At 39.6% G+C, this 72,089-nt stretch overlaps 2 protein-coding genes across 2 annotated transcripts; one reads left to right on the forward strand and one right to left on the reverse strand.

Moving 5' to 3' along the window:
• Positions 1-23,619: 23,619 nt before the first annotated feature.
• LOC149303167 (DNA mismatch repair protein Msh6-like) lies at positions 23,620-33,523 on the forward strand. Its single transcript, XM_089481357.1, has 10 exons — positions 23,620-23,825; positions 24,975-25,177; positions 25,389-25,592; positions 25,780-28,302; positions 28,545-28,816; positions 30,896-31,013; positions 31,434-31,523; positions 31,826-31,980; positions 32,203-32,402; positions 33,451-33,523. The coding sequence occupies exons 1-10, from the start codon at positions 23,620-23,622 to the stop codon at positions 33,521-33,523; spliced, it is 4,044 nt and encodes a 1,347-aa protein (XP_089337483.1).
• Positions 33,524-34,830: 1,307 nt separating this feature from the next.
• LOC149303168 (F-box only protein 11) lies at positions 34,831-46,249 on the reverse strand. Its single transcript, XM_089481509.1, has 22 exons — positions 46,130-46,249; positions 45,865-45,946; positions 45,069-45,213; positions 44,168-44,297; positions 43,691-43,774; positions 43,261-43,393; positions 42,510-42,616; positions 42,210-42,321; positions 41,725-41,831; positions 41,482-41,619; positions 40,713-40,930; positions 40,116-40,201; positions 39,938-40,032; positions 39,445-39,567; positions 39,143-39,228; positions 38,849-38,925; positions 38,617-38,760; positions 38,191-38,301; positions 37,602-37,709; positions 36,202-36,310; positions 35,044-35,142; positions 34,831-34,960 (listed from the first exon to the last, which is right to left on the reverse strand). The coding sequence occupies exons 1-22, from the start codon at positions 46,235-46,237 to the stop codon at positions 34,831-34,833; spliced, it is 2,532 nt and encodes an 843-aa protein (XP_089337635.1). The 5' UTR covers positions 46,238-46,249.
• Between the last annotated feature and the right edge of the window lie 25,840 nt (positions 46,250-72,089).

A 72,089-nucleotide genomic window follows, 5' to 3' on the forward strand; every position in this document is an offset into this window, starting at 1 on the left:
ATTTCAGAGGAAGATGAGTGGCAGAGGAAATCAAAGCTTTTGAAGAAATATTGTTTACTCTGAGCAACAAAAGCTGAGGAAGATTTAATCCAGGAATATTCATATTTTAATTAAAACCTGTAGCGTTTAGTGGAGAAACTGAATATTAACAGAAATACAAAATGAAATGAATTTTCCATAAGCTGTAAAATGTCAGCTGACCAAGAGGAATACAAAGGTGTAGACTGGTAAGATTGTTAATCAAACATATATGTCTTATGTTCTTGTATATTAATGTAATGCATAAAAGTATGCATATAGAAAGCTATAGTGGCTTCAGGAGGTGCATCTGTAACTGGGTTCTCTGTTTTGCACCCTTTGTAACCTTGTATCTGGTGATCTTGCAGTAGCTAGAAGATTGGAATAGATCTCTCCTTTCTCGCCACTGGTGTGTTAGAGGACACTAGGGTTTATTCACTATGCATTATAAAGAGCCAATGGCAATGAGCTTCTAATAATATGCCTACACAATGCATACTTAATATGATTGAGATTTCTTGAAAGACTCCTCACCCACTGCCTCCTCACTATGCGTTATATAGGGCCAGGTCCTGGAAATAAGGGGCATTGTGTGTGTATCAGCATGAATGTGTGTGTGTCAGCATGAATGTGTGTGTGTCAGCATAGATGTGTAATTGTGTGAGCATTGATGTGTAATTGTGAGCGCGTGAGCATGGACGTGTGTTACAATGAATGTGTATGTGTGTATTAGTGAGCATGAGTAAATGTGTGTAAATGTGTTTACATATTTGTGTCGGAGTGTATGTTGGGGGGGCAAGGGACAAAGAAGGTACAGACAAGTTGTTTGGGGGCAATGATGGTACAGACCTGTTGAAATTGTGGGCCCCCCTGGTAATTTTCACACTAGGGCCCTGTTCTTTCTACTTATGCCCTTATAGCCACCATTTTCCAACTCCCAACTAGTGTACTAGACATGAAATGGCTAAATAATTTCCCCAAAGAACACATTATCACAGTAATAACCAGACTACATTTTCCAACTGAGATAAATCTCTGTGAGAGAAACAAACAAATTAAAGGTTATACAATACACTATACATGAGTAACCTCTTGTCTGAGAATTAATGTGTAATCATATTCCCCCTTAAACCTTTAACCTCTTGTTCTGGAACTTATTTTTTGGTGGAAATGTATTGTTTTCCTAAATCAATCTCTGTATATGAACAACGGGACAGCCTCTTTTATTTAAAGCCTTTTGATTACCATTGATATGAGCATACATTTTACACAAGGCTAATGTGTGCTATCATGAAATGATATAAAATGTTTGCAGCCACGGTAAATTAGTTTTCAGCTCTCTGAACAACTTTCATGTTTCATGCTTTAACCTACTTGAATATACAGGGTAGGAGCACATATGGCCGGCATTCTTAGGGCCTTGCACAAATTGCTTCAGGGCCCCAGCATTCTTATTGGGCCATACCTCTCATCTGTCCCGTGACGCAGCGTTCTGGAAATCATTCCTCAGCAGACGGTGAGGGAGGATGACTGTCGCTTGGATCTCCAGGTAAGTAGAGGATGTACTATGTGTATGTTTATGTCCCGTTACTAACTTTCAGACATGCGGACCTCCACCGAGCCCGGATAAGGTTTTCAGGGGGTCTGACAAGAACCCTGCATGCATATGCTCGTTTGAGCTGGGCCCTCCTCACCTGTTGTCTCTGTAAGTCAATTTGTTATGTTACATATTACTTGTTATGTCCTGTCTACCCATTGTACAGCGCTATGGAATTTGATGGCGCTATATAAAACAATAAATAATAATAAGCATTTGACCATTAATACCAATAGGAACATTTTCCTGCCTGTGATTGGCTATTTCCAGCAGCCAATACTGGTGAGAATCCCAGAGCGAGTATGGGGCAGTACTCAGCAGCTTGTGCCTTTAACCACTCACCATGTACTTCTTACACCTCAGACACTGAAAAGATTGGTGGACAAAGGAAAAAATAGGTGTTATGCTTCGTAAATATTTGCTCTAAACAATGTATTTGCTCAAAGTGTAGGCAAATTTTAGCCACAATGGAAGAGTTGGTATTATGCCGAATAACAAAGCTAAGTGCAAATAATCACCACGATTAAAGAAGCTATAAATACGTCCTTTGGGAAAAATCTGGGTATATCGCTGTGAGCCGTTTTTCATTTTTTTCGGAAGTAACATGGTATAAATTGGAAGCTACCCATTGCAGTTTCCAAACTTGATATTTTCACTGTCTATTTTGCTGGGTATTTGTCTTGTTTGCTACTAATGAGACGCCCACCAGCTCTAATTATACCCCATTAAAGTATATATTTCCAGAAAGCAGGCAAACCCAGGGTATTTGACCAGGAACAGTGAATTACCTCTTATTTCAGATCCTCAACAAAACAATCCCTGAGTTTTAAACCAAATATTTCTACAAACAATACAATTTTTGGAAAACAAAAAGGCACAGGTTATGGCTAGTTTTGACAAATAGATTTAGTGATGCTAGTAGGGATGTGGGTGACAGTTTGTCCATGTATAATTTACGTGAAAAGTCACGTTTATTGATGATTTATTATTTCATTTCATAAAAGATTGGGGAGAAATTAGCAATAAACCAGTTGGATTCAACATTTGTTTCAAATGTGTCGTTATTTTTTCCTTAGGTGCCCTTTTCTTTTCTCACATTCATGATATCTCTTTTCATACTAAATATGCACAGGAAATCCGCTTTATGCTTATAGTATAAAAGGGTTATAACGTAAATTCTTCTAATTCACTGTAATTTTATTGTTTATTGCTGATGGCTTCTGGCAGCCTTCACAGTATGAGGAAAAAAACAAGGGAGACAATTGCATTAAAAAACATTATGTATTCTGTATTTCAGTTCCGCCATTTTTTGCCACAGATCTCTGGTTTCCTTCGAGTTAAATTTTTGCGATTAATTTTGTTATGCTAAAAGTTTCGGTGACCGCATGACTTTAAACGTTTTAGGTAAATCAATTTCGGCAATAATTGAAGAGCACATTCATAGGTCCATAGGTTCTTTGAAAGATGTTCTGTGCAGGATGATAGAGGAGTTGAGAAAAGCCTCTGGTCAGCTTCTTAGCCCCAGGATGACTATAAATAAAGAAGTGTCAGATTTTCTTGGAACATGCAGTAATTTCGAGCTCTTAAATCTCTAGAGGAGAAAAGTAGCTACATCTTTTACAAGATGGAGGTGACTGCAATTAGATGGGCACAAGATAAAGGGAAAAAGGGAGAAACACATTGTTCAAATAAAATTAAAAAAAACATAATATATATATATATATATATATATACATATCGTATATATATATATATTAATTAATTAAACCTCTAAAACATATTTTGTACGTAACATTAGATTTTCAGTCAAGGAACAATCAATCTATAAAAATCCATGACTATAAATGATTTATCAGCAGAACCTTCACATACGTTATGACACTGAGAATCTAACGCACACTACATGACTGTGGAAATTTGTATTCTAAAGACAAGAAATATCAACTTCCAAAAGTCGATATGTTAATAATCACTTGTCTCTGTAGTACAGAGTGATGAATGATACCTCTGTTGATTTCTGCTCGCTTAGTATGAAAACCATTTGAACTCTATTTTCAGACGCTGCGTATCAGAATGAATGATATGAATTATATGAACCTAAGCAGTGAACTAAGAGGAACTTATATTTTGTATGAATTATGTTTATATAGACACATGTAATATTAGGCAAAATCTGTAAAATCTTGGAAACAATAGGATTATTCCTTATTTTAGTACTCTTACTTGTGTAATATGTGTCTTATTATTAAAAATATATTATAAAATGTGATGTTCCAAAGCCATTTTATTTGGATTGCTTGCTCTATCCTAACAGTAATCTATTTTATACCTCTGTTTAGTCAACTACAGACTTACCTCTCACGAAGAGCCTGGTGGAAACCTTATTCTTGTGTCTTAATATCGCTCATGGAAATGCCTCTAAAACAATAAAATAAAGGAAGTATGGTTAGAGGCATTGCTAGGGGACAGCGCTTTACCGGGAGATCTGATGTGACTTCTTGACCTATTGATAGTTTCTTCTGCATCTAAATAAAGCATATAAAAGAAGAAAGTGTTTTAGTTAAATAATTTATAAACCGGATTTTCGGCTTTTTAGACACACATCATTGTGACTGGAAGGGTGGTAGAACAGTACGCATTCATACTGACAAATGACTCCTACAAAAGAGTCAAGAGATTTTTTTTACTTATGAGGAATAGTACCCATTACATACTGAAGCAGAATATTCTTCATGTAATGTTAACAGAGAACCCTAGAAATTGATGTCAGATAAGAACCATTTGGATCATTTAATCTTCCCAAACATAACATTAAGTAGGGTAGAGTAGGCTACCTGTAGCTCTTCTTCTGTGATGGGGCAAGGTTAGCCATGCATTGGGACGTTTTGTGTGACAAAGATCTATCATAATGTTAAATGACTCTACAAGGCTGAGCCTAGAGTTACCGGTACCTGCGTCCAGAATTAATGCTTTAATGTCTGTACTGCTTACTAATATTTATTTGCTTTATTGAAAGGTGATGGACCTGGCATGTAATAAATATGTCTTCTTAAAGTTTTTCAATAATGACATTTGAAAATTTTGCAACTAATATCTAGATACTGCTTACAATAGGAATGTTATCAGCGATGTTTTGCCTGACCTTTGTAGACCTTGCATATCTCCTGCTGGTGATCTGATGACATGGAACAGAAAAGTATTGTAGATTCTAATTCAAAATGACTGGGGAAGCTGCAGTGTTATGTTGTGTCCCTGAACTAGACTTTTATCATAATGTACAAAACAAAAACAAAGCTGAAAATTCTGAATTGCCATTTGAATTTCGTTTTCCGCACTCAATCCCTGTCACTCTCTGTCACGCTCTCCCACACTCTCCCTCAATGTCTCCCTACCTTCTCCATCTCCTTTTCTACAGCTCTGCTTTTTCTTCTCCGCTTATGCTCCTTGCCTCTTCATTCTTATTTCTTCTCCAGTAATCCACCACGTTTACCTGGTCTCTGCAGTACTTCTCCATCAGGACGGAGCCTTGGTGCACACCATTGGAGGAATGGGGGAGGGGTTGTCCTGTTGTCCAAAAACTAATAGACCAAAAACGGGACAAAAAGTGGATCTGAATCGTTGTTTGGTCCATGTGCACAAGTCTACCCTGCAACCCCTGTGCCTGCTACAGCTACAGAGAGAGTCATAAAAGAGAAGAAAACCTAACATTTGCATTACATTTATTTACATAATGCCAGAAGATTAAGACCCGAGTCTTACATCAGGAAAAATGGGCAGACTAGACGGACCGAATGGTTCTTATCTGCCATCAAATTCTATGTTATTAATGTGAGTGGGACTATCATTAAGCTTTTTCTTTTTCCTATTTGTTTGCATAATATCGTCTGTGATTCTCTGAGATTAGTTAATAATGCTATTGGGGACAGTGCCCAAGTGCTGTCATATTCTTCATTGTGATCAGCGGGCTGCCATTTTCATAACCTTTTGAAAGCTACATTAAGATGCTGGAAGCGACAACCAGCTAGAAAGGAGGAAAGCGTCTGACATGATTCCGGTGGAATCTGGCATATGAAAACATGGAACAATTACTTATTTTTTGCGATGGTTGTTTATCTCAGTATGACAAAAACAATAATAATAATAATGTGTTCAAGTGTCTCATTTATGCCTTTGCAGCGGTCTGATGATTCCTTGTCTCATACTCACCCTGACAATTAGAATTAATTATCAACCTGGGATAGGAAAGTTGCTATTTTAAGTGGATAACAATAAAGTAGAAAAACTCAGCCACACACTCTTGCAATATAAGGTAAAGGGTACTGAAGTTTAAGAATCAGTAACACTAAACCTGGCCTGCAAAACATGCAGACTATGGTCCACGTATGACCCACTGGGATACACGTGCCACGCATTATACAACCGAGCAACACAGTAATGAGAGTGACCCTCATCTAGCTAATGCGGGGCCTGATATTGGGCTATGTGTGCAACAGCATAGTATCATCATGATGCGTTAGGATAGCATACCTCCCAAGTGTCCCATTTTAAGCAGGATAGTCCTGAGTTTTGGACACTACAGTCTTGTTTTTGAATGTAGTAGGGATCTTGGGCCAGTTAGGGAGAGGAATGATCTTACCTGACCAGCTCATTAAGCTGTGGAATCAATTGATATTATATATTGATATATCCCAGTGTTCTGCTTCAATACACCGGGGCGTAACTAGAACTATAACAACTCCCCCAATAAAGGTGTACCACCCTGGGCATTGGAAATGTTTGGGGGTATGCCATAAGTTGATCGTAGGGAGCATGTATGTGGCTGATCATTTACTTGACTTTTTTTTTTAAATAAAAGTTTGTATTTGTAAACATTAATTTTTGGCTTTTAGATAGGGGTGCAGGCTAAAAATATGAACACTGCTGCCCCTTTAGCAAGTACACAACAGGTTAAAGTACAGAAATGCATTTTGCAATATAGAAAATGTGCAATATATAGTCCGTAGCTAAAATATCTGCTAGGAATCTCAATGCTTAGAGACAAAACTGTTAAAATACAAAAAAAAAAAATAACAAAGCAAAAAGTAGATAATATTTTTACATTGGAAAGGATGTTAAGTTTTTAATAGAAGTAAAATAAAATCAGCGGCCCTTTATTTAATAGCAATTACAATTCACTAAAGACCTTCAGAGATAATTCCATTACTTTCAATTAATTTTAGCTTCACAAAAACAGAAAACTATCAACGTTGTTATCGAGCAGGTGCTTAGAAATGAAAAATAGCTCAGAGAGGAAAGGGGAAATAACGTACCAACTCTCGACAAGACTTCTATAAACCTTCAGTGATATACTCCAGCTACTGACAGGTCAAAGCAATTATTCTATTTTCTTGCTGTGAATACCCCGGCTGATTGCTGATTTCTAATTGGAAATAGAATTGCTGTAGAATTATTTTTTTTATTGTTAATTGGGAATTAAATTATTGTTGGATGGCTATCATAAATGTTAATATTGACATTTTCTGTCAATAAGTTAATCATATGAATGGTTATAATATGACAATTGAAATATTCAAACATTTAAATATGAAGATCATTAGAAAAATAATTAATGTATGTGTGCACTTGTATAGCAGAGAAAAATGAAAAGGTAATTATTTAAGCAGCAATACCCATCTGAATTTACTGTTATTTTATCATTAGCGTATGTACAAAAAACAAATACGGAAAGGGAAGCACACCCTAAAAGGTATAGACATTCAGAGTTCGGGGTGCTGCTGAAATGAGCAACATGTGCACACAACAAAGCAAGAAATCAGCGCACACATACAGTAAAAATGATTTAAAAGCACCGATCTAAGGCATAAATATTGGTGATTCCATCACTATATGGCCATAAATTGCTCAGCCAGTCACTACGTCAATGTAGCCATGAAAAATTAGATATGACTCCCCAGAATTGGGGGGCTTTGACCTGGTGCTGGGCTAAGCAATATATGGCCATATAGTGTCATCCCCTATGGGTAAATGGAAACACAGGTGCGAAACGCGTTAAGCTTCTGTCAGCTTCATTTTTTCTCCCAATTGATGTGAGCACGCTTTTTTCACAATAAATATTTGAAGCAAGTAAGTGCAAAGCTTTCAACTTTTTTTCTGCGTAATGTTTTGACATGATTGAACTTTTAAAGGTTCGCAAAAAGGGAGCCACAAGTTCCATTGCTTATTTCTGTCTACTTAATATAAGATATACATAGTAACATTTCAGATTCAGGTGATTTAGATTGCAACTCTGAACAATCATCTTTCTATGAAAAGACATGCTATGGAAAGACATTGTATAAAAGTATACAACTACCCTGAGGCTAGGTTTCCACTTGGTTGTTTTTTTAAAAAAACGCCCATAATAACGCCAATTCAGCCACACTGCGTTTTTTTAGTGAAAAAACGCTGCGGCCAGATGTAAGCTGTTCTTCAATAGGAAATCGCACAATGCCATATCCACTTGGCGTTTTTCTGTTTGGCGTTTTTCTGCTTTTTGGGGCTCTGTGGCAGTTTTTCAAAATCGCAGCATGTTGACACTCTGGCGTTTTTTGCAAGGAAATCATGGCGTTTTTCTCCAATAGAAGTCTATGGGAGAAAAAAAAACGTTTTTTCCCACAGTTACAATGCAGAGGATGGACCCAGTATCTGTGTGTCCTACGAGAAATAGGCTGGAAACAAACAGTTTCACACAAAACAAAGTTCATATTGAATTTTACACCATTTGGAACAAACATGCCATTACAAACAAACATACGCGACACATCAACTGGATCCTGCGTGCCAAAAGCAACAGCAAACAATTTGCACCATCATTTGGGGCCAATCTTCCTAGAGGAGCAGACATTCGGAATAAAGCAGGCCTTACAAACCACAGAAAAGTGACAAAAGGGTCCGCCGGGGCGTTTAAGTAGAACTCTACCAAGGAAATGACATCAGGAGGGGGCAAATACTTGCCATTTATCCTAATCCCTTTTAGCTGGGTGGCAATTCTAACGTGTAAACGCAGGAGAATGCAGTTGGCAGTTTTATTGGCGTTTTTCCTGGCGTTTTTCATCAAGAAAATAACGCAGGACAAAAACCCAAGTGGAAACCTAGCCTTACTGTTACATTTGCGATCACAACCTCTTCATCTAGTCGGAAACTACAGGCCAGTAAGTCTTACAACAGTAGTGGGGAAATTAATGGAAACTGTACTAAAGGATGGGATTGTGGAACATCTGAAGTCACATGGGTTTCAAGATCAAAAACAACATGGATTTACTTCAGGAAGAACATGCCAAACAAATCTTATTGATTTTTTTAGTTAAGTGACTAAAATTATTGACTAAAGTGGTGCAGTAGACATTGCGAATCTGGATTTCATTAAAATGCAATCCCTGAGTTTAGATCCCAATGTTGTTGAATGGATCAGGCAGCGGCTAAGTGACAGACAGGGTTGTAGTGATGGGAGTATATTCGGAGCAAGGCCTTGTTACCAGTGGGATACCTCAGGGATCTGTACTTGGACCCATTCTCTTTAATATGTTTATTAGTGATATTGCAGAAGGTGTTGATGGTAAGATATGTCTTTTTGCTGATGACACATAGATTTGCAACAGGGTTGATGTTCCTGGAGGAAGAAGCCAAATGGCAAACGATCTAGGTAAACTGGAAAAATGGTCAGAGCTGTGGCAATTGGCTTTTAATGTAGATGAATGCAAAGTAATGCACCTGGGGCATAAAAACCCAAGGGCAGAGTATAGAATATTTGGTACTGTCCTAACCTCAACGTGTGAGGAAAGGGATTTAGGGGTAATTATTTCTGAGGATTTAAAGGTAGGCAGACAATGCAATAGAGTAGCAGGTAATGCTAGCAGAATGCTTGGTTGTATAGCGAGCGGTATTAGCAGTAGAACGAGGGAAGAGCTCATGCCGCTGTACAGAGCACTGGGGAGACCTCACCTACCACAACAAGAGGGGTAAAGGAATAGCCTTCCAGTAGTGGTAGAGATTTATATAGAGAATACATTTAAGCATGGGATAGGCATAAGAGTAAGCTAGATATAAGATAAGGCCAAGCACTAAAGAAAGTATTCAGATGACATATAATGAACAAAAAATATTTTGCCTACATAAAAGTCACATTGTTTTAACAAGATATGAACAGTATCTTTTGTGCTGAGACTTTCATGTACTTGTCCTAACTCATCATTAATGTGCGACCTTCGAGCAAGACAAATGTGTACATTTACCGATACACATTGTACGTTTGTGAACATTCTAAATGAATAAATGATGTTGTTCATTAGGAAGAATGTACAGCCAAGATTGTGAGCATTAAGGCCTTTGATAATGTTATATCAGAAACCGTACTCTTTCATGCTTTTCCATCTGTAAGTTTGTTGGAGAGCTGCTGGAGGCATTTCCAGTATCTAATGGGCTATGTATAGTAGGTTTTCAAACCAACAAAACATATCTAAATAAATGTCTATTTTGTTTTTTTTCCAATACCGCATTGTAAGCCAGATTTTAAGTTCCAAATGCCCGAATCTGTTTGAAATAACAATGCTGACATTTGCAGAGCCATAGGATATCAGGATTGTGTTTTCTAACAAGTTATTATTTGTTCATTATTGGGACATAACTTTACACTGGTAAATTTCAATTAAGAAAATTTAAATGAAGTTGGGAAGAGCGCCATAAAGAGTGATTGTAAGTATGCACCTGAGATCTAATTAATAAGCATTTATTTTATGTATCATTTTACACTGTTAAGGTAATTTAAGTATTCCTCAAATTGAGAATTATATGACCAAGTTTGTTTAAAATATCCTTCAAATATAGGGTTCAATAACATAGCCTTACAACAAATGTCTTACAACAAACTGAGGTTTATAATTATACAAAAAATCCTGTTTATAGGGTTAAACTCTACAGTGGCCAGGGCTGGACTGGGAATGAAAAGCAGCCCTGGAACCATTTGGAGACCAGCCCCATATAGCTCTTATACCCACACGCACCCCTAATACATAACCGAGTCACACCATTTGCCATCCAAATAACTATAAAACATTCTTTTTTATCACATTATTTGTATTAAAATGCCAGAAAGCAAAAGTGTTAAAAAGCCCTAAGAAATTAAATATATTACACATAATGGGATCAAAACATTTGCTACTGAAAATTTTTTTAGATTAAAAAGTTCCATTTTATTCAGTAGAACAAAACAGTGATCACATTATTCTTCACGATATTCTTGTAAGAAACTTTTATTTCTTTATTAATTCATGTCAACTATGTTTTCATATTTAATAAAAGCTGTGATTGAGAAAAAAACATTTTTTTCTTTTTATTTCCTTTTATTTGCCACTCTGCCTCCCTGATATGCCTTATACCCTCCTATATGCCACTCTGACCCATGATAGGCCTTTTAACTCCCTATATGCCACTCTGCCTCCAGACATGCCTTATACCCCCTATATGCCACTCTGCCTCCAGAAATGCCATATACCCCTATATGCATATAGGGAGGTATGAGGCATTTCTGGATGCAGAGTGGCATATAGGGGGTTAAAAGGCATTTCTAGAGGCAGAGTGGCATATAGGGGGTTAAAAGGCATTTCTGGAGGCAGAGTGGCATAAAGGAGGTTAAACAGCATATCATGGGGCCTTCTGCCTCCCGAAAACCTTTATGCCCTCCCAAAGGGGTGTGACGAAGAGCTTGGGCGGCGCGGTGCATGCACACCGGCCACTTTAATCTCATTAGGTGCCGGCGGCCGGAGGAGGCACGACAGCCGCTTTCAAACCCGCTCGCAGCCCCTCAGCGGCTGTTTTGAATTAAATTTCCCGGTGGGCCAGTCCGGCCCTGACAGTGGCCACCACAACCCTTCAGTAAATAAATACATTAGGCTCATTGATAAAGTAGTCAGTATAGATTCAAAATAACAAAGAAGTAGGAAAGAACTATTGCCAGACTATAAGCTCGTTTGAGCCGGGCCCTCCTCGCCTGTTGTCTCTGTAAGTCAATTTGTTATATTACATACTACTTGTTATGTCCTGTCTACCCATTGTACAGCGCTACGGAATTTGATGGCGCTATATAAATAATAATAATAATTAATTGTATATATATTCCCATTTATATTCCCATCCTTTACATACATATGTTAATAACATTAAATTATTATGTAAAAGTGTTAAATCACCTGTACTATATATGAACGGATACACATTCCTTAAATGTAATTTTTCTTTAGAACAGAAGCGCATAAGACTTCCTTTTGTGTGCAATAATTTTTAATGGATTTCCCTTGTAGCAATTCCTTTGGTAAATGAGGTGTTTCATACCGGGTCAGACCTTGGAAACCGAGTAGCTTCCTCTGGCTCAAAACAACTACACAGATAAGACCCCAGGCGCTCTAGATTTCATTTTCCGTTTAAGAAATTGCAATCTCTACAGACTTATTTTCTTTTTCTAGCTAATTTACTATGTTGCTTGTGTAAGTGACCAGTCTTGACCTCAACTCCCGGACTGAAGCACCTGTCACTGTATGAAAGTTCCGCACGGCTTTCTGTATGCAATATGAAAACGCCAGGAATAAAATAACAACTCGACAAATATTCATATTAAAAAGAATATTTGCTATAATTACATTCATTCTCTTTACAGGGTACTTGTCAAAATGTTAATTGGAAAATTATCTACATACCTAATTTTTAAAAATCCCTAAAAAAAAAAATTTGACATTAAACACTTATTGCCAGCAATACTACATAGATTCATATTTTAAGGTGGATGATATTTTAGGGGTTTTTTTATTTAATTTTACATTTTAATTTTTACATGTAATATTTGAATACTATAATAATATAATAACAAAGTAAAAAAAAGTTGACATGAAAGAGGAACTGTAACAAGGTCACAACAACTGCCATTAGAGCCCAGTCCCAATCATGTGCTGGCTGGGCATAATGGGAGTGGTAGCCGCAGGGGCTGTACTTGTACAAGGATATGGACACCAGGTTTATAAATATATCTATTTTCCCATATATGCATAAACGGGGATGACACTAGATTTTGTAACCAATATATTAACAAAATAGATTCTTCATGGATACGATGTTCTGGGTTGACCAATACTGTGTTGTTCTGATTCCATTTTTCTCCATATTCCTATACGCTGCATTTTCGACAGTCGTTTTTATTTTAAGAGTATTTTTACGGGTAAGACATTTGTAGGCCTATAAAATGATGCATACGCCGCAGCTGTGCTGGGTCTGAGGATGCCGTGTTTGGGATCTGAGACTGGGCTGCACATTTATCTCCAGGCTTTTAAAGCGTCTTTTACGAAATGTTACGCTATGCAAACCATGCATGGGTGGGCTACACGACACATTAACTTAGTTTGCAGGCCATCAATTAGACAACTATGTGCGTCAACAAACCAGAACCCGCATGACTGGACACCAACACTTCCAGGATCCTTCACACAACAAGCACATTTCTAAAGGAAGAAACAGAGAATTTTGACTTCAAAGAAGAACACATAGAATCCATCTAGTCTGCCCATTTTTCTTGATGAAAACCTTAATCAGTCCTTCTTGTCTTAGATTTAGGATAGCCATATGCCTATCCCGTGCATGTTTAAATTCCCTCACTGTTTTAACCTCTACCATTTCTACTGGGAGGATGTTATACTTATTTACCACCCCCTCAGTAAAGGAAAATGTCCTTGTGTTACCTCTAATGAAGATGTGTGATAAAATATAACATCTACTGTATTACCTTGGAGACAATTTGCTTCTTATTGCCTGATAAATAACGGAATAGCTGCAAATGTTCAATGCCCATTACATTACTCTATTTGACAAATAAAGCTCATTAAATGCAATGTATAACGTGCGTTACTCATGATTCAGTTTGAAAACATTACACTTAAAAAGATTGCAGTATAACATCAATCAAGCCCTTCTAGGTTGTAAGCTGGTATAAGTCAAAATATGTTATACACTACTTTTTATGTCCTAATTACCCATTGTACAGCGCTGTGGAATATGATGGCGCTATATAAAACAATAAATAATAATATACAACAATTAAATTGATGTTAACCACAATGTGAATAATTCTTACATTCCTTTCCATTTAATTCTAATTGTTGCTATATTGGTTTTTGTTGTTTCCTCTTGGATAACGTATAAGCATTATAAATATATAACAGTTCCCATGTATAATCCTTGGCATAAACAATGTTGATACAGAGAGTATAAAATCTGCACTTTACCCAAAGACCTTTACCATCTGAAGCAAATAGCCTTTAGCAGTTCTCTCATATTATTATTTTCCCAGAAGGTTTAATCACATAAAAAAGGCACAAAAACCTTTTATAATTTCTATGGCAACAACTTATCAGAGCCTGCCTGTGTGTCACGTGACAATTAAGTGTTCCTGGACATTCAACTGTATTTTTGGTCTCAGTGTTTAGTCCACCATTGCTGCAGGACCTGCTGACGTCTACTGGATGGATGTGCGGCTCTGAAACCATTATAATCTACGACAACTGTAATCATCCATTAGGGTAACGGCAGATGTGGGTTAAGTATTGCAGTCCAGCAGCCGCACCTCATCAGTGATTTGTCATTGCGTTGGAACATTGATATATGGCAGCCCACTGGACGCACTGGCAGTGATTCTCTTGGAAGGAAGTTACCAGTCGATGCACTTGCTGGATGGAACACAACGGTCTACATCCAACAAACATCATTCCTGCCAAAAAAAACCCCACATACACTGTATTCAGAACATTAAGTGGTTTTGAATACAACATTACAAGCTCATTTAATATCCAAGATGATCTCTCAGAAAGATTTATGATGTAGGGTGTATTGCAAGATATTTAACTTCCTGACCCATTGCTGCTATCTAGAAGGTGGGCACGTAGCCCACCCAATTTGAAATATCATTGTGTGGTTTTAGCTGCCTTTCCCTTAAAATTGCATACAGACATCTGAAAACATCTTCAATAGCAAAATATGTTTTTGAAACTTTTTTCTCAGGAGGGGGCCCTCCATGAATATTTTTCTGTCTTTCTCCCTCCATTAAATCTCTTTATGCAACAATATTCCTATATAAATATTTAGTGTAGTAAGCATTCTTCTTTATCTATACTGCATTGGACAAAAAAGAGTCGTTTGCATGCTTTCTCTTTTGGCAATTTGCTGATGTTTGGAAACATTGAGTAATGCAATTATTGTATAGATATACGAGTGTCTTCTTTTGCCATGCTTTACAAATTCAGCCATAATGTTAGCTGCTCAACTTTTCACAAGCTGTTTGTAATGCTTTTTTCATTTTTATTACCTTTGCTTCTGGTCAGATCTGAATTACCTACCATTTCTAGCAATTCTAAAGGAATTTATTTACCTTGGTAACTTTAAATCTTATTAATGCTTCCAATGAATCTTGCAACTCTGGCTTTTTGTGCTTATAGCCTCCATCCCTCAGGATGATGCTTTTTGTGTTCCAAGGAGAGGTGAACAAATACAAATGAATATGGCACATGTAAGGCAGTAACAGCTTTTTTTGCAGAAAAATTATGTTTATCCTAGCTAAATGTATCCATACGTGTAATAAAAATAAAAAATACAGTGGTTATATTTGCGAATGCACACAGTGACCCAAGGGTCCTAACCAACCTCTGACCCTTCTGGAGCGAAGCAGAAGACCCCTACCTCCGCTTCACAGATATCTGTCCTTCTACCATTTCTTGAGGAGGAATATAATATCTGTCAGTGATGGGCAATGAGATCAAACACAAGAGATCCGTGCAGTGGAGGCACATATCTGCTCACTGGGGGACAGCAATTTTAAACTGTGCCCTTCTATAAACAGTTCCACTGGCATCTAAAGAAGTCAACGAAGAACAAACTGCTTCTCTACCTTCACTTTGATATTTAATGTTACGTGAAATGATATATGATTTACTCAAGTTTGTGATGCTCCAAAATACTACTCAATACTGTTCTAACTTGTGCACTGCAGTAATTTAAATGGGGATATGACCTAATACAATAAAGTTTATATAATGCGCAGGCAGATTGCGGCCACAGAAATGCACTTGTTGGTCCCTCAAGTGTTTTGGGAACTGGGTGACCCTTAGGTCACAGAAAATATATATATATAATAATATATAATATTATTTATAAACAATATAATAATTTATAATCTATAATGCAGATAACACTTATAAACATTTTATAAGTAACAAGAAGACAAAGCGTACTGCATTTTGGGATGAGGGTTATGACCAGACTGTTTCAGATTTAATTAATAGAATCTGACTCTCTTAAATTATATTTTGTCTGAGAGAGGTGCGGAATTGTTAAGGAGTCTGTAGGTTAGGGTCAGAAGTTTGAATTTAATTTTAAACGTTATAGGGAGTCAATGGAGTGACCGACAGTGCGGGGCAGCAGATGAAAAGTGATGGGGCATGAAAACTGGTCAGGCAGCAATGTTCAGGATAGATTGGAGCGGTAAAAGGTGGGGGAGGGGGAGTTGCAATAATCCAGAATGGATATGAGGGAAGAAGGAGAGAGTAGAATCAAGTGTGACACCAAGGCAGAGAACAGTGGCGGATCTACCGGGGTCGCGACTGCGACCGGGCCCCGGCGGCAGGGGGGCCCAAGCCAAGGGGCCGCCCGAAATCTTTTTTAAGTTTTTTTTTTTTTTTTTTAAATAAGGCAGGGGCGTCCAACATGCGGCCCGCGGGCCGCATTTGGCCCGCGGGCCGCATGTTGGACGCCCCTGCCTTATTTAAAAAAAAAAAAAAACTTAAAAAAGATTTCGGGCAGCCAGGGCAACCGATCTTACACGAGCCGCACCTCAAGCCCTGCTACTTACTTGTGGGAGGGTCTTCTGGACAGCACAGAGGAAGCGGAGTTCAAGTGACATCCTACTTCCTCTGTGCTTTAGCAGAGAAGGCAGAGGGAGGCCGCGCCCCCTGCTGAAGTCTGTGAGCGGCATCGAGGGAGCTGCAGTGCAGGTAAGGGGGTGGGGAGGGTGTTTGAATGAGTGTGTGTGATTGAGGGAATGAATCTGTGAATGAATGATTATATGAATAAATGAGTGTGTGTGTGTGATAGCATGGATGTGTAAGTGCTGGAACCTAGGCATGATGGGACTGTGATTGCTGTTAGCAATCACACTCCTATCATGCCAAGTCAGCCAGTACATGCTGAAACCTGGCCAGCTGCCCCCCTTGTGTAGTGATGCTGCCAGCAGTATGGGGTCTGCACTTACAGCCACCCTGTACCAGCATGTACTGGCTGACTTGGCATGATAGGAGTGTGATTGCTAACAGCAATCACAGTCCCATAATGCCTAGGTTCCAGCATTTACTGGATGGATGTGTAAATGCTGGAACCTAGGCATGATAGGACTGTAACTACTGTTAGCAATCACACTCCTATCATGCCAAGTCAGCCAGTACATGCTGAAACCTAGCTAGCTGCCTCCTTGTGTAGTGATGCTGCCAGCAGTATGGGGTCTGCACATCACTTACAGCCACCCTGTACCAGCATGTACTGGCTGACTTGGCATGATAGGAGTGTGATTGCTAACAGTAATCACAGCGAGCACAGTCCCATCATGCCTAGGTACCAGCATTTACTGGTTGCCTGGGTATGATAGGAGTGTGATTGCTGTTAGCAATCACACTCTTATCATGCCAAGTCATATTGCTAATTTTGTCCAATTGTGTGTTACCTACTTTTATTAAACATGTGAGTTTTTATTATTATTTTTAAAGGTGGGGGTCATTTTCGGTTTTGGCTAAGTGAACCCTGAATGTTTTGATCCAGAATTTTCATTTTAGTTCATCCCTAGAATAAATCTAGGGAATCCTGAATTTGTAGTCGCAAAACTTTCAAGGCCCAGAAATCAGTGAGAGGAAGAGTAAAGGTTTTGTGTCATTTTACTTTATTTTAATCTGCATATTTTATTAAAGGCCATATTTTTTGTCACAGTGAAAAATGAGTACGGCCCGCGCACGGATACAATTCTGATGAAGTGGCCCACTGCAGAAAAAACTTGGACACCCCTGGATTATGCCCTTTGTACATGCGCCCCTTTTTCTTTGATTTTTTTACAGATATGATTCAATATGTAAATTGAATTTGTTGAATTAGTTGAAAAAAAATTGTTGGGTAAAAATCATGTTTTTTGGGGGGGGGTGAGGGGGCCCTTAACAGATTCTCGCACCCGGGCCCTGAGGCGTCTAGTTACGCCCCTGGCAGAGAACTTGGTCAATTGGGTGGATTGTAGAATTTTCAACAGTGATGATGCCAGAGAATTAGCTCAATGTGGTGTTTGATCAGGGAAAGTCACTCAAAACATCACATGGAGTTCATTTGAGAAAAAAGCATTTTTTGTCAATGTGAACCTACATTTTTCTGCGTAGTACTGTAGTTTTATATTAGATTTGTTCAAATGGACCAAAAAAGATTTGGACACATTTTTCATTTAGTTTTTCGTCCATTTGTTTTCAGACAACAAATTTCACTTCCTGCCCTTTCAGTTTGGAATGGAATTCAGAGGGAAACAAAATTTGTTGTCACTCAACCTCGTTCATTTTCTCATGCTCTCTCACTCACGCTCTCTCATACTTTCATTCACATTGGGAGAGGCTGTCACCGTTTTGTGGAAGTACGAAGAGAGGCCTCAATTCCCAGAGGTTTCAGCCTTTTGCGGAAGTGCCCCGGGAGGCCTGGTTCACGAAGAAGCAGACGAAAAAAGAAGACAGAATACAGAAGAACAAGATGAGGCAAGAGAAGAAGCAGAGCTGCGGGAAAGAAGAATAGCACATAGAAGCATCTGGCGGGGAAGTTAGGGAGACATTGAGAGAAAGTTTGAGAGAGTGCGAATCAGAGCATGAGAAAGTGTAAGAGAGAGTAAAAAACAAACAAACAAAGAAATGCAAATGTTGTGGTCAGGTGGCACCGCTAGTCGCTAGATTTAATTTCTGGGTATGGTGAAAAGACGTCTAGTTTCACAGTTAACTGCATGGGAGCTGAGATCTGAGAAATCAATTTGAGGCAAGAGACTGCAGTAACTAATCACTTTTCCTTCCTTACACCAAACAGTAACAATGATTAATTTTAAAATAGGAGAGAGATAATTTCACACATACACTAAGAACAAAAGAATTAAAATACATTTATCTGGAAAGAGAATATACAATAATGATTTGATTTTATTAGTTCAAGTGTGACCTCTGGTGGAGTCTGTGCTAAACTACCATTTTAAATTAACAAATGTTAAAAAGGCATAACTAAAATCTAAGTTGTGATAACCCTGAAGCAGCAGTGAAAAGTGGCTATTTGAAATACACATGCACACATATACTGTGAAAGCAAATCAAAATATATTCTGCCTTAAGGAAAACTCTGCAATGTCACCTGATCTCAACCCGATCGAGCATGCATTTCACTTGCTGAAGACAAAACTTACAGCACAAAGACCCAGTCTTCAAGCAGTAACAGCCTGCAAATGATTCTCAACAACGTATTTAAAATTAACATTTTATTTTCTATAGATGTATACTTTTGAAAACTAGACACTCCAAGTTTTTTTTAAATGCTAGTATTTTACCCCTTTCCATGCACAAGATTCTACCACCAGCCTTGGCCAAAGTTTGTGGTAGTAATATTTTCACACACATTGTACTTCAGGTATGAATTTAGGGCTCCTGTTTTACATCTAGGGGTGCAACTAACGATTATTTTAATAATCGATTAGTTGGCCGATTATTTTTTCGATTAAATTTTAAATAATGTAATAAAAAACGTACAATTTACACTTTCATCTCTTTATTGCAATGGCCTCTCTATTCACCTTCTTATTTTACTGACATAATAAAAGAACCCAAACACGGTGTTTCTCAAACTAGGTTTTAATACAAAGTTATTAGTAAATATTAATTCATGTTAACTATTTTTCATATTTAATAAAAACTATGAGAAAAAAGCCTTGTTTATATTTTCTTTTATTTACCAAACTGCCCCGAGTTATGCACATCTGACCCCCAGCTTGCCACTCTGCCCCCATATATGCCTTATAGCTCTTATATGCCAGATTCCACTGTGCCCCCTGATATGCCACTGAGTCCCCTGATATACCTTTTACCCCAGATATGTTTTATGCCCCCCTGATATGCCTAATATCGATATGCCTTATTCATAATACCCCCCATACACCACTATAACTCACCCATACACCACTCTGGCTCCTCCCCCTCCCATACACCACTCTGGCTCCTCCCCCTCCCATACTCCACTCTGCCTCCTCCCCCTCCCATACTCCACACTGCCTCCTCCCCCCTCCCATACTCCACTCTGCCTCCTCCCCCCTCCCATACTCCACTCTGCCTCCTCCCCCCTCCCATACACCACTTTGTCTCCTCCCCCTCCCATACTCCACTTTGCCTCCTCCCCCCTCCCATACTCCACTTTGCCTCCTCTCCCCTCCCATACTCCACTCTGCCTCCTCCCCCCCTCCCATACTCCACTCTGCCTCTCTACCCGGCTCCCTGGTGCTTTGTGAACCTCCGTTGCTGACAGGCACTTTCACTGCAGCTTCATAGAAGCCTCAGCGTAAGTGAAGGTGAGTAACGGAGGCTGTCTGTGCGATGCAGACCCCCACCAGCTGACAGAGAGGATGATCCTCTGTCAGCCGGTGGGGGTCTGCGCAATGCGCACAGACAGCCTCCGTTACTGCCCTTCACTTACGCTGAGGCTTCTATGAAGCTGCAGTGAAAGTGCCTGTCAGCAACGGAGGTTCTCAAAGCACCAGTGAGTCGGGAGAGAGGCAGAGTGATGTATGGGAGAGGGGAGGAGTCAGAGGGGTGTATGAAGTGGAGGGGAGAGGCGGAAGTTGTCTGTGCGCATCGCACGGACAGCCACCGGCCGACAGTGAGGGGAATCCAGGTCCCCTGCAGCGTTGCGGGGGATCTGGATTCTAGTGTTATAATCCAATCTCTGAGGTCGGATTATAAGGAGAGGAGTTTTTCAGAGCATTTGCTCTGAAAAAAACCTCTTTTTATAATCGATAAAAATCGATTCGACTAATCGATAATGAAAATCGTTGACGATTTTCATTATCAATTATTATCGATTTTATCGATTAATTGTTTCAGCCCTATTTACATCAGTATCAAATAACACCCAATATGTGTTCAGCAACATCCTCCAAGTACAGTGATACCCCACATGCATGGGTTTGTCAGGGTTGTTTGGGAGGTAAAACATTTGGGAAGTGCGCCTTTTTTTTTTAACTTGGAGCTTTGACATGTGGTCCTTCTGCCACCATGTCCTATAAGGGAAATCTTTGCAGTCTTGGCTATTTGAAATGCTAGTATTTTAACTCGTTCCATGTCAGGATTTGTGGGAAGATACTGCGATAATTTTAACACTTGCTCATAATAATAAACTTAAATTTTTTTTAAAAAAATTTCTTTTATTATTTTTTTTACTTTTTTTTTTTAGCTATTTTTATTTTTTACTTTTTTTTTTATTATTTGAGGTCTGTCACTCCAGACCTCTGCTTTAGTGCTCCCTAATCACTCTGCGCCAGCAATTAATGCAGATACCCTGGGTACAACGTCATAGCCTGGCGCTCAGCATCAACTGCTGGCATATAGTGATTATGGAGTACAGAAGCCGAGGTCTAAAGTGACAGACCTCGCGCTTCCTTAATGTTGGGCTGGTTAGAGGGAGATTGCAATCTCCTTAACCGGCCCTGCTCAGCGGGCGCCTCCTACACACACCAGCACTCATGGGGGGTGGATGCGCACTGCACTCAGCCACCACGAGTGCTGGTAGCAGGAACCCACAGGGGCGTCCGCTGAGCAGGGCTGGTTGGGTAGATGACAATCTAGCCCCTACCTCTCCGCTCACCCCCTCCCTATAGATACACTATAGATGGCGGTCAGCCATGTGATTTAACGAAGGCACCTAGAATAGAGGAGGCCTGGGTAACTGCCCAATGTGCCCATGTGTTAAGTTGGCAGTGGAGGGGAGAGGCTGGGATAGGCACGCAAGAAGCCAAGGCACCAGTTTTGCACAGGAAAAGAGACATACAAAGTACAGAGATAGAAAAAAAGACATAAAAAAGGCCATCAGACAGCTAAAATCACACAAGCCATTCATCAACGTGCATGAGGTTAATGTGAATTTGTAAATATATCTCCTGGCCATCTAAAAACTGAGCCGCTCCCTCTTTGGTGTAATTTTTTTATTTTGAATGTGTGATTGTAAGGTTGTAGAACTCAGTAGGGTATCCAGTATCTCTTTTATTTATTTTCTATGTACCAGAGAACACGTTCTTCTGGTGCATGCTGTTTGGGCTAATTATACACCGCAGATAACTAATTTAAAATTCAAACATTTGATCACAAAAATAACACACAGACCACAATGGTTACAGATGGAACGTAACATCTGCAAATGTGATATACTTTATTTGGCCTCATATCACTCAGCAGATATTCAAGATGAGGAAGTTACTTATACGGGTCATGGTTCATATTTGACTAAGCAGGTGTGTTTGTAAAAAGGGTATAAAATGTTTGCTATTCAACTGTGGTTTTCTTCTTTTAGAGAAGACGCTGAAAATATAGTAATTTATAAACACCTGACGATACAACATAATTCTTCTTTAATCTGGGTTGCAGCTCAAATACTGCATGCTAGCGATAATCCCAGTGTCACCACAATGGTGTCCATCATGTCTTGGGGAAACGGGGAAACATGGCTACCAATGGACAGACCTGGGAACTTGTAGGTTCTGGCCCTCCCTTTTCAAGTAGCCCAACCATGTTGGTGGGTGGGGCTGACACCATCAGTGGGCAGGTATGATGGCATACGTGGGTGGGGCCAATGACAGCTAGGTTGGGGCTAGCACCAACTACTTTCCATTCATATGGGAATGTCAGGGGGAAATGGCCATGGGCTGGGAGTTGGGAATGTGTACATGTGGCTCCCCGCGCACCTGAGATTTGGGGTCATAAATTCCCAGGTATCCACATGGAGCATTTAATCCCTTGATGACAATTGACATGCCAGGCGTGTCACAGAAAAATATCCCGTTGGCGACAATTGACATGCCTGGCACATCTTGACTTTAAAAGGGTGTAGAAAGCGATCTCTGATCACATTCTTCTCCTAACTGGTATTGATGTAATGCCTCGCTCTCTTGCCTGCATTCCCCCTGCACTAATCACACTGTGCTCACCAAGCAAGTCTGCGGGGAGAAGCGGATGAATAAAAAAAAAGAGAAGAAGCAGATCTGCAGAAATGTTGATGGGAAAATTTAAGCAGCGGGCAGACAAAGTAGGGAGACATTGAGAGCGTAAATTGAAAGCGAGAGACCTGCAACATGGAAGCGGGAGAGCCCTGGAATTTCCAGGACACTTGGGACATCTAATATTTTAAAAGTATCCTGGGCAGTTCACTCAGAACCTTCCCAAGTATTCCCACAGTGAGTACAGTGAGTCCAGCTACAGGGCTTAGAAACTCTACAGCAACATAAAGACAAGTATCCCTCCACACAGCTTGCAGGAGGATTAGGCAGCATCTAGTATAGTATAGTACAGTATTATACAATAGGGAACAATGAAAGCGGCCATATGCCTGGAGCCCAAAGCTTCCGGGTAGCCGCTTGTCTCCAGCAAAATGGCTCTTGCACCGAGGAGACACGTGATAGAGCAAAGCGTGTTTATCAGATTTATAGGCGTATTATCCAGCCACGCGAACCGATGTGCCCGCCCACCCCTTTCCTCCAGCTCGCCGATTGGCTGCTGTTGAGTCATCACATCCGGAGCATACATTTTTCTCGTAAGCTAAGAATTTCCCGCCAGCGCCAAATCCAGCGAGGCTGTGTGAGGTGGAGGATGCTGCCAGGTGCTTGAATTAGTGTCAGTGTCTCCGGCACCATGTCAAAGCAAAGCACGCTCTTCAGTTTCTTCGCTAAGTCCCCCCCACTGACTAGCGGCACTAAGCGTAAGGCTTCACCGACAGAGGCTGATGTGCCGCGCGCTGCAGGGAAAAAATCCAACACCTCTCTTAAAGAAGGGGCCCGGGAGAAATCTGCGATAACTGGGGGCAAAGGAGGGAAAGCAGCCCGGCCGGGCACTCCCAGGTACACCGGCAGCTTTGCATTAGTCTAGGATGGATGTGTGGCAACCCCGGACCCAGAATCCGGCACCAGGATCGTTATTTTCTTACAGTGACAGCCTGGGGCTCTGGTCTCCCACGCCTTGTGCCTAAATCAAATCTGCAATTTGAGCTGTTACCATGGTGACCTATACATTTATCGTCATACACAGACGTAGCTTTGTCAGAAGCTCTGTTGATGATGTCATTCTGTTGTAAAGAAGGCTTACTTTACTGAGTGGTAGATGTATGGAACAGACTCCCAGTAGAAGTGGTAGAGTCAGTGGATTTAAATATACAGGGGGCGGACATATGGCTTTTCTGAATATAAGACAAGGACTGACACTTTAAAGGGCCAAACGAGCTCTGGCAAGAGTAAAGGCATGCTATCACTACAATAACTACTTGAATGGCGCGATCGCTTGTGTTTGCGCTCTGTAATTGATGTATAATATTGACATACACTATATATGTATATATGTGTGTGTGTATATGTATGTATACAAAGGGCAGGTTATTTTGTTACGTTGTGTCATTAAGTCATGTAAACCCTGAAACCTGAGCTTTTAATAATTCTCACCCCGTGGGCACTTCTGACACCGATCGATGTGATTTAGGGGTGAAACAGCATTGAATGTCCGGCTGATTTTGAAATCAGTGGAATTCTGATAGGGGGCCGCTTGTCTTGGATGGCGCGGTTATTCTGTCCCAAAATATTGTCTTTGGGGCAGAAACAGACTAGATGCCTCTGCTGTCAGATTGTACGTTTCTCGTTCTGTTCTTTTGATACAATCTGCAATAAGTGTACAGAAGGGAATGTGTCCTGTAGGTGACCCTACAGAAATAGAAATTGGAAGTTTGCATTTAGGTCCTCCAAGTTTCTTGTGCATCTCCAACACATGCGAGGCTTTAGTTAAATATTGTAAATCTGTGATGTGCTGTTATTATATGTATGAGCAAAAAAAAATTAATTATATATATATAAATATAACAATTGTGTGTCTAAAGTTATATTCTTTGTGCGTAGTAAGGGTGACAATACAACGATCAAACCTTTTTTCATAAGTGGTCGCAATTGTTTCCCAAAACCTCAATAAATGGAGCAAATATTTCCTCGTTTTCATTTACTTCACAGCGTTGTTTGCGAGTTTAGTCCTGGAGATCTAGTATGGGCCAAAATGCCAGGTCATCCTTGGTGGCCCTCGCTAGTCTACAATCATCCAAAAAGTGACAGTCATCTTCGAGGAAAGGGGAAGTCTCTTCATGTCCATGTGCAGTTCTTTGATGATCCGCCAACTAGAGGATGGATCTGTGCGAAATACATGAAGCCTTTCTCAGGTATGAAAGAAAGCACCTCGATGGAAAAATAAAGCCTTGCTAGCCATGGGGTAACGACAAACTGACTAATGGTAATACAGATTATATCAAGAAAATGTGTTTAAACCTCAAATATCTGAATTAAATTAGTTCCCTTTCCCAAAGCCTACAATAAACAGACCTCCGAGTCATGTCTTGTGGTTACCGGATTTCATTTCTTTTCCTGTTGAAGGTTCCACGGCTGTAGAGGTCCAGAAGGGCGGCATGTTTTTCAGTTCCAAGCCGGAATTAAGGAAAGCAATGGAAATGGCAGACGATGCAATGAAAAAAGATAAATCTCATCGCCTTGCGCTGGCGGTGTGTGTAGATGCTTCCGATTCGGAGGAAGATATGGAGGTACTGGTCAAACGTGGCGGATTTGTGCTTGTATATCTGGGTTTTTTAAAACATATTAGTTTTGAAATGGAAATCATGTACCATGAAACCTTAAATAAAAACATATGCATGTAACAAAGGAAAGTTTTTTGGTTTTTTTTGTTTTTTTTTACTATGTGAAGTTGCTCCTATTTTTTTTCCCCATCCTGTAGCAAATCCTGTCTACGTTTTTCTCCTTTAACAGACAGAAGATGGTTCTCCCCTAAGTGAAGAGGACGAAAAGATCCAAACTGACAGGCCGATAAATCAAAGTAATGGCAAACCCAAAAGACGAAGGATTATGGTACAGTCTGACAGTGATGACGAGGGTTCTGATGATGAATTTAAACCAGACGACAAGGATATTCCAAGCAGTGATGAGGCCAGTAGTGGTTTGGATGAAGATGAGGTATCGGAGCCTGAATCTGAAGCAGAGATAGACAGTCCCATTAAAGTGCCTCTCAAACGCAAGAGAGGCAAAGCTGAAAATGTTACTGTTCCAAAAAAGAATCTGCAGAAAGATCTTCCAGAAACCCCCAAAAGAGCAGCCAATCTGTCACACGAGGCCAAAGCAAAGTTGTCGTCTTTTTCAGCGCCCGAAGCCTTTGAGTCTCAGGCAGCCACCAATGTGCCTGGAAGTGTTTCTACGTGGGATCATGAAAAGCTTGACTGGCTTCAAGAGGACAAGAGAAAAGATGTTAGACGGAGAAAACAGAATGATCCAGATTATGACCCATCTACACTGTACGTTCCTGACGACTTCCTTAATAAATGCACCCCCGGTATGAGAAAATGGTGGCAACTTAAGGCTCAAAACTTTGATACCGTCATCTTCTATAAGGTTGGGAAGTTCTATGAACTTTATCACATGGATGCGGTTATTGGTGTCAATGAATTGGGCTTGACCTTCATGAAAGGGGCTTGGGCTCACTCTGGTTTTCCAGAGATTGCCTTTGGACGTTTTTCAGATGTTCTTGTACAGAAAGGTTTCAAGGTAGCCAGAGTTGAGCAGACAGAAACTCCAGAGATGATGGAAGCACGCTGTAAATCGATGTCGCATCCAAGTAAATTCGACAGAGTTGTAAGAAGAGAAATATGCAGGATTATCACTAAAGGAACACAAACTTATAGTGTTCTAGACGGCAGCCCATCAGAAAGCCATAGCAAGTACCTTCTGTGCCTCAAAGAGAAAGTAGACGATTCGCCCGGTCAGCAGAGGGAATACGGTGTCTGCTTTGTGGATACCTCTGTGGGGAAATTTCACATCGGGCAGTTTGGAGACGACCGCCATTGTTCCAGGTTTCGGACTCTGGTTGCTCATTTTCCTCCGGTTCAAGTTTTGTTTGAGAAGGGAAACCCTTCTGGAGATACTAGGAAAGTTCTTAAGAGTAGTTTGTCTACTGCCATTCAGGAAGCTTTGCATCCATCATCTCAGTTTTGGGATGCATCCAAGACACTAAAGACATTGGCTGAAGAAGCATATTTTGGAAAAGAAACTAACCCTGCAGGTGATGATGGCGCATTGCCCCTTGTTCTACAAAGCATGATTTCTGGAAGTGATTCTTTAGCGCTAACGCCAGGTGAGAAGAGTGAATTGGCTCTTTCGGCACTCGGAGCGTGTATATATTATCTGAAAAAATGCCTTATTGATCAAGAGCTGCTCTCTATGGCAAACTTTGAAGAATATATTCCTGTCGATAAAGGTATTGAAAAATCTGAGAGTTCCAACAGTTTGTTTGCCAAAACCAGCCAGTGCATGGTTGTCGATGGAGTAACACTAACAAATCTAGAAATCCTTCAAAACGGGACGAACGGCTCAACGGAAGGTACGCTTTTGGAGAAACTAGACACCTGTTTTACACCTTTTGGAAAGCGACTTTTAAAGCAGTGGCTATGTGCCCCTCTCTGCAACCCCTGTTCTATTAACGATCGTCTTAATGCATTGGAAGATCTTATGGCTGTCCCAGGCAAGGTTTCTGAAGTTGGCGAATTCTTAAAGAAACTCCCGGACCTTGAAAGGCTGCTTAGTAAAATCCACAGCATTGGTTCTCCCCTTAAAAGTCAAAATCACCCGGACAGCAGGGCTGTCATGTACGAGGAAACCACTTACAGCAAGAAGAAGATTGCAGATTTCTTGTCTGCGTTGGAAGGCTTTAAAGTGATGTGCGAAGTCATTAACATTATGGTCGATGCTGTTGATGATTTCAAGTCAAGTATACTAAAGCAAATTCTTGGCCTGAAAGGTAAAACGCGTATTGGATGCTTCCCTGACTTATCTGTAGAATTGAAGCGCTGGGATACCTCATTTGATCATGAAAAGGCTCAAAAAACTGGAGTGATTACACCAAAAGCTGGTTTTGATCCAGAATATGACGAAGCATTAAAAGATATTAAATCAGCAGAGCAGAGTTTGAACGAGTACCTGGACAAACAACGCAAACGACTTGGATGCAAAAGCATAGTGTACTGGGGGACTGCCAAGAACCGATTTCAAATGGAAATCCCAGAGAATGTCACGCAACACAACCTACCAGAGGAGTTTGAGTTAAAATCCACGAAAAAAGGGTACAAGCGCTACTGGACGAAGACCATTGAGAAATTGTTCGCTGACCTTGTAAACGCAGAAGAAAGAAGAGATGCGGCCCTTAAGGACTGTATGAGGAGGCTGTTTTATAACTTTGATAAAAACTACAAAGAATGGCAGACCGCTGTAGAATGCTTTGCGGTTTTAGGTGAGTTATTCCATGGCTACCTGTTTCGTAGCTCTCTATGTAATGAGAGGGGTAGATGATGAGCTGGTTGAACTTGGTCTCTTTGTATGCCAGGCCCTGACTCGTGTTACTAGGATATCTCGTTCCATCTAATAGTCAAAGGAATTTGGTTTGGCACCTACCAAGTCTAAAACGTTTTGCTATAATGCTTTACCAATTCTGCAATCGTTGTTCATGCTGGTTTTTTTTTTTTTTCTCCCCAGATGTTCTCATAGCGCTGTCCCAGTACAGCAAAGGTGGAGACGATTCTGTATGCAGACCTGAGGTTTTGCTTCCTGATAAGACTGCACCATTTTTGGAACTGAAGGGATCGCGACACCCCTGCATTACAAAGACTTTTTTTGGCGATGATTTTATCCCAAATGATATTGTGATTGGTTGTCAGGAGGGAGAAATTGATGAGAACGGTAATGCTGCTCACTGCGTGCTCGTGACCGGTCCAAACATGGGAGGCAAGTCAACCTTGCTAAGACAGGTAACTGGCTTCAGGGACTACTGACCATACAAAAATATATATACTGTATTTGCTCGATTATAAGACGAGGTTTTTCCCAGAGCAAATGCTCTGAAAATCGAGGTCGTCTTGTAATCAGACCTCAAAAAAATGTCTGCTGGGGCCATGCTGCTTACCGGGCTTTGGTCGCGAGCAGCGTCTCTGCTATTAGCAGCAGGAGAACCGGAAGCTAGCAAAGTCCTCACATAACTCTACCTTCTCCAGAATTTTAACATCATATCATGGGGCACAGTGGCAAATAGGGGGGTATAAGGCATTTCTGGGGGCAGATGTGCATAACTGGGGGGACAGGTTGGCAAATAAAAGGAAGTTAAAAAATATATATTTTTCTCATAGTTTTTATTAAATATGAAAAAATAGTTTACATGAATTAATATTTACTAGTAAAACTTTTTTCCTATAGGGTCGTCTTATATTCAGGCTTTTTGTTTTTTTCCAAAATTCTTATTTTGATTTTGGGGTGTCTTTTATAATCAGGGTCGTCTTATAATCGAGCAAATACGGTATATACCGTATTGGCTCGATTATAGGCCGCACCCTTAAACTTTGATGCTATTTTAAAGAAAAAATACACATTAGTGGAATGGTAAAACAGTATTTTATCTTATGAACAGGAATACATGTATTTTGTAACATTTTTGGTTTCTATTACACAGTTTGTCGGCATATGTTATATACAGACAGAAAACCAATAGCCATTTTAAGGTCCCCCCCTTAATTCATAATGCACCTTACTTATAGATATGCCACTGACCCCCCCAGAACTGCGCATCCCTGCACTAGAGCTAGACCCTGACTATAGGCCTATAATCGGGCAAATACGGTGTGTGTGTGTGTGTGTGTGTGTGTGTATATATGTATATATAATATATATATCTTTTTTTTTTAAACTGCTAAGAGACCCTGATGTAGAAGCCACTCTTTATTCCTCTGATTTTAAGTTATTATAAGTTTATTTTTTGTACCTCTAAACTAATCCTTTTTAATTCACCAATAACTGCATGATATAAACTAAAATCTTAGTAGAAAAAATAAACCGCTTAGGTTAAAATGAAGTGTGTGATTAGCTGTAGATGAGATCGCAATAGTGATGCGATTATGATGTCTTGGGAGTGTTTTTAGTCGATGACATACAAGGGACATCTTTTGATGATGTTTGATACATCATTGTTCATTAAGGGGTTAAGCCCTGTGTTTATATGAGTAATTATGAATTTAAATTGTTCCTCTGAAGCTCTATGGCTTTGGAACTAAACCAGGAAATAAATAAAATGTAATATTCGGGATATCCCTGATCTGTTTGGCGTATTTCACACATGTATTTGTGCGTCGTCAGACTACGGAAGCAACACGTAAAGTGTCTCACCTGCCAAATGATATTTCAAAACACACAAAATTAAGAACTCCAAACATTAACCCTGTGTTACAGCATACTGGGAATAATGTGGTCTACCACTCTACTACACATCAGACGTAATGGGACAAGACCGGTGCAAAAACTGATGCAAGATAATCGTAGGGCACTTTAGAATGTGGTATATTAATATTATAATCATTGCTATATATACAATTTTACAGTCCAAAGTGAATGCAAATAAATGTATTTTTATGTATTTAGCTTCACACAGAAGCTTGGAGGCTTTAAATGTCAGCTGACAGTGTGCTTCTGTAGCAAATGCATATCCATGCGATGTGGTGTGTGTCCTGCCACACAGCGCGATACCTGAATATTACACTTGTTCACAGTCATGTATGTTATGTCAGATATCAACTAAATGTAGCTACAGCAAAACTACAGAAAATGTCCTGGTCTGTTACGGGAAAACTTTCTCCGGACCCCCTGGCTAAGCAAATCAAAGCAGTTAACTAATACATCATAGGTGTGTGAAGTGTTCTAACCGTGGAAAACGTGTTGCCTAAATTCTGTTATTTTAACGTGAAACTTGATAACTAGATACATTTAACCCTTGGTGACCAAGTTCTTATGCTGCTACGTGCCGCCTGCTTTCTTATTCTTGGATGTCTTGCCGTGACTTACAGGCTGGTCTCCTGGTTATTATGGCCCAGTTAGGCTGTTATGTGCCAGCGGAGGAATGTAGACTGACTCCTGTGGACAGAGTCTTTACGAGACTGGGGGCATCAGACAGAATAATGTCAGGTGAGCTGTTTTCTGTAATACTTTTCAGTGTCTTGTAGTAATTTCATGGTGCTTGTGAACCATCTAAGAAATTACCAGTAACTCCAACCTCAACGTGCTTGGAGCTCATGGAGATAAGATGGGTTTAGTGGTGGTTTGGGCTGCACAAGAACAGTAATTTGAGCAGCTCCACAAAGGTGTACGTCATGGGAATTTTTACTTTGCCTTTTTTGCCGTGATGTTTTAAGTGTTTAGAGTTGGTGGGCTTCTTTAATATTAAAATGGACCTTAACTGTTTGAAGAGAGAGGGCCAGCTCACTGGTGGTGGCTCCTGCAAAGCCCTCGTATGTTCTCTCCATTTAGTGAATAAGCCTCTGCTTATGTGTTATGTTTGCATGGCGTTGGCATTGCTGAATGTTCTGTGACCACCTGACTTTGCAGGTGAAAGCACCTTCTTTGTGGAACTGAGCGAGACGTCCAGCATTCTGCAGCACGCTACGGAGCATTCCCTGGTGCTTCTCGATGAGCTTGGTATGTTTCGCTCGTTACCTTCCTTACTTATGTAAGATCTGTGTAATAGGGACGTAATTACGGCCCTAGCCTTTCAGTTTTGTGTGCGGATCCATTTATTTCTGGACAGCTGCTGCCGAGAAGCACGAACATTTATGGGATGGGGGGGTTTGATAAAACGACCCTGTGACAAACGATAGTCTGACTTTGTTACTATGGCACTAACTAAAAGTTCATGGAGGAAAGATATCAGCGTTGTGGATCCATTGTAAAAGCTCTTTGGAGATGTGTAGGCTTTGTTTAACTTCCCCCTCCCTCCATAGGAAGAGGCACGGCTACGTTTGATGGAACAGCTATAGCAAGCGCTGTCGTCAAAGAACTTTCTGAAACCATTAAGTGCCGGACCTTGTTTTCAACCCACTATCACTCTTTAGTAGAGGATTATTCTCACACGTCGAGTGTGCGTCTGGGACACATGGTAAGTCTGTGTACCTGGCTGTGTGACGTACGCTAATATGTCATATAGAAAAAGGACAGCTTTTTACATGGTATTCCTTTTAACTTTATGGTTTGGTAAAGCACTCATTTACAGATGTAGTTTAGACTGGCTTTGGCTGCAGTGGCAGCTGTAGGGTTGCAGTTCAGCCTCTCTGGATTACGTAGATGATTTAAGAGCTTGAGTTTTTTTCCCCCCCCTTAGGCATGCATGGTTGAAAACGAGTGTGAAGATCCAAGCCAGGAGAACATTACATTCCTCTATAAATTCATAGAGGGAGCCTGTCCTAAAAGCTACGGCTTCAATGCAGCAAGACTCGCAAATATCCCTGATGAGATCATTCAAGCTGGACACAAAAAGGCAAGAGAGTTTGAAGACATCACGCTTTCACTGAAACTGTTCCGGTAAGTTGGACCGAATTGTTCAATTTAACTTTCAGTCCCCTTAAAGCCTGGGGCAAGAAGCCCATTAGGAGGTACCGGTTTGTGCTGACTTTGTGGAAGTAGTAGGGACCTCTATTCGCAGTCTGGCCTTTTCAGTCCGCATCACTGGCTTGCTGCTGATTTATCGTGTGTAGCGGCAGGCGCCGTTTCAGACATCCACCAATTTACTGGAGGACAGGAGAGCCTCGGCAGGGTGTGCGGGGCTCTCCCTTTAGTCCCTCTGCTGGCTGATCACACAGATGGATCGGGAGGGAGGAAGTTCCTTTTATAAAATTTTTATATACATAAAAATTGAGTCCAGTAGTGTCACCTTGACATGAAAAATGTGACATCCCCAAAGGGATCTTAAACCATGCTGTACTGGGAACATTGCAAATATATATTGCAAGGTTGGCCAAGGGCTTTTTTGTTTTTTAAAATTCTAAAACTAAGTGGCCATTGGCCCTTCCACTACACGAAAACAAATAAATATATTGGGGTATTGTGTGCAGCATTAAAAACATGGATGTGGGGAATGACTATATAAGCAGGAGACATCACGAACATAAATTGGGTCAGTGTATAGCTGCCGCACCTTACACTATAGAAGAAATTTAAGGGAAATCACTGCAATTTTTCCCCTTTCATTCTATTTTTACTAATTGTTACTTTATTATAAGAAGCCCCTACTTCTCCTGAACAAAATGTTAATGTGTGCAGGTTCATCAAATATAGGCCACATAAGTATTGTGCGCACACTTTTTGTGGTTTCTTCACTAAATTGAGTTGTTTCAATTGCCCACTCCAGTATTTAATCTTAAATTAAGTTTAGCTGGTGTAGATGATTGAGCTGGACTTGTATAATGCATCATTCACTGATGGTGGGCCACCCAAGCACTTCATACGGAAGAAGCTCATTGGAATCGAATCATCGTGCATAGAAGATGCAAGCAGTTACATGGTTTAGGGGTTGGGTTGGAAAACTGTCTTTATAAAAGCTAGATCAATCATTTTTTCTTCCCCTCTGCAGGGAGTTATATATCTTACTGGAACAACCTTCTATTGATGGCTTAACTATTCACCACATTCTGGGGAGGAGATAACTTATGTTTAAAGGAAGAAAATAACCCACAAATTTTCTTGGTGTTTATTCACAAGGCTGGTTTTCACACATTATGATCTAATAAACTTTATTTTTTAAAAATGACCATATTTCCATTTTTTTTTCTTTCCTAGGAAATTAAACCCCTTTTTAATTCATATCTACCCTCTACATAATGGTTATTGAATACTCCACAATATATTAAGTCTAGATGTTATGATACATGCATACACTTTCAGGCTGTTTGATTATCCACTGTCACCAATACATATAAATGGGGAGAAACAAAACAAAAAAAAAAGTTATGAAACTGTAGGTCTGTATATGTTGTCTCAGCTTCATAAAAGCAGGAAATCTTCCATTTCCAGCAGTTGTGTACACGTTCCAGGCTGTTCAAAATAAAGTGAACAGTAATATACAGAATCATTCAGACACTTTACAGTAAACTTTAAACCAAAGTCAACACCCGCCAGTTCCCAAGGGGAGCGATGGAAGTATCCGCACACGGCTTCAGTGCATCTCTCCGATGTCTCCTGTGGCCAACAGTCTGTGGTGTTAATGGAAATGAAGAGGGGTGCGAGAGGAAAGGAGACAACATTCTAACTTTTCAAAAGGATACCAGAAAAATTGCTGGATTAAGATTAGTGTTTTTCTCTTTCATAGAAAGAACGTAGATACTGGGACATGAGTACAGTTTACAGCAATTCTATGGTGTGCTAACAAAACAGGACACATTCAAGTACAATAAATTTGCTTGAAATAAAAAAAAAAAAAACCTACATGAGTAAAGCATTAAAATATCTCAATCAGAATACATGTTAAAAAAAAAAAAAATCAAAAATGCAGAAGTGCTAGCTCACATTTTTACCATGTTACAAAAGCAATTGGTACCCATGTCCATGAGGGCAGCAAACACCACCTGGTGCCGGTCTACTAAATAGTACTACTGCAAATGGACTGCCTTTCCCTCCTACTTGTAAAAACAGCAGCGCACAGGCTGGCGTTTACAAGTCTACAAATCCGCATCTTATTTTCTTCACTTCTGTCCTTCCAAAAGTCTGTCAGAGTAATGCTAAAAATGCCCAGTTCCTCCTTTTAATCCTGAGTCAATATATTGCCTCGTCCATCTGTATTTCCTTTATACATATAATATATATATATATATATTTTTTTTGGCAGGTTTGCGTTTGATCATATAAACATCTCAGTCTTCAGAAATGGGCAAATTTTCTCTCCTTTTCCGAAAGAAAAGCGGGTTTTGTTTTCCAATAGGTTAGAATGGCAGGACTTCCCCTTCATAAAATGAGTTCAGTTGTGTTGCAAAGTATTAGATTCTATAGGTGGAGCAGAGTCATATAAAGTATCTGTGTCATGTGTAGGTTCTCCAGCTAATGTACAGGGATTAGACAGTGTTCCGGCACCACAATCACAGAAAAACCTTGAGAAGAGAAAAAAAAAAGTCATGTTAAGCAAACATTTTTACTCCTATACCCAAGGCTGTGAGGCTAAGACGATACATACCTATCATGTCTAATGAACTCTACATCATGTCCTTGGTGACACTTCTTAATACAGTTCACACAGATGGCGTTGCGGTCTGTGGTATTGCAGGTGTGACATCTAGAAAAAGATACGTATAGAAAGTGTTAGCGTTCAAACAATATCTTCTAGTAGCGGAGCTGAAGCTACTCAATTCTTATGCAATATAAAAGCGGAATCACGTTAACAGCTGCTAAAGAGGTATATGTGCTGAGGGTAGGGGATATGATGTCATTACCCCGCACTCTGTTTCTTAAACAGGCATGTTACAGCATTATGCGATGGCTCAGCAATCCTTCATAGTATAAAACAGCAGCAGAGAGATCAGAGCAGCAGCGCACACCCAACCTGGGACCTGTTGCTGGAGAGTACATGATTAAAAATCCCCTTCCCAAGATCTTCCTGTCACAAAGTTATGGTGGGTAAAGGTGATAGGGAAAACCCTTCCACTTAAATTTGAGGGGTAGTAGAAGTTTTATTAAACACTCATCTACAGACAAGGCAGGCGGCTTGTTTTTTCCCTCAGAAATCTCATGGTGCTGCCACAACCACAATGCATTCTGGGTAGGCGCATGCAAATAATGATCAACAATGATCACAAAACAGCTGTCAACGAGCGGTGATCTGGCTACTGCACTGCTTACCCGAGTTTTGTCTAAAGGCTGTCTTGTACAGCGGGAAATTACTTTCAAGGGACCCTAAGATCTTCCTGGGCATTGGCATTTGTTCTAAACACAGGAACACTTGGGCTTTCTACGCAGAATTGGCTACCTAATCTAATCTGGTGTCTGCCAAACATACTTGCATCGATTCACGAAAGGGAGAGTTTGCAAGAGTTGTGTTCTTCACCTCCTTGAATTCAATATGTATTCTAAGAGGTCCAGCCCCGGTGAGCGTTCCTTCAAAGTCTCCTCGCCCCCTGAATAATGCTTGGAGTTGAAACCACATCTCCCCTGCCAACAGTCCCTTACCGAGTTACTATACACAGCACTGTATTACTCAATGTCTGGAATACATACCCCCTTGTATTGGGCAATACATAGGCAAACAGCACAACAAACACATAGCGATTAAACCTGTGGCACGGACATATGTCCCTTAGTTCCCTGTTAGCCGATATCTACAAACTGTAGTATTTACCTGTAGAAGTCATGCATTGGATAGCTGGTATAACTTGATATCTTATATAGACACTGGCCTCTATTGACAGCTTTTTCTATGGCATCTTGATTGTTCATTATTTTATTATCTGCAAGAGTTACCAGAAACGGTCTAATTATTAATCATATGTAACCAGAGAAATGGCATTCACTTATGTTAATTAGTATGTCACATGATTGTTACAAGAATTCAATATAAGTATTTTTTTTGTAAAACACTATAAAATGATATATTTTGTATATTATATAAAAATATCTGTTACTTTTTGTATCTGGATGAATTGGATGGCGTAGGAAAAAAATTAATCACACAAACCTAGAACACTGCCTTCTACCAGGACCCAGGTCTCTCGCACCACTTATTATATAGCTTAGATAGGTGTTTCAAATGGGTATGCGCTGAGTTTTTGCTTTATTTTGTGCATTTATTGGTCATTATTCTAGCAGCAGCCTGGGAATCTCGATGTACTTTTATGTTTTTTAGGTTGTGCGCTTCTATAGTTTGTATATATATTTTTTTTTACTATTTTATTATGTTTAGTATGTTGGGGGGTTTGGTTCTAAATCATAGCGATTGGACAAGATACTTCCAAAGACTAACAGGATCAGAAGACAGATCTTTTATTCCAGTAATTTGAGACCCATTGAATGACTCACTATGGATTTTTATCTAGAACTTGGACAGGATTTGTGGAAGATATTCTAGTCACTGGCCCTAAAGATATCAATAAATATGACAAGAATGAGCATGGGTAGCTCATACAGGACTTGCCAATAACGCCCTAACAGGGACACAAGACACTGATCTTTCTAGAACTAAAATTGTACTAAATTGCACTTAAAATTAATAAAGTTTTTCAGGTACGCTTCCTATACAAAATGTTCAAAGCTTTTAGTCATTTCTACTTCTGATTTTATATATTTTTTTTTATACAAACTCTATATTTAGAACACATTTGAACAAAGTAATTTGCCCATTACTGTAGGTGTCACCCTGCCCAGGTATAATGCAACTTAAACACTACAGAAGTTGTACAATCTCAATTTAAATATTTTCCCCTTTTTATGACACTAGAGAAGAGATGCATAATACAAATATGCCATGACCTCTATGTAACCTTTAACTAAAGATGTAGTTCTAAAGTAAGCATGCATATTATGCATGAGTACACATTATACAGGAGATTATATGATACTTTAGTACACATGGTTGTCATTTGCTGTTTAGTGGTTCTCTTTTAGCTAGGTCTTATGCTAGAGTTAGACAAAGTGTTGTCTACATAGAATTGAATTCAATTAAATAGTAAATAGTTAAAACAAAAAGCACCTGTATGCAGGACAACCATCTTGAGTAAATGCCATACATAAAGAGAAAAATACCTTTCATAGTGACGTTAACACCAGAAGCCAGAAACAGTCCTCCAAAGCGATTGTTGAAAATCTGATTGCCTTCGAGTGTTGCAGTTGCATGATTGGTGATCTCAATGCCTTTAACAACAAGCATTAAAGATTAGGTTAATTTCAACATGCTTTACAGAAATGTATTTGTTTAAAAAAAAAAAAAAAAAGCTTTATACGAAGACAAAAACACAAAGAGATGCGTTTATTGACCATACGTGACCAGTCGAATATTTTCATCCTTCAAGGTGAAATGGAGACAACGGGCTCAACATTTGTTTGTATTCCCTTAATCACATTTTAAATTGAAAAATGTCAGGATCCACTACAGAAATGATGTAAATATACACTGCATTAAATTACTAGCTGGGTGCTGCAGACGCGTGCATGTCTCTATAGAGAGGATTGTGGACACGCAGCCCTCCTGGCAGATGTTCTCATAACGCTTATCTCCATGTTGTCATAACCCAACAGCACAGAGACAAGGGCCGGCACAACGCATTGGGGAAACTTTACTTAACTTAAAACTGACACGTATATTTTAACATAAAGATTGAATTTTCGTACAAACCTGCTGCAAACCCGTCAAATATCCTGTTTTTCCGCAAAATGGGGTGGCTGTTGGTGCTGATGAGTACACCGGCCTGTGCGTTCCTGAAGATGTCATTCTCTTCAAGCACTCCTGCCAAAACAGGGTCATACAACGTTAACACAAGGTAAAACTTACCGATATTCCGCCAAACAGTGTGCCGAGCCTCAAGCATGAGCCTATCTCAAAAAAGCCGTGTTTGCTGCATCTTTTGCATGGTGGAGTTTACAAAAAAATATCTTTCATAGCTGGAATAAAAAATATCTTACGCAAAAAAATATATATATATATCCAAAAAGAAGCATTTTTCTGCCATTACAAAAGCTTATTAACCTTTACTAAGAACACAGTAGGCGCTATTAGGCGTAAGTTCTAAATGGAAATCCACATACTGCAGTAACATTTTACCTCTGCCTCCATTAAATATGCAGATGCCACCATCTCTCCCATCATGAATTTTGTTTCTTCGTAACGTTGGGTTGCTGTCTGTTTTTATCCACACGCCAGCCATTGCGTTATCAAAGATTTCATTGTCTTCTATAAATCCAAGCCCTGAACAGAGGCGAAATGAAGTGAGTAAAATAACCTACTTGGAGCTCCAGTAACGAACAGAAGGCAAGAAAATGGGATTCCAACATACCAGAATTATAAACAAGTATTCCACCATTCTGCCCTCCCCAGATTTTATTGCGTCTAATCTTAGGGTTGCTTCCAGTTCTGAAAATAATAATACAGATAGAAACAAAGTTGTTTATCCAATGAAGAACGATTCAGGAAAACAATAAGGTGAACACGGCAGACAACTCAAAATAGTAAAAACAAAGAAAAAGGTCTTGCAAATGTGAAAATAGGTTAGAAACAATTAAAAATGAAGATTTGGGCAGGGAGAGGTTAAAGAAAAGTAATTCTAGTGAACGTTACACAGAAAATTTACCGTATTTGAACCCCAGAGTACATATGATTATAGATGTCATTATCTTCCAATATTCCATGGCCATTGTCGTAGAAGTACACTCCAACCTGTCAGACGGCACAAATATAGTATATTTCATTAGAAAGTCAAGAAAGTCAAGAAAACAAAAAAAATTTGACACCATAATTTTTCATTATTTGGAATCTGATATTTCACATATTTTCCATGGTTATGGGCATTACAGAGGTTTGGGACTCAATAACCAGCTTATCAGACAAGGCAAGAAGAAATGCTAGAAACACAGGCCACAGGATGGCACCTACCTGCTTCCCACTGTGTATTCGGTTCCTCCGTAGCACTGGCGTGCTTCCCGTGGTCACCCACACACCAGCCAAGGTATTACTGTACACCTCGTTTTCTTCGATTACACCTTGTCCCTTTTCGTGCTTTATTAAGACAAAAAAAAAAAGCAAAACATCTTACATACCACTGATACTTCAACAAAAGGTCACCAACCAGTAGTTCCCCAGCTAGTCATGGGTTCAATCCTTAACTTTAGTTTAATTACTCGGGAAGATGTGCGCCGAGGAGCTGCCCACGACAAACAATGCAATGCCAATAATCTACGGCAGCGTAATGGACCGTTTTTTAATATCATAGATAAGGCTTGCAAAGCACAGATATTCAAAGTTATTTTCAGGCAACGTGAGAACCATAAAAACAAACATGCGGGCTCCATCTGACCCACCAACTGCTAGTTGGATAAGACTGATCTAAGGACTAGCGAACAAATGTCTATGCTGGATTGACACTTACCACGTAGATTCCACCATGCTGGCCATCATGAATCTTATTGTGTCTGACTATAGGGCAGCTGTTTGTCCGTATTTGTATACCTGCTAATGCATTACCTGTTGAGGTTAAAATACAGAGGTAAATACACAGATAGACCTGAAAAAAAATTAAAAAGGTCAACATGAGGCTAAAACAATACCATAGATGTCATTTTCTTCTATAAGGCCTCTTCCGTCACCAAAGATATACACTCCTCCTTGATTTCCATTAAAAATTGCATTTCCCCTTGAAGAAAAAAAAACATGGGTGATTACAAAGTACAATATGAAAATAAAGGAATCATTACTCCGTGTAAAGCTTCAAATAACCAAGACTTGTTCGGAAAATAGAACTACTAAAAGTTAAATTTAAATCTGGCTTTTTGGTTGCCATAGAAAATTTGATAAATCCCCTCGTATTTTGACTATAGAAGAGGTGAAGGAGACCCCAAGATTTCACAAATGACAGATAAAGCACAACCTGAGTGCTACTCTGAAAAAGCAGTCATGTAAATTAATGGTAAAGGATTAAAACACATATTGTTTATGTCTGACCTAATAATGCCCCCCATGGAAAAACATCCCTTTGCGCAGTAATCCAAATATAGGGAAATGTTACATTTACTGATCTCTTAACGTTATTTACAAGAAAAACCCACAAAATAGAACACAACGTTTTGAAGACAGCCAAGGCTGGTTTCACCGGTAGCTGCGTTCCTACAAACCAGTCTAAGAACATTTATTCCCGTTAAACTCACCTAATGGTTGGGTCACTGTTTGAGGTAATCCATACACCCGCAAAATTGTTTGCATAGATTTTGTTTTCCAAGAACTGGCCTCTTCCTTTTTCGTGGACGTAGATGCCTCCTGTCTGGCCATGGTGGATTTCGCATCTTACCACGGTGGGGTTGGCATAGGCTTTTACTTCAAATCCTGCTATTCTATTTCTGTGTATGTTGCAGCTTTCAAAGTAACCCTAAAATTATACGGAAAGTTTAAAAATGATATGCTTGCCAAATATTATATAGCATTCTATCCTATTGCGATTACAGACTTACTAGGACTGGCCATACGGATCACCGGGTAGGCACACTATTTCTAGCTGAAAAATGTTCCAGCTGAAGACCAAAACCTTATGTGAATCCACATATTTTTCAACTAAAGACTCCATCTTATCTTCAACCAATACAGATATATTAATTGTCCAGATAGTTTACACCATATTTAGGCATTTCTTGAACCCAGGGGGCGAAAGAATTAAAGATACAGCCACCAAAAATTGCACTAATGGAGGAGTTTTAGCAAAGCCATGGCCTGTCAAAATAAATTGTACATTCCTGTCCACCACTGGCTTAGATGTTCACAAACACAAGCATTCAGAAGAAAAAAAAAATCTACAGGAATATATACAAATGCAAATATTTTTTTTTTATTTAAAAATCTATTTAAAAACCAAGAATTGGTCAAACTCCAAACATATATTCTATATGTCAAAAATAATAGTGTGCGGGGTGGGTAACAAATTACCATGCCATGGTCAAATGTGAAAACACCGACATCACGTCCGTGATGTATGTGATTTCTCCTAATAATAGGGTTTCCGTGATTTTTGACCCATATGCCAGCTAGAGCATTATTTGATATTTCGTTGTCTTCATAAATCCCCTAAAAAGAAAAGGAAGATTTTATGATTTTTTTTTCCTTTTAAAGTCAAGAAAACAAAAATTTAAAAAAAAAAAATAAAAAAAAAAAAAAGGATTGTGGAGATACCTGTGCATGATCTGTAATGTAGAGTCCAACATTTTCACAGTCACTAATGTTGCAGTGTTTGATGGTTGGACAAGCCCCTTGACCGCTGACGCAAACAGCAGAACCGACTGCAGGAGGAAAAAGAAAAAGTCAGAACAGCAGGGAGTCATTTATAACCGACAGTAATTTGTTTTTATCCATACGTAATAAGCAGTCCTTCAAGGCAAAATGGCTAAAAACTGTACATCCTGCTGTATCTTGCAGCAGATAGGAGATTTCATTCCGATTCTCCTACATCAGCAGGAGAAAGCAGCGAAAAATCAGTCGGAGGTGGATTAAAAAAAATGAAAACGGAAAGAAAAAAAAGAAACCTGCAATTTTTGAAGGGTAATCTATGGTTAAAAAGTGTGAGAACTACCCGAAGTCATGAAGGTTTTAACGGAAACAAGGTTCCTATGCAACAGTTAGTGGAAAGACATTTTACCTGTGATAGAAGAGCGACTTACCTGTGCAAGTACTTCGAATGATACAGTGATCAATGACTGGGCTGCAGTTCACTGTGATCTCTAAGCAGTGATGCGCGTTATGGTGCTGGGCTGATTTGTCATCAGGGTTAAACTGAAAGCAAAGCAAAACAACATTTAATGAAATAAAAAGGAAACATTCAACAAATTTTATTACAGACTCTTCACGCTGTTAGGTATTGAACTGCAAAGCATGTCAGGAAAAAAAATATATATATCCATATCGATATATCTATGATTATACATCGCTATAAGAGGATAACAAGAAGACATATACAATACCCTGATTGTCATGTAGCCAACATAGGCATCTTCTGAACCCTCCATAAAAACAAACGTGGAGTCTCTAGTGTTTTCTATGATCACTTTGTCTGCAACTTTTCCTGGCGCTATAAGGGATAAGATGAAAAGAAAAAAGACAAGATAAACACAAGTTTGGCAACATCTTGTACATAGTATCACAAGGTGCTGAAGTAAAAAAAAAAAAAAAAGTAACACTTGAAACTCATCAGTACATAGCAATTTTGTACTTTTTTAGCAATACTTGATGGCCTGATACTGGTTTCTTCAGAGACAGAATAAGGACTTTCCAAGACTAGATGACTCTTGGAAGCCTCTGTAGAGTGTTAAAAATATAGACTTGGGAATACATTGGTATAATTTAGCCATATTTGTATTTTTGGTGGTTCTACACTTGTCAATATTCTATTTAACCGCTTTCTAAATAGTTTGCTGAATTAGATTTTAAAAAAACTGCTTAGCCAAGTCTAGTAAAGGACCCCCAATGGGGTGGGCTACATATATAATGGACACTTTTTATAATAAATGTAAAGATGACAAAAGGGACATGGAGGTGCAGATCCCAGACCAGCAGCCTTTGCAATACGAGATGCTTTAGTTATGATCACATTGAACCTCCTGCTGAGTTTTCAAAAAGGCACAAATTGTAAAAGGGTATTATCTGCACTTAATACAATTTAACAATGTTAGTTTACAATAAGCCACTCAAAGATGAGAAAAAAAAACCCCATACCTGCACCAATCATAGTAATTGGGGACTCTATGTAGATCCATTCATCGGTATAGATGCCAGAATGTACAAAGATTAGCCCATCAAAATGTGCTTCTTGAACTCCACCCAGGGCATCTTCAATTGTATCATAGTACTGAAAAACATTGGAAAAGTTAGCCAACAGCCCTCACTTAAAAAAAACAAAGGGCTTTTAAATACCATTACTTTGATCGTATAATTTTTCTGACTTTTGTTTGTAAAAGCTAAAAAAAAAAAAAAAAACAAACCTGCTAAATAGATTGTAACATCTGTCCTGATTTTAGAAATATCCTATGCTTTTGTTTTTTGCAAGTTATAGGGCAATAAGCTTTTTAAGATCACTACACCACATTGCATGCCGGGGGTGTCACGAAGGGGTTAAGCACAAGTTCTCAGAATGTGTCATACTTACCAACATATTCTCCCTTCCTTTGTATCTTGTGGGATTACTGTAAAAATGTTCTGCAAATCCTGGCTTAACATGCGCTCCTTTGTACTAAAAAAATAAATAAAAAAAAAACCATTACAAAAAGTTCCCGTTAACATTGCAAAGATACAGAACAATGCGAAAGAATTACAGTGTCTGCTTTTTTTCTCTCCTTAAATCACTCACTTAATTATGTTTTTCTGGGGGGGGGGGTTTTATTCAAATACCAAGACCATTATTCAGTAACGGACCACTACATATCACCGACACCAAGGGTGATAATATTGGGTGTTCAAAAAACTTTGGGGTTTAACCTTATGCAAAGTACCTGGCTTAAAAGCGCAGCAAGGTGAACACAGTTTACATAGATTTGACGGACACGTCCAATGCACACAATACTAATCTAAATCTCTAAAGCCGAGATATTATTTATCATTTCCATAAGGATTAGAATGTCCATACCAACTGCTGGAAGCTTTCTTTCCAAGGATTAGGATGCTCATATTCTTCAGGGTTAATCTGATAAAATTTTCCAGGTTCGGGATGCATCATTGGACGTGTATATTCAAAGACTTCCATGTACAGTCGTTTCCTACAGACACAGCATTAAATACACGAATGGAACAGAATCCGCTACAGTGAAACAAACTCAGACGGCAAACAAGAACCGTATACCGTCTCTGCACACTCAATGGAACTCTGCACAGGCATCTCTGCTCAGTAACCCTCAACACCACTGTGGCGTTATTCTACTTAATATGTTTGTGTGCGAAAACGGAAGCATTCATGTCCAAGAGACTCGCCACAAGGTTTGTTTTTTTTAAATAAGTATTAACTTATACTGTAACCAGTTGAGTATGCCATGCAAGCCTCAAGTATTAAGCCAGTATCACAACCTCATGCTGACGAGTCCCATTAAGGATGAAACAGCTTCCCATGAGCGGTGATCCGGCTATTGCTCCTCTTCCCGAGTTTTGTCTAAAGGCTGTCTTGTACAGCGGGCAATTACTTTGAAGGGATTCATGTATGAAGTAGATATAGAGGCGAAGTTGATAATTGTTAACCTTATTTGCATGCGTCTACCCAGAATCCCTTGTGGTTGTAGCAGCACTATGAGATTTCTGAGGGAAAAACACGCTTTCTGGCTTGTCTGGTGTCTGTAGATGTTAATAATACTTCTACTACCCCCTAAATTTTAAGTGGAAGGGTTTCCATCACCTTTACCCACCATAACTTTTGTTATTGGTATTTATTATGCATGGACACAAACAGTGATCTCCATTTTGGGGGCACTCGTGTGAAACAATTAAGGTGGATTAGGAGCGTAATGACACACAAGCGCTTACAGAAAGTTTGTACTTACCACAAAATAGGATCATTTGCAAGCTCACTGAAACGCTTGCACACACATGCTGCTCTACAGAGGTCCTGCTCCAACAGGTAAGAGAAGATCTTTAGAATGACCTCATCTGGTAGTTTTTCTTGAAGATACTGTTCTGCAGGTGCTGCTATTAGGAAAACTTATTTACAATCAAATAGAAACCACAGAACCAGTAACCATTCTATGTTTTAGGAATAAGAAGATTAGCTGAATAACTTAAATTTGTTTATAACTCAATTGTGAGAGAGAATTAAAACAATGTTATACAGCGACCTTTATTTTTTGGCTGTCCCAGATTCCTGGAGGAGGCATGATTGTGTCGGATAGTGAACAAAAGTTTGAAAAGTTGAGTTTGCTTAATCGGCTAAACAGTATGGGATGTTTTGAGCTCAAGATAAATGATATATACATAATACGTTTCATAACTTACACTACCAAAGACTCAAACATTACTTTAAATCTAGATTTAACAAACTCTACGTATCGACGAGAACATTTTAAAGGGAAACTATGTTTTTCTGTGTGTCCTTATTCATATAACATTCCACTTTTCAACTTGTCGGTAAACAACCTGCATCTGCTTATTATGTTCTAAAACTAGAGCTTGGTCGTGTTGAATAGAGGTCAATGACGAGGAGGACGTGAATAGAAGCACGGAGCATTAGACACCCGCTTTATTCCGTTTGTAACAATGGAATATTTGAATGGATCATCACACATTTCATGAAGCACATCTCATGATCAGCGTAATGTTGGTGCCGAGTACCGGGTAACTTACCGGGCAGATCTTGGGATTTCCCAGATACTCTAGCACGTTTTGCTCTATGACCAAAGTTTTCAGTTGCTGAGGTGGATGCACCCTTTGGGGGAGAAACATTAAAAAGAACCATTTAAAGAGTGGTGAAGAAATATAAAAGAATATGCCTTGTTCTCCAGCTACAAAATAGGCATTGATATCGAAGCGAATTACACCACACAACCAGACAAAAAAAAACGACAAATGCCTAATAAACATTCATCGCTAAAAAGAAGACGTTCCTCACCTCCATACTGTTCTTTGTGGGGCAAGCGGTTCTTTTGGGGACAAGAGTTTTCCTGCGAAGTTGATATGGGCTATTCTGTGCACCAGGACCTGATTCTTCTGCAACCATGTCTGCAGGCACTTCATCTACAGAACAGACGAGACTATCAATTACTCACATCACATCTCTATGAATACTAACCTTAATTACAGTTCTACCACAGGTAGGGAGTTTAAAAGCTTTTTACTTAGTTGAGGGATTCTTGCCCAAAAAAGCAAATGGAAAGCCCACTCTGAAATATCTACATCTCAGTACCATTTTCCGTAATTTTTTTTTTTTTTAAATGTGACAAAAAATGAAAATTGATAATTCAGTAATTCTATTCTTGTATTATAGAAAACTAATTATACTGACCAGTAATCAGAAATAAGGTTAATATATTGATATTTTAGTGTACGTAATATTGTTTTTCTGTAATTATACAAATAGTCAACCCAAAACCACTCATCAGAAAAAACAAAGGACAGAACAGCCTAACTGCATTCACTGTGAGATTGCAAGGAACGAACACTTGGTAACAATGTCAACACAGCATGTTAGGTAACCAGTTAAAGTATTTAATAAGTACTAATTAAGAAAGCTTTATATGAGGTGTTTTTAATAATTAAAAAAGCCAATTTGTCCATAAAATAAGCGTTTACAAAAAAATGTAAGTTTGGAAGATGCAAGACGTGCAGAGAGGTTTCAACGTGTGTATTTTAGTTAAATCTATAGAGTAATGAACTCAAGTGTAAAAGTAACCCCGAGCACATGCAAGTATATAGTGTAGTAGAATAAGAATCACAGGTCAATGCAAAAGTGAAATACACAAACATTTTAATGGCATATAGGAGTCTTTTTATACAAATATCACCCTTAAAAAGGATACTCCACGCATTGTATGCATGTTACGGCATATCACAGCGTAGTGGTTCCTCCATATTGTGGTGGTAAGTCGAATACTCATGGGCATGGGGGGGGGGCACGCATGTGCTTTCCTGACACTGATTGGCTGCTTCAAACACCCAATCGGTGGTGCCAACAAGTGACAAATGGGTCGCTGCAGCTCTTTACTGTTTTTTTAAAGACCCTTTCTCAGCTTTGCCGACTCCCCTCTCTCTGAAGACCACCACTAACAATTCACTTGCCTGCAGTATCCAACATATAACCATTATGGTGGGGTGGAAAGAAATTGTATTTGTAGCAGTGATGTATTAGTGTTAACAGTCACTCAATAACAAAGCTCATACTGAGCAGGGTACAGGAACACATCATATCCCAAGAATTCACACAGAAGACCAGATGATAGAGACCGTTTCAGACGGAAGGCCGGCAGCAAATCTGCCTGTGTCACCTTAGGCTTAGATACATTGAAGCGAAGATCCAGTATCCTCCTTTCACAATACATACACAACTTAAAATGCATACCTCCTCTCATAAGAGTTCAGAATGTCACATATGGAGAGACTTTTTAAATTGTGTTCAACATTAAGCCTTACAATGAAGGTATGTTAGTAGTACAGTGTGTAGGGATGGTCAGTTCATTTTGATAATGGCTTTCCATATTTTTAGCCAACGAAGCCTCTTCAGCAGTTGGATGCCAGGCGGTTTTATCTTTTAAGGCTGCTCAAATTTTTTTTCTTCGTATGTGTTAGACCAATACTTAAATTAAGCTTGCGACAAACAATAGTACCAAAATGCAAGATACCACCGAAGCCTGGTAGACAGCAATGCACATTACAATTTCATAGTGTAAGACAGCTCCCATATAACCACTACCCATTACGCCATCTATTTACAAGCAGCCAATGAATACCGCAACATTACTTATGAAGCAGACCCATCTAGCACACAGAACAATCCATTAGACTAAATTAACCTAATGCACCTAAAGTACAATACATCTAATAACTATCGGCAGAGTATATTATTCATTCATGTCCTTCTATATGAAACAAGTGTATCAGAACCACTTGTTTGACCTCGGAGAACGTTCACAGCCGATGCACCAAAGCGAAGGAGAATGGACATTTTCCTGCCAAGGCACTTCCTGTGTGTTCGATACAGAAGTCATCATCCAGGACTAACTACATTTCTTGCAGATGATTCACAAGCTGATGTTTCACAGCTGGGTTGTAGGACTGTTTTACAAGCAGAATAAACTTGAGCACAGCCCATGAATCGCTGATGCCTGTAGTACGCTCAAGCAGGCATATAATTAAAATGAGTACCGTCAGTGGCTGCCAAGAGCTGCCATCACATCAAGAAATTGAGGCATATTTTCTATCCTTGATTTCTGGTTAAACATTGTAATATACATCACAGCATTTTTTCGAAACCTAAACACATTTCTCGGCGATGTGTGAACAAGCGTTTAGGGATACCGTTGTAGTGGCTGGACCAGGCTGGAGCTCTGCAACGCTGAGTAGGAGTATGGTCACAATGGAACAAGTGCATCCCTGCACCCTGGCTTTATGTCTCACCCAGCATGACCGACAATTCCAAAAAGGGTTTTATACGTTATAGAGATGAGCTCATTCGCTGGGCCATGCATGTATATTTAGATTTCTAAACATAGGAATGTTATTTCAGAATGGAAAATATTTTTCGCAAACACAATCAATACATCGGCAAAGAAACAAGGAAAGTGGTCAAAGAGAACCCGTGGGATGTGTATGCTCAACCAATATCACTGAACTGATACTTCTATAGGTTTAGTACTTTGTTTTGTTTTATTCATCTAATTAGTATATGCTTTTTCCCATAGTTACTACAGGCCTTCTTCCATTCTGCAGGGAAAAATGGTTGCCGACAGCAAGGCTTTGTTGCCAATTTCTTCACAGGTCAGTGTATCTGTAAGGTTTTGATTTGTTGCAGGCAATCGCTTGCATACGGCAATGCATTGAAATGTTAATGACATCTTAGTAGGTCAGCGGAAGACAAATTCCAGCAACAATTTTTAAAAACTCAAGATGTTTACATTTTGATATTGATTGGCATCTATACAGATCTATCTTCACATGCACAGACCTTTGGAAAACAAAATTAACAAAGTTACCTATAGTTTGGATTTGTGGTTCTTAGATTACAAAACTAGTAATCAATTTTCTATCCCAAAATCCACTTCCTTCTCCTCCCTTACAATGGGTTCCAGAAGCAATTGTGTATGTATGTATTTTATGTGTGTTGAGCTGCTCTGAGCTACTTCTGTTATTAGACTCTGAAGTCTGATCAAGTCATATATTATATTATGAACATATTTGCTGAGCAAACGCAATAAACGAATGTCAGGACACAAGTGTTGTATTTCAATAAAATATGCCGAAGAAAATTGTTAAATGTTTCAGTAAACAGTTATACCTGAAGCTGCAACGTTAACATAGCAGTCACATAATTTGTACGGAAGCAACACATTAAAAGAGGAGATAAAGTTATTCCCAGGTCTTGCTCCAGGAAAGGGTGCGTTTCAGTGCAAACAGGAGCAAATAAGGGTTCTCGCTTCGCTCCATGGGGTGGGGGATAAAGTGGAGATTGTGAGGGGTGGATTCACCTTTTCACCAGACTATTCTAGACAATATGTATATATTGAATCCTAAATAGACTTTAATAGAGTGCCCACAAATTCCAAGGGGTTTATTCACTAAAGCACAAAGTTGCAGTTTTTCATCCTCTGATTTCACATTACAATAGGCCAACCCCTTCGGCACCATAGCAGAATCAGAATGAGAGAAAGTATTGAGAACATATGTAAGCCTTTGTGGCACCAGGATGGCAATGGGTCCTCTACGCCCTGTAGAGTCTTTCAATGATGACATGTCTACCTGCCTACTTCTTCAAATACCTTTTAATATAAATTGTAGAACTTTCCAGGACATGGCTTTATATTGACACCATGCCAACTCCATTGGTTTCATAAAGTTCATTCCAAAAGACGAAAATGATCCAACTGTTTACGGTTATATCTCAAATGTAACTACGCCATTAGAACAGTATTAAATTATAAAACAGACGAGGGATACTAGAAACAGAGTTGATGGCAGATAAGCGGCGATCTCAGACTCAGAATCTTTAGCTGCTATTCTTCCACCCTCAGTAAAGTAGAGAAACTCAAGCTATAACTTCAGAGTTCACCTAGAGTTTGCCAGGTTTCCCTTTCAGAGAAATAGATGTATGATATGAGTCCAAGTTGCCCTCTCCCCAGCTGGATATCCATATCTGCTCTTTGGCACATGCAGATCATTCACACACAGCTCAGCCGTACGGACGCGTAAGACTTCTTCATACTACAACACCCAACTACCTGCGGATGGAGCGTTAGGTTTTACAGGCGTGTACCAGGCACCATCACACAACAATTACTTTCTACCCCTAAAAACCCTGGCCTCATTTTCAGAGATGAATATCCCTAACACTCAATGATTTGTCATTTCAATTATCATTTCACGCACTAATTACACCAATCACCGATGATTCCCTACCGTGAAATTCCTAGGAGAGGTGGTGCTGCACGTTTTTGGCATCCACTTACTACCTGTGTAGAGCAACTACCTTCAGAGCCTACGTCCGAATAATGCGCCATCAGGGCAGTTTATCCTTAAACAAGCTCCACGGTATCAGCGGAAACACAATAGGCTGTGTACAAGCAGGAAGGAAAGAGATACATATGGAGCTAGAACCACAGAGCCTCATATTTACAACCTGACTGTTTTATGACTACACGCCAGTATTACAACTCCTGGTCTTTTCAGGATAATTTCCCTTTTTTTTTTTTTTTTTTTTTTTTTTAAAAAAAAAAAATGTAGTAACTAAATTGTGCAGAAAGGAATCCGTCTATCAAGTTGGTGGGAGGGATGCTGAATGGTAACTACAATAAAACCAATGAAATTCCTGAAGCTAAATTAAGAAGTTTTGGTTTGTTTTAAATCTAAATTGTTCTGAACATTTAAAAAAAAAAAAAAAAAATGTTTACTGCAAAACAAGCGTTTCACATGCTACATTTGCCACTTTTCATATTATACAGTTCGCATTTAAGTAACTTTTGGTGTTAAACTTTTTTTTGGGCAATTAGACAGCTGTCATTTTCCCCTTGTAGGGGACGGTTAGACGGCTTCTATTTCACCTTGCCTAACTTTTAAATGTTACCTGTAATAGGACCCTTATTGCCAAATATCAGTACAATGACCTTCTAATCATTTACCCACCGAATCCTTTTTAAATTAAGCCCTATTCCTTAAAAAATAATATGGAAGGAAGATATATTTAAACGAAACACATATCGGGTTATATTACACACGAGCCCTTAAAGGAGTAACTCGGAAGCTATGACCCAGATATGTAAAAGGTGACAGGTATGTGTAATTACAGAGTACTCCAGAAATAGAACCTACATACGTAAAGTAGAGCAGGGGCCTAATCAGCTAGTCTTACACATCCAAACCTACTATAAATATATATAAATATATATACACACACACACACACATATATATATATATATATACATATACACATGCAAAACACACGTGTAAGCATTTAGTGGGAAAGTAACGTTGCCCTGTTGGTTGCTAAACTTATTTTTTTTTCCTTTTTTACTCTTAACTGACATTTTAGTAAAGTATTATTTTTAGGGATACCGTTGAACAGGTCAGAGATGCACAAGCTGAGAAAACAAAGGCAGGTCTGCCTCGACTCCATTCCACCTTATATTGTCGCGTCGGAAACTCTTCCACCACCAGGGGAAAAAAGTCCACCTTTAAACCTCAAAATGGCGACACATGCAGCTCTTATACGCTGTGCAGCATTTCTAGCTGCAATAATGCATACCTACCATTGTGGGACACTGTTGAAATGTTTTATTCAATTTACTGTACTATGTATAAGTTATAAGACATGAAAAAAAAAAAAATACCTAAATTTTATTCTGTTCATTCTCCTGGCTCTGATATTCAGTTTCAATACTCATGGTATAGCACTTACAGCCTTTACTTACTTCCTCCCTAACCTCAATAACAAAAATAAACGATTATATATATATATCTCTCAATATACACACACCAATGTTAATGCCTTTGCCACTTCTCGATAACTGTCTCACATGTAATACTACGACAACTTAACGAAGAATATTTTATGTGTATGAGCTTCAATTATTTATACTATTCAGAAGCCCACACTTGTTTTTGTCTCAAGTTAAAATGTACTTTATACCGATACCTCAGGGCTGGCTGAATGTAGGTTAAACAAGCCACATGATACGGGCCAAGAAATCTTTGGGGTCTGTTACATGGCTAATTTGATTCAACTGTCTACGCTCCCCTGTAAATGTAAATATATATGGCCCACCAAACTCAATACCAAAAGAATGGTCTGCATGGGTGTCAATTTAATCTTTATAATTTTACACGGCGATACCTTATTAGATTTTTTTTTAGCCCTCGTTATGTTGTCTAGTAAATAATTCATGTTACACTTGGTTGGGTAACTGAACAAAAGGAGGTCTGTATTCTCCTGGCAATGTGTAGCGATACATGGTTGCTATCATCAGTCACAAAGGCTAGTTGCTATATGGTTGCTAATCAGACGGCTCTGTAATTAAAGAGAGGTTACTGTTAATATCACTTTAAACTAGGGTTGCCATATTGGCCGTTCTTTCGAGGACACATCTCATATTCACAATGTTACTCATAACTGCCTGTACACTTAGACAGGGGGCAGGCAAGCACCCCATGCAGCCTCACCAACAGAGAATGAATATTAAAGTAGGTTTAAGCACTTGAATATGCATTCAGTAAGTGTGTTAAAAGGGACAGTTAATGTCCCCGACACCTCCGTTAAGGAAGAAATCATTTTGAAGTAGTCTCAGAAATGCGGATTGGTTGGACAAAGCAGCCAATCATTGGAAGGAAAATGCTTCCATTGTAATCAATGCTCGTTTCTGCACATGGAGTCTTGCTAGACTCCTAAGAACTGTTGCTGGGCCAGCCCTGGAGCAGACTGGTAGTGAGTACACCACATGGGCACAGACACCAGGAGGTGTGTCCAGCCGAACACATCTCCCCTAAGCCAAGGGGCTATAGGGGCAGGGTAAAGGGCATACCCATAGGGGAGAGGGGTTGGAACCACATGAAAATGTCCATATTGCAGGATGACACTATAGATGGACAGCAACATGTGAAAATTAAATGTACCCTGAGAAAATGACCAATATGGTTGCATTGAAACTGGTACAAATGTATGCACGTCTATGATTGCCAGGTAGTCACATATTTATACTTTAATTATTTGGAGGTTAATTGAGGGAGCAATTTCTGTCCACTGCTGTGAGTGATCAGGCTGATCCATCAGTAGATCCAAAGGAACCTTATCCATATGCCCACCACAAACTCGCATCAGAAATACTATCATTTATCACTACAGCTAACAAGTGTCATTTGAGAAAACCTTACATATAAAACACTCCTAGTTTGCATATTTTCCACAAAACAAGTTGTCCTAATCTTAATTTTCTTTTTTTTTTTTTATCTTAAAACCGTTATTTAGATTACTATATCATATGGTAAAACATGGACTTTTGTCATAACTTGTTAAAGATGTGGAAGTGAGCCCCTTCTGACAATTCCAGCCCTTGATGTTAACTGGAAAATCATTAATATTAGCAGCACTCTCGCAATTGGGGAGGCGCATTATCTTTTAAAACCTGAATGATAGGGCCAGAGAGAAATGAGATTCTAAACGTCTATCATGATTTTAAAAATTATAAGGATGCAATTTATAAAGGAGGACATTGCCCCAATAACATTTTCTTTAAAATCGTACATTTACCCAACTTAAAATTTTAGGTAGATTGTCAGAACAACCCCTTCCTTTTTTGTGAGCCCAGCTGCAAATGAAAAACGCAGCGGGAACATGTTGGGACACACGGGGTGTCACGGACTAGGTCTAGGGCAGCAGATAAACCCCTGGGACAACCTTACTACTCAAAGCTCTTCCTTGAAAGTAGCCAAGTTGTACTACAGAGGATCCAGACCTCTGTAGCAGAGCTTTCTTGTAAAGTAACACAACGTGCCATCACCCCCCAGCGCTCCACACAACCTGGCCACGGAGGAGGGCTGGGGTGCTGCCCTGGTTGAGTAACCCCCGCACACAGCACAAACTCACCATTTCTTATTTAGGTTCATTAGAAGAGTCTACTTCCATCTAAGTTACATGCAGTTCAGAAGGAAAGGGACTAGTAAACTTTAAATGGGCATTACTACCAACCAGCGTTTTTAAACTATAGCGATAGCTGTATCAGAGGGCTTAGTACTATAGAGACCACGTAACATTCTGTTTAAATGTTGATCGATCTGGCGTGGCTTTATGTACAGACCCCCCTTGTCTCATATGCTCCGTTTTCCAGAACAATGCAAGTAGAACACTTGACACATGGATTGGATTTGTGGCCGACACCGATATTAGTAGAAGCTGAACCGTATGGTTGTGTGTGTGTGGTTTTTTTTGTTTTTTGTTTTTTAATGCTACCTAATGTTTATCCAGATCAAAAAAAGGTCTTAATCTTATTAGAAAATGGTGATTCCAAGGAAACACATAAACCTATAGTAACAGGACCTTTATTGGGAAAGATGCGCGGATAAAACGTTTCTGTGGTACCAGATGTTATAGTGTTAAGGTAAAAGCCCTTGGGTATGTCATTGTGATTCTTCTTCATTCATCTGGTTCCACCTGTAATCTTTGCCTCAGAGTTACTACCAAGCATTATTTCTTGTGTAAGATATTCATAATGATTGATATATAAATATAGCTATAATGAATGGCTTTAAGGGGAAACATTGTTATTTGCCATAGTAACTATTCTTTTGCACACTTTCAATATGACAGAGAAGAGACAAATTCCCATAAAATGTTAGTGTTATAACCTGGATGTTATAAAGATGACATTTTCAATACACACAGCTTGTAGTATGCAGCATTTATCCCGGTATGTGTTCCAATTCTGGTTCTAAAAAGTCTAGCCAAAAAAAAACGCTTACGGGGGAGATGCCGAGAAAACACTCATATTTGTATGTAGCGACACAGCACCGGACTTACCGAATAAAGCGGCAGAAAATATTGTCATTGGGCGCCGGTAATGTGGCGGACTAGTTCAGCTCTGTGCTTCTTTCTTTCTGTACATCTGTCCCTTTGTGTTTAGGTTTGCCCGTCTCTGCCTTTTATTCCAATTTCGATGTTAGACAGAGGAAGAAAGTTTTCGGTGTTTACAGCGACTTTCCAACTCCATGTGTCAGAATTCCAAATGCTGTCCCGTACAGCTGGAGTCAGATCTGCTCTAAAGTAATCATTTGGTGCTTTCCTAAAAAAGCACGGATGCTCTCCAAAACGGAACATTTCATATAATTTAGACAGAAGTCTAAGGGGGTCATAAGCACATAAATAAAATTAGCTGGGAATTGACATTACACGGCACTAGCCTGTGAAAGAAGGCGTGTAAGCCAAGCGTGAGCATCTGGTTTACCCCCTTAACGGGTTATAAAAGGCTTCCGCTATTTAAAATTAAATAAAAGCCGTCACTTTACGCTGTTAATAGTTGGGACAGAGAATACACCTGTGTGTGCAAAATATGTATTTATGCGATACTTACAAAAAAAAAAGAAAAAAAAAATTGCTACATATTCGTCACGGTTTTAATAATGTAATACAAAAAGACTCTTCATTCCTAGGTTTAAGATTATTTGCATGTATTTTGATGTCATTTTGCAATACGAATAGACTGTAAGCTCCTCCGAGCAGCTGCTTCTGTACCAGTTTGTTTTCACGCGTGAGAATATTGTCATTTTAAATTGTTAAACATTTTCACTGTCTTCTAATACAGCGGTGCTATGGGATCTATCCAAAAAACAGCTGTGTACACTGTAGCCGGTTTACAAACTCCTGGTCCTTTTTTGCGGCTCAATTAAAAGGTGTACACATCGTAGACAAAATCACTGTGGACACCCGGTAAACACAGGCTCGTTCCCAAAACAATTGCGCGCACACACACACAGATGTATACACTGGTTAATAAGTGTACATACTTGCCAGTGTCATTGTTGTAGATTATTTACATGTCTCCATAGAACGACACGTATGTATTTAGTACAAGATGATGTTTATGCATGAATGTTCTGCCATTGATAGCTTTGGCTTCCATCTGATTAAAGGGATGAGTGTCCTCTAGAGCCGTGTTTATTACAGGGCTCCTGTTTTGTTGTGTGTTGGGTAGCTCTGGCCTCTGTTGTGTTTGTGTATTAGATACTGGACAACTGCGATGTGTACACGAATCCAAGAGGTTGTGCTTGTGTATTAGGCACCGAGCAGATCTATTGTGTACTAAACACAGGCCAGATGTATTGTGTACGGGGGTGGGGGGGGCTGCGCTGTGGCCCCTGGCTGATCCTGCGCTCGCTGGGCCGCAGTCTGGGCTAACCTGGCAGACAAAGCGCGGCCTGGGGCCTGGACACTGCACAAGCCGCGCAGTTTCCTGGCGGCGCTCACCGAGGCTGCGCAAAGACTAGGCCCTAAGAGCTACGGCCTGGGAATGCGCTTATAATGCGACCTCCGGGACCCCCTCCCTCATTCCTCCTCCCCCACCGGTATGCTCCAACAGCCCGTCTTACCCCGCTCCCCGGCGTTGTTTCTCTCCGGCTGTACCGGGCGCGGCCTCGACACTCGCCTGGGTCTCCTGTTCGCTGCTCTGACCGAGTTCATTTGCTGACTGTCGAGGGGGGAAGGCCGCAGACCGGGCTCCTGGCTGCTCGCAGAGCTGGGCTCGCCCTGTCCGTCCGTCCGTCCGTGTCGGGTGCCAAGCGGTTCGAAGGTGCGTGCGTACTGCCGGACCGTACTCTCCTCCTTAACCTTCCTTTGTGTTGCTTTTCCTGGGAGTCCCCCCTCCCTTTAGCCGGTGCCTGGAGCTCTCACAGGAGCCCCGAAAAGATCCCCTCCCGTAAGCCCCGTCTGTCCGCGGCAGGAGGAGCCATTGACACCGCCAGAGACACAGTCACACAGCAAAGAGGTGGGGGGAGACGCAGAGTCACAGCCTGGCCCACGGCGCCCAATCACAAATCTCGAGACAAAGGTCCTTTTCCAGCTTAACCAGTAACCTTCCTCGACACAGCACTTAGCTTCCTTACTGGCCAATCATATTGCATGTCTCTTCACGACCGGACCCTAGATGAGGGAAGATGGTTGCCGGGGTGGAGTTGCTCAGAAGTATTTGGAAGCTCTTGTGTGTCGGTGTATACACGGTTCTGGCGTTAAGGTGTCCGGTGTTGCGGTATTCGGTCTCGACGCTCCGCTAACTCCTTATTTTCTGCCTCCGTTACCGTTTATTTAGGTCCTACTGACTTTGTAGCTGAGAGTCTTCGGGGGTGACGCAGTGCCCTAGGACGTGACTCCTATCTCGGACTAGGAAACGCAACTCTGTGCAGGGCGAGTCCTGCATAGAGACAGCATGGCTGGGGATCCCAGTAACGGGTTTATTTACAGCACCTCAATACTCTTCACTACTTATAGGGCTAGAGGAGTCGTAATACTCGCCTATATAACAGGTTACTGTAAGATACACAATCCTAACTGGTACTTGCTGAAAATACAAAGTTAGGAAGTGTTACTTTCCTGAGAGGGTGGTAGGTAAGTGGAACAGCCTCCCATCAGATTTAGTAGAGGTTCATACAGTGAGGGAATTTAAGCATACATGGGATTGGCATATCCTGAATCTATGGTAAGACAAGGACTGATTAAAGTCTGAGTCTCTACATCAGGTAGGATTGGCTAACTAGATGGGTCCAATTGGTCTTATATGCCACCAGATTCTATGTATCTGAAGGGATAGTAGATTCTATAGTGTAGATTCCATATACTGATTGTTACTTGTCTTCCTTGTGCGATGCATATTTCGTAGGATGCTGCGCTCAAACTGTCCCCAATTCTACCTGTCTTTATTCTACTCTCTGATGTATACATTAGTATATTAGGTGGGGAGTATAAAATCCATATAGACATCCCAGGATAAAATAGTGTTGGCTGTCCCGTTGAGTCATTGCTATTATGGGAGGCATCCATATATTAGAATTGTTTGTAGCATGAGTTGTTACACAAGAAGCTTCTGTGCACCTGCTCTCCCCTGCTCCGTAGTGGAAAACAAGAAGATGGGGAACCATCCCCCGTCTCTTCTTCCCAATCCACCCTTTCCCTTCCATCCAACAGATTTTTGAATTCCACACGTCGTGTAGTTCCCGCATGGACCCCTAAAACTTTTTGTTCCTCATATGTCCTACACACCTCCTCCTCCTCCTTCTGCATGCATCATCTGTTTAGTCTGTTCCTGATTACAGCTCCTAGATACATAAGTGGATCCTGATATGTTCAGACAGAAGCGTCCCTATGAATGCTGAGTGGCAATGATGTATTTATTGGGCCTGACCCAGGAGAGCAATGCCAACCAGGGGTCCGTTTGGTTTAAAAATATGAAGTTTATTGAAAAAAGTACTTTAATAACAGCCAATGGAGAGAAATCTTGCAAGTGTCACTGTGAAGCTTAACCGTAGATGTCCAAAATAGGACATGGGCACATACTGACAAGATGTCAAAATTAAAGGAAAACAATGTGGCCTTTTAGCCCTCAAACACATATTGGGATGTTGTTTTGAAGTGACATATACTGGGAGTGTGAACCCACATCCACCCGTACCCACCCAAAGCACCGTCCTCTAGGGTATTAAATAGGCACAGTCTTGTGGAATCAACGGAACATCCGGACACTTTGTTGTACAGTCCACTTTAACCCCTTCATTCCCCTATAGACGTACCGGGACGTCCAAAAAACGCCCACAAAGAAACCCCTATGGATGTCCCGGTACGTCCAGCCCTTCGTTTGACAGCCTGGACTCCTCCCTGGCAGCAGAAGCCGGCATCGCCGGCTTTCTGCTGCCCGATCTCCCGTAACAGCTTCCGGCATGAAAGCCGGTAAGCTGTTACAGTTGAAAGTGCCCGATCGCGCAGTTGCAAACGTGGGGATATCCCTCCGATGAGGCACAGAGACGCTGCGATCTCTATGCAGGTCTGTGAGGACCTGCATAGAGATCACAGTGTGATCGGTGCAGGGGAATCGCGGGGAGGGGAGTGAGAAACCATCTCTCTCACTCCCCCTCCCGTCCTGAAAGAGAAAAGCTGGAAAAAAAATAAATAAAAAATATTAAATAAATCATTAAAATAATAATATATATATAATAATTGTGACATCACTGGCATGTTCAGGAGGTCCCTAGTAGGACCTCTAACCATTTCTGTATAAAAATAATATATAAAAAATAAAAAAAATATATATATAAAAAAAGATGATAAAAAAATTATTAAAAAACCTTACTACCTATTGCCCTAGCATAACATCTAGCCAGTATAACCCTTCTGCCCCCGTTCACAACCCCCAAACCCGTTAAGCCATAGGCATAAAAATTATACAAAATTGTACACCTTATAGTATGCTCCCTGGTGCTGGGAAAGTCTGGAAAATCTATATAAATTAGGTATTTCTGAAATCAGGACACCTGAATTAATAAACTTGGAGGGGATTTTCCATCACTTTACCTAATTTTGTGAGGATTCAGAGGGAAAATGTAAAAAAAATTAGTTTATTTTTCTAATCTTCGCTAGTTTTTACTAAATTTCTCATTCTAAATTTTCAGCTAATCATCCAACTATGGTATCAAACGAAAGCTCTATCTCTCCTTGAAAAAACAATATATAGTTTACATGGGTGCACTATTCACAGGAAAAGAGAATCATCGCTAAACCGACATACCCCAAAAATGGCAAAATTGCTCTGGGCTTTGAGGTACCAAAAACCCCTGGGATTGAAGGGGTTAACAGGCAACAAACAAACATACATTACAAAACAAAACCCTACCAAATAAATCCAACCTCTGAGTTCTTACTAACAAGATGTCCCTTACTATCATGGTTTAAACAAACTATAAAAAACAGGCCACTGCCATCCTTGCTACTTCCAGCCCTCAGAAAGCCTCCCTGCTTCTGTCTACAAGCCAAAGATTTATCGCAGTCACTGCCGTTAACTACTTGCAGCTGAGCAGTGCTTTTGAGTCAGCCTGTACTCCTGGCTTGGATTCTATTTCCCGGTCTGTATAAACTGCAGGGTGGAGCACTGCCCCACTCTACTCTCTGTATGCTCCACCCCAGGGGCCCATATTTAATCATATGATTGTTATTTCTTATGTTGCACACAACATATACTCCCTAAATATCCTACCCCTTTCTACAAAACCTAGGGGGGGATGTACACACAATCAGAGACAACACCCTGCACCTTATCACAGGAGCTATAAATTCATACCTAAAGTACAATGTGTGTTAAAAACACACAAAAAAGACTACCACAACAAAGGGCACCATTTGAAATACCCTGGGGTGTCTAGTTTTCAAAAATATATGATGGCGTCATTTCAATTAGTCAAGTTCAAAGATGTCCCAAATGGGGCAGGATGACTAGATGTCAGAATTCCAAGTTCAAAAACTGAATTGCGTATGTTCCAAATGTGGACTTTTTGTACCCAAATAACCTGACAAACCCATGCATGGGTGGTATTACTGTACTCAGATGTTTCTAAACTTATATTGGGGTATTGACACATACATTACTGCCACTAACATTGACAAAGGCTGATAGTTGAATTAGCGCATGGAACATGTTAAAATATGAGCATTTGAAATTCTCTGTGATGCCTAGTTTTCAAAAATAAATGGTTTGGTGGGGTAAATTGATTTGTCTGGCTTCAAAGATTTCCCTTGTAGGAAATGGGGACAGGGTTACCAGATTTAAAGAAAAATGGTTTTGAAATAGCAAAAGCTGCTTGTACCTATTGCGGTATAACTTGCAAACAAACATACAAACATTGGGTATTTCTAAACTCAGAACAAATATTAGAATCTATTTAGCAGTTTTTTCACTCTTTTTTATATTTTTTGTGAAAAAATATCAGTTTTTTTCTGAAAAACAATGCATAACTTGTGTGGATACACTAAATGAGAAGAAAATTACAGCTTAACATGAGCAATGCAAAACTGTCCATTCCTTAAGAGGTTAAAAGGGAGAGGGAAGCCGTACGATTAATTGAATCTCCAGGGGTTAAATAAAGAACTTTTAATAAGCGGAGTACCCGAAGCAGAAAACAAGGCTTCAATTTAGAGTTGAAGACTGAGAAGTAATGTGAGAAAATTCTACCTTACAGCAAGTAGGTACCTTGAATGTACTTCCAGAGGAAGTAGTGCAGGCAACATCTGTAAACAACTAGCGGAAGACTGGATTTGCATAAAGTTATCCTTAATGAAAGTGATTCTGAAAGAGCAGACTGGATGGCTTTTTTTTTTATCCTTCCCCAATCTGTATATATATGATTTTTCTATGGTGTTTCCAATCACATTTACCAAAAAGTAACATTAGAATTGCTGTGCTGAAATTAGGTATCAGTTACCTGACCACAACCAAGGGATGGAGCTGTGAAAGTTAACCCTTTCAACATCCTGACTTTCTTGCAGTGGCAGGGACATCTCAAATGGAGATCGTGCCATCTATTAACAGCTGGACTCTCCCCTATCAGCATAAGCCAGCGTCTCTGGCTTCCGACCATGCAATTATGCATGAGTGTGTACACCAACATAAAATGAAGGCCCGATAACACGATCGGGTATTCCCTTCCAGTAGCCGTCAGTGGGGACTGCTAGGCTTTCCCAGTGCTCCCCCTGCTGATCACAGTGGAGGAGACAGAGAAACAAATGATTTCTGTGGTATATGTATAATAATAGAACATAATCTGACCAGCTTCATACCAGTACTCACGTTAAAAGGATTCATAGAGACATCACTGTGATGGGACTGACCCGTACCTCAACTGGGTACACCCGCCAGACACTGCTTCCTTCTCCCCATAACCACCAGAAATACAAGACTAGTCAGGTGCAGCTAGGATCGAAGACAGTAGGAAACACCTTCTCCCCATAACCACCAGGAATACAAGACTAGTCAGGTGGAGCTAGCATCAAAGACAGTAGGAAACACCGCTCCTCAGTAACCTTGATGGCACTATAGCATAGCAAAATAGTGCATTACTGTCCTGACAAGGACAGGAACGAGACTTACCCCAATAACAAGACAGAACTCGTATTGAGATAAAACAGGAACTGACTTTATTGGGAACAGCACAGATATTTATACACACAATATAGTTGTAGGTGTATAATCCCACCAACTACCAGACAGGCCGGGGCCTCCATCCAGTTCTATGGCCAGCAATACCCACTCAACAAAGAGTCACTATATCAGGGTAATGCAGAGGGACCAGCGTTAATCCTGGGGTACCAATGGAGAGCTTGGGGTCCGAGAATGTTATGTTCCAAAAAGCAACTTGATCCGACATCAGGGAATAGTCCACGCGGGAGCCGGGCCAGAGTTCCAAAGCCGCAGCTGGTTAAATCCCGGTCCTAAAATGGGTAATAAAACCAGTGTTCCCAAATGAGCTTCCTCTCCGTAACCACCTTCGACTGTTGCCCACCACAAGCATAGTGTAACCACAAAAGAGCAACGTGGTGAGACAACAGATGTCCGTAGTAATGCAGTTCTAATTGTTGGTGGGCGTCCCCCTGGTTTCTAGGGGCATGAGCCCCCATAGCCGGCTAGACCATGGGAGTCTGGTTAGGGCAGACCAGATGGAGTTTTCTGGTGATCCTGTTCTCCCAAAGAGCACAGGGTGACTTAGACATAAGAGGGGGCTGGGCAGGCAAGGAGTTTCCCCAGGCATACATCAGCGTTCCCCTCACAAACTCAAATCTACCCCCATGTGTCCTCAGCCCCAGGGGGTTACAATTACAAAATGTGTCCCAGAAAAAAAAAAATAGCATACACAAAAAGAAAGGTTGGAATGCAGCACTCAGCAGTGAAATGGTGCACGAGCCAGGGTACCACCAAGTCCCTCAATAAATCCAAAATAAAGAAGCAGAGGCTCAGCACTCAAATGATAAGGTGAGTGAAATAAACTCACCTTATCATTTGAGTGCTGAGCCTTTGCTTCTTTATTTTAGAAAAAAAAATAGCCTTAATCAAAGATATCATATAAAAATTATTATTTGAGGCTTCTTCATTTATGTACACATAGTGCCTAGGAGCAGGAGTACGAATGCAAATGAGAATTTGGGATTAATGTTCTCTAAACATGATGCACGGTGGGCTCTCACAATTAAACCAGGAATGGTTACAAAAGTCTTTACATAATCCTGCTTAACACTTAAACATAGCAGAACACACCATTAACAACAGAGCAATAAGGTGTTTTGAATAGGAGCAGCGTAAAAGCAGGATTGTGAGAAGGAAATAAATTGTATGTCCAAGTGTGCCATAATGTAATTAGAAATAAGGTATGAAACTATAAATCTATACATACAGTTTATCAGTGAGAGGAAGCAAGTCAGAAGGATTTGCAGGGACAGATTGGGGATTAAAATTGTCCCGGCTCTAATACTTTTGCAACATGCACTTGTGTGTAACGATATGGGAAGTGCCATTGGCTTCTGGCCCATGGGATATCTGCTGGGTTTGGTGGCCAAACTAGGAAAGACCTAAAACAGAACCCAAGATACAAATAAATACATTACAGACCCCCTGCTCATTCACATAATGTATGGTTTTGGCAATTGCTGCACACGTGTTCACTTCTGGCTTTCTCTATAATACAGGGTTCTGAGCTGAGATTATAAGCAGAAAAGTTACCTCATTACATAGCCATTTAGGATCTTTTAAGCTATTTCTAACCCCTTAAATAAAGAAATAAGTCAAACATTAGAAACCCTTGTAATTTGTTCTTTTGTTTTTATTTACATGCAATACATATTACAAAACTAAACCATACCACATGCATCATTCAACACAAATGACCTACCCACAGGTGAATTTGTAAAATGGATAGATATTAATATCCCAAAAATGTATTTTCTTCCAACATCTGATAGTAAAAGCTGCCTCCCTTTTTAAATCTGTAAATGCATTTACTACAGCTGTAACAACAATGTGTCACGAGAGTGCGGCTGTGTTACAGACTGGGGAAGGTCCACTCCTAGACTATCATTCTCTTTCATTAGTCATGAAACTATTTGCTTTTTCCTTTGGTACTGATTGTTAGCCTTGATTGTAAAGTTATTTTCACTTCAAGATAAAATAATACACAATTACACTAAAAAAATATCCTCTAGTTTTGACACGTCATCTTCTTTTCGGTCTTCATTTCAATATGCTTGCAGAGTTAGAAAGAAGTAGATCGTCAACATAGCATGATCACGATGAAGATCATCACTGCTGCCCTCAGATACAGTTTGTCTCAATTCCTTCAAGGGTGATCTTCTTCCTTCTTCTTTCTTCCTTTTTCTTTCTTCTTTGTTCTTTTTCTTTCTTGTTTTTGTACCAACTAATGATCTGCAAACCAGAATGTTTACGTATTGTATACTCCTCACATGATCATATTTGTTTTATATCAAGTAATTGATTTTATAGATTTCCTGTGTTAAATAACGTCATATTGAAACAATTAAATCTGCAGAATATATGATTTCTGTATTTATTCAATTTTTAAGTACTCGATTGGTCTTGTTTGTTAATGTATGATTTATTGAGAGGTTAATGTATAGATTATTATGATGATTTTGAACATTTAATGTATATATTTTGCTGCTTCGCTATGGTAATTTCTAATTTATTTGTTGAGTATTGATCATGCATGGGACGTAGAAAACCACCTCACTATTCAGTGAATGCCGCATTACAGTAATGATGCATCCTCATCGATCCCATTGTTGACTATATCACTAGTGGAACTCTATCGCAAAATTAGAGACGCTTCCTTGCGAAATTACACGGAAACGACCGAAGCGAAAACTACAAGGATCCTAAGTGTTGCTGCTTCCATATAATTACTGACTAGATATTATTTCTATTTGATTTGCCTGTTAGGATGGAGGAGAGGGGTGTATATAGAGACAGGTCTTTCGTGTGTATTAGCTTAACTGCTACACTCTGTGAATACCCTGAAGAAGTTGGGAGTTTTCCCCAAGGAAACGCGTAGTATGATTTTATTGGATGTGGATATTGGGGCCAATTGTATTGGGAAGAATACCTGACCGAGGACAGTCTATGGAATATCCAGTACTCCATATTGTTATACCAATAACATGGACAAGGAGACATAGCTTAAGTCCATTATGGAAGACGTGTGGCGGATAACCCATATCTACATGCTTGATTTAAACTAGAGCTGGTCTCTGCGCACATTACTTTTGTGGGTTCTTATGAATAAAAATATATATTTTAAATTTTATGCTAGGTATACTTCTCTTTTTTTCCCACGTGTAAACTATATTTTGGAGAGATATCCAGATCATAGTTCTATTTCATGGTATGGGTGACATTTGAAATTACCATACGTTCTCACGTATTTTCTCTTCTAGGGCAGTATTTGCCATGCCGAAAAATTACAAAACACTAAATTAATTGATAAACTGAGATGCAACGTGCGTCATAGTAACATAGTAACAAAACATTCCGCTTGGAAATATCATACCCACACAATGCTATTTCTCTCCAGTAAAGTTCATTACGGTTTTTTGTATACCCTTCCATACTTGTGAGCGTGTTTTGGGTTTTTCTTAATTACGTAGTGTATTATTATAAAATGTATAGTATGGGCTATGTATCCTGTTTCTCTGTATGTTTTTTTTCAGTTTTATCTGACAGCAGGTATTCCAGGATTTCAGGATTTTTGTAGTTTGTATTTAGCTATTGTACATAAAACACATTTAGCAATTAATTAGGCACCCAATGTTGATAACTACCAGTCTTTTTCATTTAAGGTGTACTCTGATCATTGCATAACAATGCCTTATTAACTACAGATTATGGCAAGGATAACCTCTCTGATCTCCTGCCACCATGGGAGGGCTAAGCCCCTCCACCCATACCTCCTGTTTAACACCCATCCCCCCCTTTCTGCACTCACATGCAACAAAGGAAGCATGTTTCTGCCACTACGGCAAGGTGGCCAGGCTGAGAGATAATGTTTACCAAGTCATAATATCAGTTTAAATACCCTACTAAATCCAGTGTATTCTCCCTGGCAAAACATAATTTGCCGATCCATCATATTAACACGTGAAGTTTTTTAGGCATGCTGGTACAAAAGGGACAATGTAGATTACACGCTAGTTCATATCTTTCATTTGTACGGACTGTTTAGCAGAACTCTAAGGATGAACGTCCTACCTTTAATCAAGTTCACATTAGCTCAGCGCGGCGTGTAAATCACGTAAAAGAGATGCGGCTCAAATTAAATGTGAGGTCTATGGAGGTTATTTAGCTGGCACAGAAAGAGTTAATTTAATTTTACTGATAAGTTTAGGGGTAGCGAGACATTTTTCACCAGCATAATGCCTCCCACATTGGTCAATTTGTCTATATCCGTCCACATTAGTTATGATAAATATGAAATTGTAGAGGTTTTCTCATGATGAGTTTAATGGAACATTGTAACAGTATTTCCTGAGTCTCTAACATCATGTACTCTGTCCAAGGCACAGAACAATAGAAATTTGTTAAGAAATCTTGTACTTTATCCCTGAGTGGTGTAGTTTGTCATTTTTTACATTTTCATAGCATGTGTTATATCTGGTACAGAAGTCATCTGCCCCGATCCAACCCAAAACCTACTTCTGCTGCTTAACAGAATAGATACATAGGAGATCATTTCTAGGCGCTTCATCTTGAAAAGATGTACTGCTCTAGGTACAGCATGCTATGGGGGCTGTGCAGACTAAACACAGACCTCAAAAGTGTAAATGAGCCAACAGGAGAGATCACAGGATTCATTTGTAACCAGCTGATTGAGCAGTGGCACATTCATATGCCTGTTACCCCAGTAGGGTAATCTGTTCCCAGTATTGCAGCTGAGGGGCTACAATACTGAGGTTGCAGGTCTCATAGACCAGCTAGTGATCCCTTGTATGCAATCAGTGACAATCCAGTCCATGGCCTGCCAATCTACAAGACCACACATGGCTGTTACCAGCCATTCACAAAGAAAATATTTCATATAACACAAAAAAACATTAACTAAATAGAAATTCCTTCTGAGCAGCACTGTCTTTGTCCTTTAATGCACACAAGGTCAGCTAATAATGGATTTGCAATCTTTGTAACTCAACTCCAATACACGTCTTCTCCTATAAAATATGAAAATGCACACATAGGGTTTTCTCATCTTTTAGTCCAGGTATTTGATACTTGGTTTATCAATGCTTTTTATAGGCCAGACATTTTTTCCCATGCACTGGATCTGTTTACAGATGGTGGGATTGTGGGATCACCATATGTTCGTTTGAGCCGGGCCCTCCTCACCTGTTGTCTCTGTAAATCAAACTGTTATGTTACATACTACTTGTTGTGTCCTGTCCACCCATTGTACAGCGCTACGGAATTTGATGGGGCTATATAAAACAATAAATAATAATAATAATAATATGCAGAGGTGCTGGTAACACACATTCACATGATTACACTGGATTCTTCTCTACAAGCTTTATTCTAGGTTTAGACCAAGCAGCAGCCAATCCATGCCCCTGAGGAACAGGCTACTGCATCATCTGATGGAACTGGGATAGGGCATGCAATTTTACAGAGGGAAGCTATAGGAACTTCGAATTTTAGGACAGTAATGTAATAATTTGGTTTCAGCAATAATTTTAGATAGAATATCTGTGATATTGATATTTAATTCATGAGAGTTGATTTGAGCAGTCAGCTTTTTTCACTTTTTCAGGGCCAGGCTGGAGATGACTAAGCAGCCCAGGCACTTTAAGGCCAGCAGTTATGTGTCATACACAGCAGAACCTCATTGATGGCGCTATATAAAACAATAAATAATAATAAGTATGCAACCCTATAGGTCACTGACCCAACCGGCATTTGTCCGGTGTGCCACATGGCCAGTCTGTGCTTGAACGGGTCTCATACTTGTATCCCTTTGTATGCCAACACCCAAAGAACACATATAAATGTTGATAATCCCAACACACCCAGTTTTACCCATAGGGTAAGATAATGGCATGGGTTAACCAAATTCTTTTGGTAAGTAGCTGATGTTTTGTGGAGTGAGGAACTTAATGTCTGTTTCAGTACCTGAGTGTGAAGAAGGTTTGTGCAGCTCGTGGCACAGAGATCCTTGCTATGGCTTTCTCTGTAGCCTGGGATATGATGTTATTAGCGTATGGCGTGCTGAAGAAACCATGGGTTGAGAAGTCTGTGTTGACTACCACACAGACTTCCACTTCCAGACCATGCAGCTGTTGAGGGATCCCAAAGGACAGCTGCCATGGGCCCTAACTGTAAGCCTGGGCCAAGTGCAGCTACCTTATTGCTTCATGTTATAGGCAGCCCTGACAATCATTTTCCCTGTAGTTAATATTAGAGTTGGAGTATTATCCTTAAGTTTTATAATGTTATGTGAAGGTAGGTTTAATTTGATGAGTAAGCCTTTTGTAGCATTCAGATGAAAGTCTTTTAGGATCTAGCATTTTGGTTTTTGCAAGGGTAGTTGTCTTTTTTCGCCTCTTTGTGCCCAATAAGTATATGTAATTGTTTTCATTCATCAATGGTGAATTTTGTTAATTTTCCTTGATTGCAGCAAGTATATATTCCTAAATTCAGGTTGTCTGGTACTATCCATTAATGAAGTAGTACATGCTATATAAAAAAGGGTATGTTTTTATTGTTATTCTAGCTGCTTGAATTTAGTATTATTATCTTCTATCCTAGATTATTGCAGCTTTGGGATATGGCTGACCTCCACAGACTATACTACTACATTGAACTGCATATAGCTGCTGGATGTATTTCTGAGAATAATTGCTAACAACCTCTGTTGCTAGTAAGCTTTCATTTTCATAGGTGGTTATTTTCAGTATGTTCTTTTTTGGTGTTATGGGTTTTGCTATTACTCCTAAAATACTTTAAAATATATATTTGTAACATGCACTTTGTGACTTGCTTTTATTTAAATAGACACACTGGAAAGAATCAATCATTACTATAGACCTGTAGAACTATTACGTCCTATACAGCTTCTATATTATGTATTTTCAACTCACAGACACTGAGAGTTTTATTTACATTTTATTTGAACATCATGGCTGTCATCATAGCTGTCTCTGGATTTACAAAGTGTCACCCTTCAGCACAAAAGAGAGGAAAAAAATCTCCTTATGGAGGAAACCTCTAGGGGAAAATGGCAAAAAACCCTATTTTAGAAGGTTAATATTGTGATTGGGCTAATAGAAATTAGATAAACAAAAGATAAATTAAGGCTAATTAACATTTGTTATAATAAGAAATATTAATAAGAAAGATTGTAAACTACAAATGTGGACATCATAAGCCAACATAGGTGTAGCCACAATCATATGTGTGAATCCTGCCATACTTGCTACCTGCGCAGCCTTTTTAGATGTACACGACACGTAAACCTTCAAATGTTCAAGTTTTCATAGTAAGACATTATCTTTGAGTAAAGTAAGCCAGTGTTTGTACTATACTTAGTAATAAAAGCACTCTAAAGCACTCTAAAACATCTACTGAAAACATCTATATCAATAAATTTAAAAACAGTTCTGGAATAGATCTCTGTATTCTTAAGAAAAGAAAGTCACATCCAAAAAACTAAAGAAACTTTGTTACTATGTGGTGTGCATTTCAAATAAAATACATTAGGATTTTATATATGTGTATGTTGTGTGACTCTGTGCAGCCCCAGGGAGATTTTCTGTATTTTGTGCACAGGTGATCTTGTATATGGTCCCTGGTGTAGGGCATTTGGAGAGCAGGGTGGGCCAATGCTCCAACTCCAGTATTATGGCAGAGTGGATGCTCAAGTTGGGTTTGAAGGATCAAGCCTGGAACGTTGATGAAGCCTATATCAGACACAAGTGCTGGGCATTAAAACCCCTGGGGGCTGACCATCAGGGGGGAATATTGTAAAGAGAAAAAGTTCCCCTGTGCACCCAGGGTAAGAAGAGGCCTTGAAGAAGATCCCCAAGCCAAATGTGGCAAACCTTCCTGGACCTGTGTACTGTCTGGGGGAGGTTTCCAGAGCTGGGCTTAGCTGGGTCTGGCAGGGAAGTGAAGTGAGTAGTCAGACTTTTTTGTATTTTGGGACTGAGTGTGGGTGAGGATAGAAAAATAAATAATAAATAACTGAATAAACAAAGGGATGACCTTACAGCGATTAAGGAGGAAATATCTATATAATGCCCTATGTATAAACCACACAGGGGTTGCGTGGGGTGCAGCTACAATCTAAAGAGTAAAGGCATACAGATTTTCTTGTAAAGTGTATTTTCTTCTTTATTTTGTTAGAGACTTGAATCAATACATACTGGCTACCCATGGCTTGCAGGGACATGCTGTATCATGTCCGCTAAGTAAAGCTGCAAGGCTCACGGACACTTTTTATTGAAATGACCTGCTGGAAGGACAATTCCTCTGTTATGTTGATTGTTTGTTTTGAAACTGTTGACTAAAAATAAAGTCCTGTTTTCTGTTGGAAACTGTTATTGTAGTTACTTTGGAAACTCATCTTCCTGTAGAGCGCTTGAATCTGGCAGTATTCGGACTCTCCAAACTCATGCTTTCAAATCACTTTTAACTTGGTTTTTGAATTATTAGAACAACCTCTGCCTGTTTATGTCAGACTTTGACTTCACTATATCATGTGACGTTAGAACCTGCTGGTTTTGTAGGGCTCTGTTTCAGGAAATGTAACTTTTTTTTTTACTTACTTGAGGAATTCTGCATATTTAAACACAAGACATCGCCTCATGTGGTGAAGAAGGAGGAGGATTGGTAGGATGGCGGGCTAAGGCCGCTGTTCACCTTTATTTTAGATGTAAATGCTCATTTAATATAAATAAATACCAGAAATATTTATTTACCTTTTATATTCATTTTTTTTTCATATTTAAGTATTTAGGTTTCTTGCATTCAACCAGATGAACAAACCATATGTCTATCCATATCCAACATTCTCTGCTTATTAGTTTTCAGGACTCCCTAGATGATGAAGAGGCGGCATCGTTGGCAATGTTTCCAAGAGCAGCCATGGGTGTGAATTCATAGCAAGCGGCAGACAGAGTTGCAACTTTAGGTAAAGTAATTTACATTGTTTGTAAGAATTACAACATGCACCAACCATGCTACATTCTGGGCACGTCTCCAGCATAGTGTGAAACATTCGCTTAAATGATGGATTGGATGCTGTGAAGTATCCAGCTATCCAGCTGTTCACGAGACAGCACCCACTAATGGTATAAACTGTTTGTGCTTCTCCAAGTAGTGCTGTGTAATGTTAAGTTAAAGTTATATTTTACCAAAACACCAGGTACAGTTATTTATATTTTATATGTTTTGTTGGACAGAAAGCAAGATGAGCACAATGTACACATTTTTTTTGCTTCCCGTTTTCCCCAACAGGCATCACAACACAAAGTGTCATCCATAAACCATTACTATGGCACACGTGCAGTGAAATATCCATCACATGAGCACTTTGACATCACAAAATGCATGTGACCTCTCATAGTGTCCCATACTGTGTCCCAATCACCAAAGCTTCTCCTACTGCCATCAGACCACCTATTTTCAAAACAAGAACTTAACTAAAACAGTTTGAGACAAATTTCTAGACAATATTAAAGAAAAAAAGTGAGGGGTTAAAATGCGGAAATTCCAGACAGTTTATCATATATATATATTTATGATAAATAAAATTTATTAAAGGATAAAATGCAAGACTTCTCACTAACAACTCTTG

Source organism: Sceloporus occidentalis, unplaced genomic scaffold (genome assembly GCF_023333645.1).
Source record: "Sceloporus occidentalis isolate IW3139 unplaced genomic scaffold, rSceOcc1.0.p SCAF_15, whole genome shotgun sequence".
Taxonomy (NCBI): Eukaryota; Metazoa; Chordata; class Lepidosauria; order Squamata; family Phrynosomatidae; genus Sceloporus; species Sceloporus occidentalis.

Excerpts from the sequence above, each read along its gene's own strand:
- LOC149303168 (XM_089481509.1), bottom strand. The coding sequence starts at position 46,237 with ATGGTTGCAGAAGAATCAGGTCCTGGTGCACAGAATAGCCCATATCAA. Across the intron at positions 45,947-46,129 it reads CCACAAAGAACAGTATGGAG|GGTGCATCCACCTCAGCAAC; the intron begins GTGAGGAACGTC and ends TCTCCCCCAAAG. Across the intron at positions 40,033-40,115 it reads AGAAGAAAATGACATCTATG|GTAATGCATTAGCAGGTATA; the intron begins GTATTGTTTTAG and ends TAACCTCAACAG.
- LOC149303167 (XM_089481357.1), top strand. The coding sequence starts at position 23,620 with ATGTCAAAGCAAAGCACGCTCTTCAGTTTCTTCGCTAAGTCCCCCCCA. Across the intron at positions 25,593-25,779 it reads ATTTGTGCTTGTATATCTGG|AAGATGGTTCTCCCCTAAGT; the intron begins GTTTTTTAAAAC and ends TTTAACAGACAG. Across the intron at positions 28,817-30,895 it reads AGTCAACCTTGCTAAGACAG|GCTGGTCTCCTGGTTATTAT; the intron begins GTAACTGGCTTC and ends CGTGACTTACAG.